Genomic DNA, 62,795 nt, shown 5'->3' on the forward strand with positions numbered 1-62,795 from the left:
GATATGTGTGTGTGTGTGTGTGTGTGTGTGTGTGTGTGTGTGTGTGTGTGTTTGGTCTCTAGAGGACAGGCCTTCGCACCCCCACTTGATCTGTTTTGCACTCTTGTGGTTGGTTGTTCTGAAAACAAGAGCAAAAACAAGAACAAAACAATCTGTTGTTTCTAGCAATGTTTCTAAGGATGTTTACCCCTAAGCCATTGAGTTACTGTGATAAGCTTCCTGATTTTGCTGGCTCGACCTCCCCTGCTGAGGGCTATATATACTGTGTGAGAAAGTGGAAAAAAGGCTTGTCTGCAGAACCTGAAGTTGTGTTGTGTGTTAATCCCGACATCCCTCGTTCAGAAGAACTACAGTTGCCGTGCTGGCATGGCATATATATACAAGAACACACAAAAAACACAGCATAGACACATAATAGGAGCTCAGTGATACTCTTCAGATGGGAAGCCTAAGACAATGATGTCCCTACAGCAGATCATTTATGGGAGTGTCCCCGTAGAATTCCACAGTTACCAAAAGTAGTCACAGTGGCTATAGCCAAGACCCACTTAACTTGATACAGAGCTAAAGTAGAGGAAAATATTATCTTCATCATCTTGGAAGCCTCAGTTTCAGGAGAATTGCATGACTGGTATTGAAAGGTAAACAGGTTCCCCTCCAACCCTAATTCAGCCCTTATAAAGAGAAGATGGGGACCCCAGGCAAGCACCAGAAGCAAGCGGAAGCACTGAAAACATTTGCACAAAAAGCCTTCACACAACAGATCAAAACCTCCCTGTCACTGCAGTTCCCACCTCCCACTACCACCCACCCATGCTAAAGGATGCCCCCCCATGCCTGGAATACAAGAAGAGTTAGAAACCCAAGTTCAGCCCCTTCCCCACTGTCCTGGCTTCACCTCTGCCGCAGTGGCAAACACTGTGACGCAAAGCAGCACGAGGGAGGGAGTGGCTTTTCGGCTTCCAATTCCAGGCTGCACTCCATCATTTAGGAAGCCAAGGCAAGAAAGAACTCAGGCGGCCAGTCACACCGCACCCACAGTCAAGAGCAGAGAGAGGAGCCTGCACTTTCCCTTTCTCCTTTCTTGCTGCTCATCCAAGTTTCTGCAGTCTTATGTAGTCCCAGGCCGAGGCCACAAAATGGTGACTCCCACAATAGCCTGGGTCCTCCCACAACAATTAACAATCAAGAAAGACCCCCCACAGATATGTCTATAGGCCATCCTGATCTAGTCAATTTCTCAATGAAGGCTTTCTTCCCAAGTGAGTCCAGGTCTGGGGCAAGTTGACAATTAAAAACTTTCCGTCACACAAACACACAAACATCCTCCTATCTTCAACACACAAGAGTTTAGTAGGCATGGAAACACAACAAACAGAAGAAACCAGACAGAAAGGCAACACGTAGCATGACCTGATCCTCACTGAAGGTCAGCCAAGGCAAATTTCCAAACACAGGCGCAGAGGACTGGTTGCCAAGAGCTGGGGTTTGGAAGAAAGAGAGCAATGGTTGTTAAGGGTATAGAGTGTCTTTCTAGGGTGTTGATAAAGATTAGATAATGGCTGGAATTGGGCAATGGTGAGAAGGTGGAGGGAAAATGGAGTTGGAGGAAGGTCTGGATCTTGGAATGAACGCCTATGAGAAATGTTTAGAAAAATGTCTAAGAGTATAGATTCTATAGCCAAATGGTCTGTGTTCAAAACCTAGTCCTGTCTCCTGCCAGATGTGCCCAGGTGGTGAGGCAGAGCACTATCAGATGGATGAGCCAGGAATGCAAAGGCCCGTGGATGGAACCATCTCCCTTTGCTGAGGAGACAGTTCAGTTAACAACATGCTTGCCTCACAAACACAGTGACATGAGTTTGATCCCCAGAACCCATATGAAAACAAAAACATAAAAATTAGGTGTAGTGGTAGGCACTTGAAATCACAGCCCTGGGGAGGTGGAGGTAGGTATATCTCTGGAGCTTACTGGACAGTCAACCTAACATAGCTGGCAAGTTCCAGACCAGTGAGAGACCCTGTCTCAAAAATCAGAGTGGACCTCTCAAAAGGGATGACACTTGGGCTTGGTCTCTAACCTCCATGTGTGTAAATGTGCATACAACTGAACATACACATACACACTCCACACTCATGCACACACACGGGCACCTACACATAAAAGAATAGTTCTATTAGCTAGAGACCAAAAGATCAAAGCAAGAGCCTTTACAACCATCTGCAACTACAACTTCAGGGAATCACACACACACACAAGATTCAAAATAAAATTAGGGGCTGGAGAGATAATTCTGTGATTAAGAACTCTTGTTGGTTTTCCAGAGGACCTGATTTGTTCCCCAGCATCCATATGTTGGCTCACAACTATCTATAACTTCATCCCGAGGGATCTGATGCCTTCTTCTGGTCTCCATGGGCATCAGGAATGTACACAGTACACAGACAAACATGAAGGCAATATATTCATACAAATCAAATAAAATTAAAACATTTTGTGAAAATAATTCAAAAATGGGTAATCAATTTATTCAATGTAATATTACTCCTCTGTTAAGAAAAATGAAATTACTAAATTTTCAGGTAAGTGGACAGACTAGAATCATCCTGAGTGAGGTAATCTAGACAAAAAAAGACAAATATTGTTTGTTTTCTCTTAAATGTTAGATTTTAAGGTTTCAATATGTGTGCTACAATATGAACAGCCACAGAGGTTTCCTAGGAAGGGCATTTGTGATGGGTAAATCTCTCAAGGAAGGGGAAATAGAGTCTACTGTTATAGAGAGATGGAGAGGAAACTAGAACAGGAGAAATATGGAAGAGGGTGGAGGAGAAGGATAAAGGAGGGGCATGGGGGAGGGGACAACTAATGCTAAAGGCCATTTGAAAGCACATGGAAACCTACTACTGTGAAAGGAATCTAAATGGAGTCACCAAATAATAGGGGAGACAATGCCCTAGACATCTTGTGCCACCAAGTAAAACCGCCAATGCTAGGCATGCTGTAGTGGTTTAAGTGAGAATGACCTACATAGACTCATATCTTTGAATGGTTGGTTAGCGAGTGGCACTAATTAAGAGGAATTAGGAGGTGTGGCCTTGTTGGTGTAGATGTGGCCTTGCTGGAGGAAGTATGTCACTAACTTTGGGGTTTCAAAAGCCCAAGCCAGCCCCAGCGTCTCTCTTCCTGATGCCTACAGATCTGGATATAGAATTCTCATCTACTTCTCCAACACTATGTCTGCCTACATGCCACCATGCTTCCTACCATGATGACAATGGACAAATCTCTGAAACTGTAAGTAAGCCCCAATTAAATGTTCTCCTTTGTAAGAGTTACCCCAGTGTCTCTTCACAGCAATAGAACAGCAACTAAGACACATGGATTACATTTTATCAAGCTGTTGGCCAACTAAGACAGATGGGTTACATTTTACCAAGTTGTTGCCAACTAAGACAGATGGGTTACATTTTATCAAGTTGTTGGTTAAAGGAGCCTCATGGAAACTCCCAAACATCACAGGCAATTGCCATTGCTTTTGCTTTTTTCTCCAAAGCCTGATGGTAAGGCTTTACTACTGAAGACAACACCTACATACCTCATAAAACACAGAGAACTAAAGTCGGTGCCTAACTAGAGGCTTCGCCCCTACGGAAAAGTGTTCACGGTACTGGAAGGTGCTCTGCCTGCTGCTGGAGGAAAAAGGTGATCATCAAACCCTGAAACCTATAACAGTGCCCGCCTGTAAGATACATTCATGCAATAGTGCCACAAATGTTATAAAAGTAACCAACCTCTTTCTGAAAGAATTTAAGGCCCACTTCATGAGCTAGAGGCCATACCTCTGACACTACTAACGTGGCCAAGAACCTAAGACTTGATAGGTCATGGGCCCTACTGCTGTTATGATACTAAAGGAGAATGATAATAAAATGATTCCTAAAGAGATACTGCTATACCCGTAGATCAGCACCTTGCTCAACCTTCAGAAAAGTTGCTTCTTGTTGATAGAAACCAACTCAGGGACCTACAACTGGATAATGTGCAGAGAGTGAGGGGCTTTGGGGTACTCTGTCCTAAAGGGAGTGTCTTCATCTAAGCCCTACACCCTATGCTCAAGGTACCTAGGCAGAAGAGGCTATAGAATGACTGTAAGATCTAGAGGTAATGGCCGCCTACAATGAAACAGTGTCTTCCAGATAAAGCTCTAGCAGCATGCACGGAGTCTCCACAGGTTCACACCCAACATAGTTCCAGCACTGAGAGGGGAAAATGGACACGGGCGTCCACCCTAAGCAAGAAGCTGTCTATGACTGATATTCACTGAAAAAGAAAATAACCCACTTTTCTGCAATGTAGTCTCACTGAGTATACCAGCCACACTCCAGTACATGCCTATACCCAAAAAGAGTTGGTTGGCCAAGGCAAAACAAACAATGGCATTTTTGTGGATTTTTTTCTCATTTATCTTTGTTTGGAAATTTTTTATCTTGTTGGTTTTTTCCTCATTTATTTTTTATTTTCCCATTTGTGGTGTGTGTGTGTGTGTGTGTGTGTGTGTGTGTGTGTGCTGTGTTTCTTGGTGTGGTTTGGGTTGCATTGCTGTTTTTCTTAGGAGAGAAAGAAAAAAGCATAAAATTGAGTGGGTAAGGAGGTGGAGAGGATTTGGGAGATATTGGGGGATGGAAAAGCATGATCAAAATATATTGCATGAAAAAATTTCCAATAAAAATAAATAAATAATTCAAAAGAAAATGAAAAACCAATATGAGCTTAAAGGACCATTCCAAATTTAAATCATAAGATCGCCTAAGATGCCATGAATCTGGGAGCTACTTCTACAAATTATTTCCCTCACCATCATCTAGAAGGGAACCTAATTTTATGACAGTTTCTAGTATGAATATGCTCATTCTAAATGCACATGTGTGATGCACACACGCGCATGCACGCACACACACACACACACACACACACACACACTTTTGAGGAATTCTTAAGTTCCGATAAAGAGAAACACATGCACTTTGTCCCTCCACTGTGGAGGCCATGTCTGGCTTGTGCAAGGGCTCTGTTCTAATTAATAAGCATCGTCTCCCTGCCCCCACCTCTGCCTTGCTCCTCCAAACACACTACCTCCTCCCAGAGTATCCAATCACAACCCTTTCCACCCTTGGCACCATGGGGGAGCATCTCTAGTATCTACGTGCTGCTTTCATCAGGAGCAACTCCACGGGCTCCTGACAGATCAGAGGGAAGAACTCGCAGGCTTTTCATTCTGTTAACATAATGAGGGGATAACCTGGTATTTAAATTGCAGCCACAGTGGTAAATCTGCATTGTCAGCCTTCAACGTGATTTACAAAATAATTTAAAAATGCATGAACCTTCTTCTTTATAAAACATAGGGGTGTAAAGTTAAATCCTAAATATTTTATCACCCAAGGTGAGCTCCTTGCCCCGTGGCCATCACTCACAGAGCACACTTCCTGAGTATGATTCCGAGACCCATCTTTATCAAATGTGCAAGGGCTCTCAGGAAGCTGATTTTACCTTTGGTCATTTGAGGGCTCTGGTTCGCCATCTTTGTGAGCAATGGCTTCTGCAGGTAGCCCAGAAGGTTATAATTCATTAGGACTGAACAAGAACCCATTGACTTTGGAAATTTCTCTCACAGGATGAGGATGGAACTCTTGGAAGAGCGCTTTAAGGGTCCTTTGCAGAACATAGAAGAAAAGTCCCAGCACTATCACTACCTGAAAAAGATTGCATCTGGGCAAGGAGTGGCTAAGGACCTCCAACCAATCAGGGAAGGGGAGAAGCACTTGTCGCTTCCCCCAGAGGATCTGAGTTCATTTCGCTTCTGCAGCAGTTCACAAGTACCACAACTCCAGGGAATCTGGTGCTCTCTTCCAGACTCCTGGGGCGTGCACACACATGACATATGCACACACACATAAGCGTTTTTTAAATCTGGGAAGAAAGAAAATGCTGGGCTTAGAAGGTTATTCTTTCCTTCAGGTTTCCTACGCAGCAGTCAGGAATATTGACCATTGTCTGAACTGGAGCCTTTAGAATCAGGAGCCTACAGCTGCTTTGGAGAAAGCTCCCCCTCCCTTCACCCCTTTAAGTGCTGTTAATGCATCCTGATTCAACAGTGAAATTCTTCTTGTTGTTTTATTTTCTTTTTATTTATTTCTTTGTGTCTTTCACATCATGTATCTAGATCCCATTTATCTCCCCGCCCCTTCATATCCACTCTCTGCCACTACAACCTTTCCCCAAAAATAAAATAAAATAAAATGTAAGAGAAAAAAAGAAAGAAAAATCTCATCATAGAAGTTGTAATGTAGCACAATGAGTCAAACAGAGAGTTTGTTCACTGCCGAGAGTTTGAGGCCTCTGGTTTCCGCTACTCTAATCGATACTAGGCCCTCGCTAGACTCATCGTGGATGTCCTGCTGTTGTCCTGTGTTGTGGAGATCCTGCAGTTTGGGGTCTACAGGACCAGACCCTTCCCATGTTCTAGCAGGTCATACACGGGGTGGATGTCGGGGTGGTCCAACTCATAACCCTAGTTCTGGGCTTGGGTAGTTGCAGGGTCGGTCAGTCCACCAGCTCTCCCCGGTCCTCGGGTCCAGGGTTAGCCTTCTGGCATTGCCACTGCTAGCTCACCACTTGCAGCACTGAGGAAGAGGCAGGTAACCTCCTCCAACAAGGCCACACCTCCTCCAACGAAGTAACACCTCCTCCAACGAGGCCACGCCTATTTCAACAAGGCCACACCTCCTATTCCTTTCCTGACAGCTCCTCAACTGGGACTAAGCATGAGCTTTTGGGGATCAGTCTCTTTCAAGCTACCCCAACTTCTCTGGGTGATTCTCAAGTGCACCTGTGCCTGACCATAACTAAGGACCAGGAATGTTGGGTCTTTAGATGTCTGTGAACTTGGATCTGCACTCAATTTGCTCTTCTCTGTATGATGGGATGCTCACTATTACAGAAAATAGTTCACATTAGCTAAAATGCTTTATACCTCCAATACACTGAAATTTCCTTCCACTGTCATCAGAGCTGTCTTCAGAGCAATCAAATAATCAGAGTTGAAAGAATTTGCAAGGTTTGACCCCCACTACATCCTTCACTTTCTTATCTCTTTCCCACTCTCTCAGCCTACTCAGGAGCCTTAACCACTCTCACCCAATAAAAACCTGCTAAAGGAAAGTGTCTGAGATTAGTCAGCCACATGGTGGTATGAAAGAGTCAGCTGGAGAGGTGAGTATTGAATGCCAGAGACCTGGCTCTACTTGGCTGTGCCCTAGTAGAACCTTGGACAAGCCCCCTTTACTCTCTGGGTCTCATTGTTTGTATCCCAAATTAGTGGGGCTTCACTAGATCTCTCAGTCTAACCTAAGAACTTCTTGGGAAATGTAAATGCACTAATACAATCATCTAATAGAAGGAGGGAATGAAGGCAGGGAGGGAAGGAGAGGGTGGGGAAAGGAAGGAAGAAAAGGGGAGGCAGAAGGGAAGAAAGAAAGAATAAAGGTGGAAGGAGTGAGGAGAGAAAAGAGAGCAGGAAGAAGGGAGAGAAAGGAGTGGGAGAGGAGATAGGAAAAGAGGGAAGCAGGGGGAGGAAGAAGGGAGGAAGGAGAAAGAAAGAAAGAAAGAAAGAAAGAAAGAAAGAAAGAAAGAAGAAAGGATGAAAGGAATAAAAAGAAAGAAGGGAGGAAGGAATAAGAAAGGAAGGAAGAAAAAAGAAAGGAATAAAAGAAAGAAGGAAGGAAAGGAAGAAAGAAAGAAAGAAAGAAAGAAAGAAAGAAAGAAAAGAAGGAAGGGAGGGAAGACAGAGGGATGGTTAGAAGAAGGGAAAGCAGAAGAGATGGAGGAAGAGATCTTAAAAGCTTTTAAAAACTTTCTAATGCACCAAGCAAAATATTTTGAGAATTTAGACAACACCGCCACTCTTTATGCAGTTACTTATTCCACAGCGCTGGTGTGCTGTTTGAATCACAAATTGCATGCTAATGGCCTAATTCATAAACCATTGACATTCTTTATGAGTCCTTAGCATTCAGAAATGAAGAATTTGTGTTCAAAATATAATTTGCATTGCAAAATTCAATAATTTAGTTTCTCATATTCATTAATGCCTAAAACCACAACACATAACTTATCCCATTCCAACTCCCTTCTTAGGACACTGGAAAAAGAAGTGTTGCAGCTGGGAAATCAAGTGCCGCTTTTTATGGCTGTGTTTGGAACTGCACTGAGAGGCATCACCAGGAGAGTCACGCTGCTTCTGCAGGAATCACTACTGAGGGATACTGCTGCGGAGCTCGCAAACCAATACAGAAGCCTGTTTAACCTTCCTGATCTCAGGAACCCCATCGGAGACAAAATACCCTATGAAAAGAGATGTACATCTTTCAGACGCATAGTGGGAAACTCAGTTAAATAGCCAACGTCATGTTTGATGTAACAACTGTATAGTCTGTGAGACTCACAGCCGAAAAGTCTATAGCGCCCTCGGGGAAAGGATAAATGAAACAGTCAGAAGTCCATGGGGTACTTGACTGAACACACTGAGGGACACCCATGTCTTAGTTTTAATTGTCAACTTGGCACAGTTATCGAGGATACAACCTTGATTTAAAAAATTGCCTCAATCGCACTGGCCTATGGGTATATCTGTGAAGAATTATCTTGATTAATAATTGATGGTGGAGGCCCAGTCCACTGAGGGTTGCACCATCTCTATACATCCTGGCTGTGTAAGAGAACTAGCTGAGCGTGAGTCAGTGAGTGTGAGTCAGAGTGAGCCCACATGAGTGAGCCTTCCTCCATGATTTCTGCTTCAAACGCCTCAACCCCTGATGGATTGTGACTTGGAAGTGTAAGCTAAGCAATCCCCTTTCTCCTCCAGGCTGCTTTTGGTCAGAGTATTTGTCGGAGCAACAGAAAGCAAACTGGAATAACCTAGAAATCAGATGCTTACTGCAAAAGGGTGTAGGATACTCTATGAACTGGAGAAAAGAAAAACATTCTTGACCGATACACCTGTTGTGAAATAGAAAAACTGCCTCACATATATGAAAGACCAGGTTGAACATCTCTAGTTACTTCTCCTTGGGGGGAAGGTGGGGGGGGCTTTTTGGCTTAAATTATTTGGTGAATTTATTGTGACAAAGAAGGACAGGAACAGGAAGCAGCTGTGGTGGCAGGAATATAAGGCCACTTACTCACATGTGGACAAATCAGAAAACAGAAAAGGAGGAGGAGGAGGAAGAGGAGGAGAAGGAGAAGCAGCAGCAAGGGTGAGCTATAAGCCTCAAGTCTGCCTCCAGTGAACCATTCTCTCCAATGAGCTGACTCCCAAACAGTGCCACCAGCTGGGAACCAGCTCATGTTCAAATATATGAGCCTATGGAAGACATTGCACATTCAAACCACAGTATTCATCCCTGGCCCATAGGCTTATGGTCATCTTATCATGCAAAATATATGCAATCCAACTTGCAACATCTCCATAGCTTCACCTTTCCATCACTGGTCAAAAGTTCAGTCTCCTCTGAGACTCAAGGCAATCTATTAACTGTGGACCTCTGCATAATTCAAACAAGTTATGTGCTGCCAACATATGATGGCACAATTGCACAGAATAAACATCCCCATTCCAAAATGGAGGAACAGGAAAATAGCAAGGAAAGATCAAATCAAAGCAAGACCAAACCCCAGGTGGGTAAACACTGAAGCTGTGCATCCAGTGTCTGGGACACAGTAGCGATCCTCTGAGCTCTAGTGAGCTGGGGTAGCCTTGCCACTGCAGCCCTGTTGACTGAAGCACTAATCGCCTCTCCATTGGACTAAATTCAGCCCTTACCTGCTGCTTTTCTCAATTAATAATCCACATTTCTGGCATCAACACCTGGTGTCTCCACTGAAACTTAGGTTTGTAAGCATTGCAGCTCAGGTGGAAAGATATCCTGGCAGTCAGGAGCTAAGGAATATCATAGTTACCAGCTCTATTCTAGGGAACCGTTTCCCCAATGCAAGTGTAACAACTCTGCTCCAGCAGGGGCAGGTTTCCCAGTGAAGTTGTTACAGCTCTGCACCCAGTAAGTGAAAGTTTCCCCAGCAAAGTGTTACAGTTCTGCTTTCATCCTGCAGAGCGTTAACAACTCTGCTCCACCAGGGGAGCTCCCCCTGGCAAAGGTGTTACAGTTCTGCTTCCCCTTGCTCAGTACTGCTCTGACCAAATTGTTACAAAAGTGTCACACTGCACAAAATTCTCACTCAAGAGATTTATTTGGAAAGAAGAATCCAGGAGGGTGACTGCCTCAGGTGAGAAGCAAAGGTAAACTGAATAGGGTATAGAGCTTATATAGGGTTTCGTAGAGGGTGAGAAAAGAACTTTCCAGGACGGCTTGGGGCTGTGTTGATAGCAGTTTCTGTCCCACCAGTTCTATAGCTGTTCATTCCCAAAGAAAAGCACAGAGGTCTACATTAATTATAAACTGGTTGGCCTATTAGCTCAGGCTTCTTATTAACTCATAACTTACATTAACCCATAATTCTTGTCTGTGTTAGTCATGTGATTTTGTACCTTTTATCAGTGAGGCTTTCTCATCTTGCTTCCTAAGACTGAGCCTTTCCTCTTTTCAGAATTCTCCTATTCTGGTTGCCCCGCCTATACTTCCTGCATGGCTACTGGCCAATCGCCATTATATTAAAGCAATACTACTGACAAGTCTTTACAAGGTACAAGACCATTGTCCCACAGTAGAATTGATGGGGTTTTATAGTCTGACTCTGGGGCAAGCTCAGGGATTGGTGTGATTCTGTGCTCAGGGGTTGGTGAAATTCTGCAGCCTGACTCTGGGGCAAGCTCAGGAACTGGTCCTGGGGTCAAGTCAAGGTCAGGTGTTTTTTCTTTGGTACTTTTCACTCTACCAAGCTCACTTTCACAGTTTCACACATAACCTGATCAGGAACTCCACGCAGGGAGCCTCAGCATCCTCCTGGAACCTTGGGTCAAGCTTTTATAGCCCCTGCTCTCTTACATTTGCTTACCTTCAAACACTAACTTCTGCTGCCAGCTCCACAGCTGCAGAGTCCCCTTTGTATCATCATGGATGAGACTGGAAAACACTTCCCTGGGTATCCCTGATGGAGAAGGATGCTCTGAGGCTCTCTTTGTACAGTTACACTCTGGAGCCCTGAGTATGTAGGGTCTTGTCCTTTCCTATTGCTCCAATGTGAAACCTGAGATTGCTCAATAATGGGGCTAATCTTTATAATGGTCACGTCCCTACCCACAACTTTAACCACAAATCTAACCAAGTTTATACTTTCTTCACCAGACTGCACGCGTTTTACATTTCTACTCTTTCACTGTGAATGTGGAGAAATGCGGTAAGCAGTAACCGTGGCAAAGCATGCTATGCTTAAAATTTCCCAAACTCTAAAAAATATGCCTTCTTCTCAGCACCTCATGAATTTTTCTCCAAAATTGACCACATACTCAGTCACAAAGCAAGCCTCAACAGATACAAAAAAAAAAAAAAAAAAAGATAGAAATAAACCCCTAAAGCCTATCAGGTCAACGTGGATTAAAGCTGAATTTGAACAACAGAAACAACAGAAAGACTACAAACTCGCGGAAACAGAACAACTCTCTATTGAATGAAAACTGTGTTAAGACAGAAAGAAATAAAGAAATTTAAAACTTTCTAGAATTCAATGAAAATGAATGCACAACATACCCAAATTTATGAGACACAATGAAAGCAATACTAAAAGAAAGTTCACAGCTTTAAGTGCCTACATTTAAAAAAAAAAAGAGCAATATCATTCTAGCAATTTAGCAGCACACCTGAAAGCTCTAGAACAACAAGAAGTAAGCACACCCACGAGGAATAGACAGCAGGAAATAAACTGACGGCTGAAATCAATAAAAGAGAAACAAAGAGAACAATACAAAGAATCAATGAAACAAAGAGTTGTTTCTTTGAGAAAATCAACCAGATACACACTCTTATCCAAACTAATCAAAAGATGGAGAGAGAGAACACAAATTAACAAAATCAGAAACAAAAAGGGACATATAACAACAGATGTGGAGGAAATCCAGATAATCCTTAGGTCATATTCTTTAAAAAACCTATACTCCACAAAATGAAAAATATAAAAGAAATGGATACTTTTCTCAATATATAACATTTACCAAAGTTAAATAAAGATCAGACAATTTAAATATACATATAACCCCTGAGGAAATAGAAGTAGCCATTAAAAGTCTTTCAACAACAACAAAAAAAAAAGTCCAAGGCCATAGAACTCTACCACACTTTTAAAGTAGAACTAATACCAATACTCCTAAAATTATTCCACATCATAGAAACCGAAGAACCATTGGCAATTTCATTTTATGAAGCCACAATCACCCTGATACCTAAACCACACAAAGATTCAACAAAGAAAAAGATACACAGACTATTTCCCCTTATGAACATAAATGCAAAAACACTCGATGAAATCCTCAGAAGTTGAAAACACATCATCCGAGCTGAAAAAGATCAGCCGCCACAATCAGTAGTCTTTATTCCAGAGACACAGGGATGGTTCAGTGTACAAAATCAGACAACAGGTGCTGGAGAGATGGCTCAGTGGTTAAGAGCTTTGCCTGCCCTTCCAAAGGTTCTGAGTTCAATTCCCAGCAACCACATGTGCTCACAATTATCTGTAATGAGATTTGGTGCCCTCTTCTGGCCTGCAGGGATACATGCAGGCAGAACACTGAATACATAATAAATAAATAAATCTTTTTTAAAAAATCAGACAATGTAATCCACCATAAAAACAAATTTAAAGAAAAAATACTTGATCATCTCATTAGATGCAGAGAAAACCTTTTAAAAAACCCAACACCTCTTTTTTTTTTTAGTAAATTATATTAAATTATAAAAGTTTCCATTTCCGCCCCCCCTCCCAATACCCTCCCACTCCCCCCACTCCCCCCCTCCTTCCCCTCCGTCCCCCAGGGCAGTCAGGGTTTCCTGCCCTGTGGGAAGCTCCAGCTCCCTCCCCCTCCCTCCAGGTCCAGGAAGGCGAGCGTCCAAACAGACTGGATCCCCAAAATCCAGCATATGCAGAGGAAACAGGTCCCAGTGTCATAGTCAATGGCTTTTCCAAAAGACCCCGGGCCAGCCACAGTCAGAGAATCCGGCCAAATTCCGAGAATCTGGCTAGATCACGTCCTCGTTCAGTCCCAGTCCGACTGGCCCTGGTAAATTTTCATCAGATCCGTTCCCTTGTATCAGTGGGTGAAAAAAACACCTCTTAATGATAAAAGTCTTGTAGAGTAGGGGTACAAGAGACATCCATAAACATAACAAAGGCAATTTACAGCAAGCCTATAGCCAATATACAATTAAGTGGAGGAAACTCAAAGCAATTCCACTAAAATCACAGATAAGACAAGGCTGCCTACTCTCTCCATATTTATTCAATACAATAATTAAAGTTCTAGATAGAGCAGTAACACAGCTGACAGAGAACAAGGGGATACAAATTGGGAAGGAAGAAACCAAAGTATTGCTATTGCAGACAATATTATAGTATACATAAGTGACCCAAATAATTCTACCAGGGAACTCCTACAACTGATAAACACCTTCAGCAAAGAGATTGGATACAACATTAATTTTAAAAAAAAAATAGCCCTCCTATTTACAAATGGACTAAGAAAGAAATCAGGGAAACAACACCTTTCACAATAGTCACAAACAACTCTAACCAACAACAGGAAAAACTGTATGATAAGAACTTCAAGTTTTTAAAGAAAGAACTTGGAGACGATATCAGAAGAAAGATCTTCCATGTTCATGGATCAGCATGATTAACATAGTAAAAATGTCCATCTTACCAAAAGCAATCTACAAATTTAATTTAATCTCCTTCAAAATTCTAACACAATCCTTTATAGACCTTGAAAGGACAATACTCAGTTCCATATAGAAAAAGCAAAATTCCCAGGATAGCCGAAACAATCCTGAACAATATAAGGACTTCCCAAGGTATTATCATCCCTGAATCAAAGCTGTACTAGAGAGTTGTAGTCATTAAAAAATTGCATGGTGTTGATATAAAAACAGACACGTTAATCAAGTGAATCAAAATGGAAATCCAGATGTAAATTCACATACCTATGGACACCTGATTTTGATAAAGAGACCAGAAAGACACACTAGAAAAAAGAAAACATCTTCAGCAAATGATGCTGGTCTAACTGGATATCTATCTATAGACGAATGAACTAGATCTGTATTTATCACCCTGCACAAAACCCAAGTACAAGTGAGTCAAAGGCCTCAACGTAAAATAAGATACATTGAACCTGGTAGAAGAGAAAATGGGGAATAGCCTTGAATGCATAGTCACAGGAGGCAATTTCTGAACAGAAAGAACATCAATACTCCAGGCACTAAGATCAACAATTAATAAATGGGACCTCATGAAACTGAAAAGCTTCTATAAGGCAAGGACATGATTAACATAACAAAATGGCCCCCTACAGAATGGGAAAAGATTTTCACCAACTCCACACCTGATAGAGAGATAATATCCAAAATATATAAAGAACTCAAAAAACTAGACATTAACAAACTAAATAATCCCATTTTAAAATGGGATACAGAGCTAAACAGAATTCTCAATAGAGGAATCTCAAATTGCTGATAAACACTTAAGAAATGTTCAACATCCTTAGCCACCAGGAAATGCAAATTTCAAAACTACTTTGTGATTCCATTTTACACTTGTCAGAATGGCTAAGATCAATAACACAAACGACAGCTTCTGCTGACAAAGGTGTGGAGCAAGGTGAACGCTCCTCCATTGCTGCTGGGAATGCAAACTTGTACAGCCACTGTGGAAATCAATATCGTGGTTCCTCAGAAAACTGGGAACTGATCTACCTCAAGACACAGCTTTACCTCTCTTGGGCACATAGCCAAAGGTCACCCCATCCTACCACAAAGCCACTTGCTCAACTCCTTTCATAGCAGCTTTGTTCATAATAGCCAGAACCTGGAAATAACCAGATGCCCCTCAACCAAAGAATGGATAAAGAAAATGTGGTACATTTACACAATGGAATATCACTCATCTGTTTAAAAAAAATGACTTCATGAAATTTTCAGGCAAATGGGTGGAAGTAGAAAAATCACCCTGACTGAGATAGCCCAGACCCAGAAAGCCAAATATGGTGTGTGCTCACTCATAAGTGGATATTAGCTGTTAAGTAAATGATAGTCATGCTACGACCCACAGGCCCAGAGTGGCTGAGTAACAAGGAGGCTCTAAGCTGGACACATAGGTCTCTCCAGAGAAATAGAATTGATTTTGCAGGAGGATTGGGACTATGAGGGATCAGGTGGGGGATGGGGTAAGGGTATAGGAAGAGAGGACTGGAACTAGAGGGCATTTGGAGGCAATGGGGAAAATGGTGTAGTGCAAACTCCAAGGAGTCTGTGAGCGTGACCCCAGAGAGGACTCCTGGTGATGGAGGGTATGGAGCCCAAACCATCCATGTACAATAACCAGGCAAGGCTTCCAGTGCTGAAACTGGGACACCAGTCCAGCCACAAAACCTTCAACCTACAATTCGCTCTGCCTAAAAGATGTGCTGGGGCAATGGTGGTGAGAAGTTGTGGGAGTGGCCAACCAACAACCAGTCTAATTTGAGGCTCACACCACCCCATGCCTGATACTGCCTGGATGATCAGGAACCAGAGGCTGGGTAGCTCAGAGAGCCAGGATAGAAAAAGAAATCAATGAAATGATTCCTAATAATATTCTGCTGTACTCATAGATCAGTGTCAAACCCAGTCACCATCAAAGAGGCTTCTTCTGGCAGCTGACAGGAGCAGATGCAGAGGCCCACAGCCAAACATTAGGAAAAGAGAAGCCAGATTGGAGATCTCCATTGGGTCACTCCTCTCAGAGCTTAGGGAAACTCATAGAAAATGAGGAGGGAAAGTTGTTGAAGCCAAAGGGATTGAGAACACCCGGAGAATACAGCCCACAGAATTAACTAAGCAGGACCCATAGGGGCTCACAGAGACCAAATGGGCAATCGAGAAGCCTTAATGGGTCTGATGTAGGCCCTCTGCATACAGGTTATAGTTGTCAGCTTGTTGTTTTGTGGAACTCTTAACAGTGAAGTGGGGCAGGTATCTCTGAGTCTTCCATCTACTCTTAGAACCCTTTTCCTCCTACTGGATTGCCTCATCCAGCCCTTATATGAGGATTTGTGCCTGCCTAGTCTTGCTGCATCTTGTCATCCATGTTCATTGGTATCAAAGGCAGACCTGTTCTTTTCTGAAGGAAAATGGAGAAGGAGAGCATCTGGGGAAAGGGGAGCTTAAGGGGAAGAGCTGGAAGAAGTGGAGGGAGGAGAAACTGAGGCCAGGCTGTATCGTGTAAGAAAAATAAATAAAAATAAACAAATAAATAAATAGACACTAAGGATTTGTTGAACAAAATAGCAGAGAGACAGTCTTTTATGGGACTGCTTAGTGGCTCAACTGCCCCTTGGAGCAGATCCTTCGTGGTAACACCTGGGGTTCAGCCCCAACACAAATTCCTTGGCTCCTTAGATCTCCTCGGCATGTGCTAGCATAAACCCTTTGTTGCTGTCTGTTTTCTTTTTGTTTTACTTGGAGTGTTTTAATTCTGCGACAAGATATCATTATACATCCCAAACTAGCCTCAAACTCTTGGTCCTCTTGCCCCAGATGTTAAATAGTGAGATTTCAGGTGTGTACTAGGATGTTCAGTTCAAATCTTTTGTTTTGAAACAGATGATAGGCCTCAAGATCAAGGACTCCTATTTAAAGGTCAGGACACTGAGCCTGAAAGAAGGCAAGTCCTAGAGCGGATGTCCTGTGGCTCCTTTTTCCCTCCTACCTCTGTGTGGGTTGTTCAAAGGTTCCACATCGCTTTGGGACTTTGAGGAATGGAGTTTGATGTTGTGATCTCTTGAAATTCTCAAGGTGGGTTTGGGGGTGCACACTGTCAATGCCAGCACTCAAGAGGTTAAGACAGAGGGGTGGAGTCCAGGGTTGGAGGTGGAGGAGGTATGCTTTTCAGGTTCCACTCCCATGAGAAGTTACTGGCTGCTTTAGGAGGGAGAATCACTCTTTTCTGAAGATGGGGCCACGAGTAGGTTTCTTATATTATAGTAGGTGGTCCATGTGCATTTGACAGCACTAACTGGGCTTATTGGGTTATCAAGAAGAAGAAAAGAGGAGGAGAAGGAAGAGGGAGAGGAGGAGGAAGGAGTGAGAAGGGTGACATTGTTAGAAAGGAAACAGGAGATGTTGAAAGGTGGAAATGGAGGGTGTGCATGTGACCACATTTCATGTTTTATGTGTATGAAATTCTCAAGAATAAAGAAAATTACTTTTAAAAAAGAGTTTAAGGCCAGTCTGAACTATATAACAAGTTCTGGGTTCACCTGCACAATATAATGAAACCCCGTCTCAAATTTTTAAAAATAAAAGTGAAGTAAATTTAAGAAGTAAAAACTCTGTGTACTGAAGAGCTAACCTCAACATTGTGGCCAGAATTGAAAGCTGAAAACTGCCTGAGTCTGGATATTAGGCCAGTGTCCGTGTTTCTGGGAAGCCAAGAAGCACACATGTTGCTAGACGGTGGAGTCTGGTTCTGAACTCACAGCTCCCAGCAAATCTCCTCTTCTTAGGAAACCATCACTCATTCATTCAACAGGGGTTTCCTGAGCACTGAGAATCCCAGGCAGCAGGGTATAGCAATGACCAATAGAAGTAAAATCCCTATTTTAGTGGAGCTGCATTAGATGAAGAAGAACAATAACAAGCAGAGAATCACACATAGATAAATAAAACAGAGTTAAAATGGTGATTAGAGTTACCACAACAGGCCAGCAGGGTAGAGACTAGTTAAGAAGAAGGACACTTGATGTGCTGATTAAGATATCATCTCTCAGGACTGGAGAGACAATGGATCAGTGGTTAAGAGCACTGACTGCTCTTCCAAAGAACCAGAGTTCAAATCCCAGCACCAACACATTGGCTCATAATTGTAACTTTAATCAAAAGGCCATCTGCTGGCCTCTATTGGCCTCCACCAGCACTGCACACACATGGTGCACAAACCTATGTGAGCAAACCACCCATACACATATAATAAACAAATCTTTTAAAAATGTCTAAAGGATATCTCCCCTGACATTTAAAGGAAGCTATGAATGGAGACGTAAAAGACCAAAAGAAGTCAGCAATCAGAAGATCCCAAGGTGGCGCATGATGGGAGGAGGGAGGAGCAAATGCAGAAGTTCTGAATTAGATGGTGCATTCATAGATGATAACCGACAGCCCATGTGGGTGGGCGTAAACGAGTGAGGATTAGTGAGTAGGTGAGGCAGTCAGAGGAGACAGGGAACTGATCTGTCTTACTTAGGGTTTCCATTGCTGGGAAGAGACACCATGACCACAGCATCTCTTATAGAGGAGAACATTTAATTGGGGTGGCTTACAGTTTCAGAGGTTCACTCCATTATCATCATGGTGGAACATGGTAGCATGTAGGCAGACACAGTGCTGAAAAGGTAGCTGAGAATGCCACATCTTACAGGCAATAGGAAGTGAACTGTCTCACTGGGAGTGGCTTGACCTCAAAGCCCACCTCCAACAGTGACACACTTCCTTCAGCAAGGCCACACCTACTCCAACAAGGCCACACCCCCTAATAGTGCCACTCCCTCTGGTGGCCATTTTCTTTCAAACCACCACAGGATCACATGGAACCTCATGTACACAATGACAGGAAATAATAGAGCATTTTAAGCAGGTGTCTCAGTTCCTTTCTCCTTGTTGTAATGAAATACCCTGATTAAAGCAGCTAAGGGAAAATGGGTGTATGTTTTAGCTCACACTTCAAGGTGCCATCCATGCTGGGGAAAACCAAGCCAGCAGGAGCTTAAAGTCACTGGTCATGTGGCATCTTCAGTCAGGAAACAGGAATAAGTGTGTAAAGTGATCAGCTCTTTGACTCCATTTTATATGGTTCCAAAGTGGAGTGGTCTCACCCACAACCAAGATGGGTAGTCCCAAACAAGTTAATGTAATCAAGATAATCCCCCAGATGCGTGCTCCGTCTGTCTCCCAGGTGACTCTAGATTCTAGCAAGCTGATAATTCATACACACCATCACAATGGATAAGAGGCATGACCTAGTCTGTGGCTTTAAGATTCTCACTGGCACCTGGCAATGGTGGCTCACGCCTTTAATCCCAGCACTCCGAGAAGAGGCAGGTAGGTCTCAGTGGGTTGGAGGTTAGCCTGGTCTACATAGTAAGTTCCAGGACACCCTGTCTCTCAAAAAACCAAAAACTAAAAAAAGAAATCTCACTTCATGGAATCAAATTCTTAAATGAACTATAAAGCACCTATTAAGTGTTCCTTGGAAAGAAATGGAAACCCTATCCACAAGAAAGGCTTAACAAAAGTCTCTATCAAGACCCCTACCACAGGGTTTCAAGAAAAAGCCTCCACACAGGCCTCACACCCAGCACCTCCCTGGGAAGCCTGAAGGTGACTCTCACTTTGAAATTTGTTCGACTTCTTCCTCCCCCTGTCCCTGCAAACTCGGCAGCCTTGCCGTGAGAGCAAGTCATTCATCAGCAAATCTAAAATATTTATTGTGCATATTTTAAAGGCCAAAGTGCTACATCATGGAGCTCTGCCCAGACGGGGACAAGTTTCCCAGCGCCGATGACTGAGATGAGGATGTGCCAGGCAAAATCGCAGGCAATTAATCTGTGCAAATGGGATTCTTCCAAGGGGACGAGAGGACTCGCTTCAGACCACAGACAAACCGGCCCATAATGGCCACCATTAAAATTTAACACAATTTGCTTATTTTAAAGAAACAGGATTCCTCATGTTCTTCGCAGCCATCGTTCATCCTGCTCCTGCAGGGAACACGGGAGAGGTCACATGTGAAGGATTTGCTTAGAAGGTGAAGCCTGAGCCAGAGTTCCAAAGGGAGGACTCCCACAGCTCCTGCATCTGCCTGGCTTCCATTCACTATGCCTCCTTTGGGGTTAACAATGGGATGGCATGCATCGGTGCTTTGGGGGGATGCTGGAGGACTAGGTGACAATGGGCAAGATGGCTGCTGTTTCTAACTTGAAGCCCTTTGCTCGGTCTTCAAAATCCTCATCTTGAAATCTATGAATCTTTCAGCACATGGTCAACCTTGGGTTTATGTCACAAGCATCATCACCACTGTCATTGCTGCTGTAGTTATGGCTGCACAGCTAGCTATTGGTCTTTGGGATTTGGAGAAATCTCTAAGGTTTCCATAAAATGGAATTCTTGTATTATTGTATGACTTCCCCCATTGGATTCTCTGGGAAATCTGACAAAGTAACACATTCTCAGTACTTAGAGCCATGGTCAAGGCCATCAGACAGGCACCTTTTTGCGGTCAGCATCTTCATCAGGCTAAGTGATGACTTTATCTGTAGATCAGGGTTTGTTTTCAAACTAAAGCTGGTGCCAAGATGCTCTGAGGACATCTGTGGTGTTGGAGGGGAGCGTAGGAGGTAGAAGCGTCCTGATCCGGGTGCTGGCAGTGCCCAGTCCCCGAGTCCCTGTCAATAAATGAGAAGGTATACAGAGGGCATTTCATTAGCATGGTGCTGAAATTGGATGTAGTCATGGAAACTAATACACTAGAAAGGGTTAAAAGTACTCTACCAATACAAAGTATAGATCATTATTGTTTATTAAGTGAGAAGGAATATATTTTAGTTTTATTATTTTGATTCATCTAGCCCTGAGATAGTGGATAAATCAGAAAACCGTCAAGCTGGAGTGAAGCACGAGCCTCCAGAAACCAGGGTATGGAGCTTTGTTTCATTCTCTCTCTCTCTCTCTCCCTCTCTTCTTTTGGCAATCTTTGCTGAAAGACATTTGAAGTGAAGTTAATAATTGAAATGTAATGAATAACTGCAGTTTAGGGTCCATAGCACAATCATAATTGCCAGTTTATTACTTTTTTAATATATTTGCCAAGTATTAATAATATTGAAATAATGCAAGAAGATCATGGGGAATAAATGAAATATATCATTTGTCAAGGAAAAAGAATTTCCAAGCAGTAGGCACTGCGCTTATGAGCCAAGTGATGAATGCAGCATCGCCCTGAATCCTTCAGCACAGGGAGCCACCTGGAAGTTGGGGTCTCTGCGTAATTCTCATGCAGTCAGATGGAGAGGGAGCTGGGGAGGATTTGCCAAGCACCATGTTCCAGATCTGGACGTGACAAAGAAGACGTCCAGGGCTCTTTGCTGAAGACCTTGCTGCTCTCAAGTCTCCGTCCTCACCACAGTGTGAGAAATTAGATGTATTTGTGTGACGGCACATGCCTGTAATAACAGCACTGGAGCGGCCTAGGCAGAAAGGTCACAAGTTCAAGGCCAGCCTAGGCTATGTTGTAGTCGATTCAAAGTCAAGGTGGGCTACATAGTATGACAATTCCTCAAAAATAAATGAAGTAAAATAGGTGCAAAAAATGAGAAGAATATGAGGGAATCAGAAAGGATACAAAGCCACTGTGTGTGTGTGTGTGTGTGTGTGTGTGTGTGTGTGTGTGTGTGTGGTGTGGTGTCTGGGGCGGAGACAGGCAGACAGACTTATCACAGCCCTGTCCGCTGCTCAGGGAACATTGACCTGGACGAAGTGCTCCATTTCCTTGTCTCAGCACCAGGGGCCCATGCCACACAATGGAAAAAGTGGTAGAGAATCTGTTAGTAAGATTAGTGACAGGGCGGAGATCTGGAGTGTGTCCTAGTCACAGGGGCCCTGAGGTCCCCTGGCAAAGCCTCTCTTGCTCACCTTTTTACACACTTTTCTTCTAACCTAATGCCATACCTTAAGCACTTGTGGTCCTTTGGGCACTCGGCTAAGGAAATGAGGATTAAAGAGGATGTGGACCTAGAGCTGGGCATGAGTCTCCTCACTGCTCATGGGCTGGATCACCACCTCCAGCTGTTAGTTAGGAGCAGCGCAGACGTGGTGAGCACTGGGGATTTTCTTCACTCTGGTTTTAAGAATTATGCGTTTTCATTTTTCCTCTAAATATAAAATCAGCATCATAATAAACAGCACCTGGATGTAACTGATGCTGACATTTTCATAAATGCCTTCCCATAAAGACACAGATCCTACACAGAGAAGAGGATTCTATTTGATATCAAACTCTGACGTCATTCCCAGGTAGACTATACTCTGCTTCCCTTCATGTTGTTCAACATTGGGAAGTTCTTGCCAGGACCACAGAGCCTACAGAATGACTCTGTTGTGTTGGTTTCCTATGAGTCACTCCACAGACGTCAGAGCTCTTTCCCACAGCAGCTACATAAAAAAAGAAAAGAAAAGAAAAGAAAATCTCCATGTACTGTTACGGCACAAACCCAAAGACAGGCCACGGATAAAAAAAGAAGGGTTAAACTGCCGTGTCTTCAATTTATTTCTGATGGGAGGTGGAGGTAAGAGGGAGGCGGAGGTAAGAGAAGGAGAGAGAGAAAGAAAAGAAGGAAGGGATGGGGGAAGGAAAGCCAAGCAAAGTGCCAGCAAAAGGCGGGCGTGTCAAACAGTTGTTCTGAAGACATTCTGGTCTGCCTTTTGTTGCTGTGACAAACACTATGGCCAAAAGCAACTTAAGAAAGGTTCTGTTTCTAATTACAGGTAGAGTCCACCTCCAGGATAGCCAGGGCAGGAACTCAAGCAGGAAGTGAGGCAGAACCCACAGAGGAACTCTGCTTACTGGCTCACTCTCTCTCATGCTCAGCCAGCTTTCTTATACAGCCCAGACCACCTGCCTAAGGATGGCACCCCCCGCAGTGGACTGGGCCTTCCTACATCAATCAGCAGTCTCGAAATCAGCCCACAGATACACCCACAGGCCAATCTTACCAAGGCACTTCTTCCACTGAGGTTCCTCCACACCTCTTAGCGTGTGTGTGTGTGTGTGAACATGCACAGCACTCATGAGTGTATCAGGCTAGGTGGCTAGAGTGTTTATTTAGTATTCACAGAGCTCTTGGTTTGAGCCACACCTCCTGTACCGGGTGTGGAAGCACATGTATTAACAAGAACACTCAGGAAGTGGAACCAGATTTTAAGGTCATCTTTGGCTGAGTACTAAGTTTGAGGTCACCCTGAGCTACAGGAGACCATCTCAAAAAATATAAGTGTGTGTGCATTGTATTGTTTTACAAGTGTCATGTATGTACGTATGTATGTATGTATATACATAGTTTTATTAAAGTACAAGAATTGAAGTTATATTTGAATTATATAATTTATTAACATATGTGTTTTACCTCTTTAAAACCAGCTAATCATGAGCCTCCTGTTCCCAGTTTAATATCTAATTTGTAAAGAAGAGCATTGTAAGCATTTATTAAGGAACTTGATGATTGGATTAATAAGAAGATTATTTTACTACATTATATTCATGAGTTGCATTTTTCATGGTCTCTTCCATTTTTTCAATTTGAGTTTTCTGTTACAATCTGAATATCGCAGGAACACATCAGATGCATGAACAAAGTCCCCATTGTACATGGTGGCAAATAAATGCTTGTGATCCCTTAGCACAATTAGGGAATACATTACTTGGGGTTCCCTGAAGGAAGAGAACACACAGAATAAATTTATATTCCAAAGGAAATCTACGGGTAGCCTACATAACAGGTGCTGAGTAGTCTGACAATAGCCGTCTGCACACTGGAGAGACTGAGAACCTGGTAACCGCTCAGTCCATGAGGCTGGATGCCTCAGTAGCCTCAGCTGGATGCTGAATGCCTGAGTGTTTCCGGGGAGCTGCTTGTCTTCAGTCCGCATTGGAAAGCTCAAGAAGCTAGAGTTCATCAGCAAGGATGGCAACAGCAGCAGCAGCAACAACAGAACAGATGCACTCACCAACTAAAAGGGAAGGCAGGCAGGCAAAGGCCACTGGGAGCTCTTTCTACTTGGGCCAAAAGAAGGTTCATCATACCCTAAGGAAGGGTCTTCTCTTCTCGGTCTTCTCTGGAATGTCCCCATAGACCTGTCCCAGAGGTCTGCCTATAAGCTAATTTCAGATTCAATCTACTTTTCAACCAGAACCAACCATCACAGGAAGATGCCTTCAAGCGCCTTCACCAATCTGAACAGGGCAGATCTGCAGGACACAGGTCTTCCCCTCTGGAAGGAACTGTGGAGTGGCAGGATTGGAGGAGAGGCTGGGAGGAATCTGAACAGATGCTCCGCCAAGTGGGACCAGGTAGAGACAGCAGACGCCCTGAAGACGTCGTAAGCAGACCTTGTGTGGGGGACTTTGTGCATAGTCACCATCTCATCAACGGCAGCAGTACCTCTCTGGGGCTGGGGACTGGGACAGCTACACTGAAGGCAGATTTCGCAAATGGAGCTAAGATTACAGCCTTCAGACAGAACCCCATCCAGGTGGTACTGAGTGAAGAGGAGACGGGAGTGACTAATTAAATTCCAGCTGGATGTGATCATGCATACCCAGAATCCCAATAGCCAGGAGGTACAGGAGGGTCGAAGCATTCAAGACCAGCCTCAGCTCTAGCAGGTTCAAACCCAGTCTGTGCTACCTGAGACCGTATTTCAAATAATAAAAAGGAGGAGAAAAGGAGGAGGAGAAGGCAGAAAAGAAAAGTTGCGAGGGAGAGAAAGGAGAATCAGAAGGAGGGGATGAGACTCAGTTTAGCGGATGATATGTTTCGGGGAAAGAAGAGGTCTCTATATGGCCAGGAAATGGCTTTGTTTTTACATTTTTTTAATTGACTTTTATTGAGCTCTGCATTTTTCTCTGCTCCCCTCTTTGCCTCTGCCCCTCTCCTTCAGCCCTCCCTCAAGGTTCCCATGCTCCCAATTCACTCAGGAGATCTTGTCTTTTTCTACTTCCCAAAATGACTATTTAATACAGTTCCCTCCTGGTATGAGATGAAGCTACCATCTAGCATCACCACATCTTAAATGCATCTGACGTTACAGAAAATAATTAACAGTGTTGGTTTTATTAATGTTTTAAAATATAAATTTAAAATGTGACAAACGAGTGGGAAAAGGCAGTCTGTTTTAATGAAATTTTCCCTCTCGCCATCAATAAATCGGAGATTAGGAAGAGCCGCACATGGGTCACAGTACTCTTCCTGTCTGTGTGCTTTTGAAAAGTCCTCTAACATAGGGGATGGGAAGATTCTGGAAGTCTGCAGGACTCAAGAAGGCAGACTAGGGCTGCAGCAGGATGGGCCACCATGGAGTTGGCTTGTTCACTTTCTTTTGACCGTTTGCAAGAGATGGCTCATCCATCCCCTGGGTAGAAACAAACCAGTTCTCACCTGTTCCAGCTTCGTACAGAGCTCAAGAAGATGGATGATTTTGGTGAATTCCTGTAGTCCCAGTCCTTGGGAGACTGAGGCAGGAAGATCACAAACCTGAACTGTATAGCAAGCCCTGTCTCGAAAGAACAATCCAAATGCTAGGGATGTAACTTTGTTGGTAGAAAGCTTGCCTGATGCATGCAAAGCCCTGGATTCAGTCTTCCATACTACATAAGCAGGCCCTGGGAGACCAAATCTGTAACCCTAGCACTGGGAAACTGGGTGCAGGAAGATCAGAAGTTCAAGGTCATCTTCATCCACATAGAGAGTCAAGACTAGCCTGGCTACACAAGACCCTGTATTAAAAAGCAAAAGGAACAATCTGAGAATGCTATGGTATACCTTGGTGACCCACAGGGAGGTGAAAGGATAGTACTGTGGTTCTCTCCTGGAGCCTCATGAAAGCCAGACAAGAGATTTGTCCCCAGCTGCCTTTCCCAGTCCTCCTTTTTGCTATTTGCTTTTAGACAGTGTCTCGCTAAGTTTCTCGGGCTTGTCATGAATCCACTCTGTAACCCAGACAGTCCTTGAACTTGTGTCTTACTGCCTAAGTCTTTCAAGAAGTCGGGTTACCTTGTCTCAAACACACAAGAAGAAAATGGGAGAGGGGAAAGAGGAGGGAGGAGGCAACAGAAAAGGAAGAGGAAGAAAAGGAAGAGATGGTAAGAGGCTTAAACTACCTGGCAAAGTTTTTGCCTTTACTTGTACAGACTTTACAATAACTATGCACATTTATGGGTTATGGCGTGAGTGTGATGGTTTGATGCACACAAGGTGAATATAATCAAACTGGAGTCACTCACATTGGACCTCTCTTTATTTGCTGTAAGTTCCAAACTCCTGTCTTCCAGTTGTCTATGTAATCTCTGTAATGACTTCCCAGCTACAGCCCCTTTCTGCTCTGTCGAACACTATCATCTGAGGGTGTTGTAAAGACCACCACTGCTCCTCTAACACCATCTTGGAAAAAATTCATCTTCCGTCTGGGGTTCACAAAGGGTCTGGTTCCCTCCTGGTGAGCTGGATCAAATGAGCGTAATTGTTCATTATGTAAGAACTCCTTGGGGGTCCAGCGTTGAAACTGGAAATTTCTTCTCCCGCATCGTCTTCGTCTGTCTCTGAAGGGGATGGGGGAGAGTGGTGGTGAATACTGACTATCAGTGTAACAGGATCTAGAATCCCCTTGGAAACAAACCTCTGGGTGCATCTATGAAGGATTGTCTAATTAGTTGGATTAGTGTGAGAAGACACACCCCAAACGTTAGCAGCATCGTTTCCCAATGGGGCCCTTAGAAGGTCTACAAAGGAGGACGCGAGCTGAGCGTCAGGGTTCGCTGCTCTCTGCTTCCTGACGGTGGCGCAGTGTGCCCCGTTGCCACTCCTGTCCTGACGGGCAGCACGCCCTCTAACTGTGAGTCACAGAAATGCCTCCTCTTAATGGCTTCTTGCCGGGTATCTGGTCACAGCAGTGCGACAGTGAGGGACGGACAAGGTTTGAAGTGTGCTCCGTGGGTGTTGGATGGTCTCTTGTGGGGCGTGTGGGAATCAGGCCTGCAGGTGCTTGGGAGCAACGGGGAAAGCTCAGTCTAGAATCACCTCTGTTTCAACGCCTCGGTCCTTGTAGCTCTTCCCTGAGTCCTCCCTCTGCACCCGAGAATCACAGCTTCGTCTTCCGAGGGCGAGGGCAGATTGGAATGCCAGAATGTATGGAGATTAATCACAGAATAATACAAACTGCCGCTTATCATCGCTCATATAGCTGACATAATTACCCTACAGGCAACATGAAAACGTTGGGCTGCAGTAACTCCCGGCCCGGAGAAAAGGCAGCCTTGCTGATAACACAAAAGAGAAAAGAATACTGAACACGGCCCTTTGAAAACTTTTAATTAATTTTCACCCTTGCAGCATAATTGGTGTCAGTTCAAACCTCACTGTTTCCAGAGCCCTTGGCCTTGTTGCAAAGAAATTTAGGACCAGCATGGGCACCTACAGAGACAGCTAGGCCCTGGTCAGGGATGAATAAAGAGGCAATAAAGTATTTCTGCATCTTTAAAGACATAACTTAGGCTGTGTCACCCGTCCATCTAAAACCCTTCCCTACTTCCCTAATGCCTGTGTTAGTCCTCAGTGAGGAGCCGCCTCACCTGGTGCAAGGCCCCTCTCCGCCATCAGCTATGCGACAAGCAAACCCCTTAAAAAGGCCAGTTCTCTCACTTGTCTCTCTTGCTTCTTTTGTTCCCCTCTTGCCTGTTCCATCTGTCCATCCGTCTGTCTGTCTGCCTCTCTCATTCCCTACTCCAGGACAGCCTTTCAATCTTTCACTCTCACCAGCCTGAACAAGCCCCTGTATGAACTCTGGTGTGCACAACGCATTCTCTTAGGGACAGACCTCGGCAGGACCCACTGCAGGTACCCACCTTCCGTGTTTTTAATCCTTTCAGCATGCCCTGTGGAACTCAAAGACAAAAAACTTGCGGTGTGACTGCAGACCCTTGCAAGGGCCGGCTCACCTTGTGTGTTAGCCACTTCCTGGCTAGTGTGACCGAATAGCTGACGTAAGGAAGGGAGATCTATTTGAAGATACAGTCCATCGTGGCAGGAAGGCATGAGAGGGCAGATCGCACTATCTTCAGTCTATGAAACTATAAAGCCTCCAAGCCTGCCCTGAGTGACCCTCTTCTTCCCGTGAGGTTCCCCAAGCCTTCCAAACTGCACCACCAGCAGGAGACAAGGTGTCCCTGAGCCTACGGGTCAGTTCCCATCCAGCCGCACCTGATCAGCTCCACCTGCTGTCCCTCTGCCACCCTGCTCTATACTTCATGTATTCCCTGCTGTTTCTTAGATGCACTATTCTCCCAAAACTTGTATTTGTGTGGCTGTCAATCACCTCTCCAGACCCCCCCACCTTCAAACTCCCCCAGAATGATGATATCATTGTTCAAACAAAACTATTCAGGTGCCAGTGTGTCTCCACAGCCTTCCAAGGACAAATTTTCTGCCCTGGGCTCTCAAGGCTTTGAAGTTTCTCCTCTGTCTCAAACTGCACTGGACTATCACATGTGGGCATGGATCTCCTTTCCCTCTGCTGTAAAGGACCTTATTGGTGAGCATTATCCCAGCAGCTACAGTCTGTTTACAATAGAGTGTTTGTCCCTCGAATGCTCTACATAGATACAAATCTGACACTTTGTTGACACCATTTGCTTAGGATCCTATGTTGTAAATCTCTTGCTGAAATCACTTATCTTTCTTAGTGAATTACTCTAATTCTTTAGTCAAACTGACACATATGAGCCAATAGTTTCTCTTTTTGCCTAGAGTTTTTTACGCAGGAAGCTCAAAGCTAAATCTCACGGTGTCAAAACATTGCAAAAGCATTAGCCCACGGACGGTCATCATTTTTGTCATCATCATCAATGCTGTTGTTGTTGATGATGATGATGGTGATAATGATGGTGATTTCTTTTTTTTCCTCCCTCTGATTTTATTTGTTGTTGTTCTCCAGCTCCAATTTTCTGACCCTCTCCTCTTACTTTACCTCTTTGTTCTGGCTACTTTATATACAGGACATGTTTTTGCCTCTCATTCCACAGAGAACACAGCGCTCAGATAAATAGCGAGAACGCACAGCAAACGAGGACTGATCAGATATCTGCTGAGTGTGAACTATGAACCTGGCATCATAGTGAGGCCCTGCGTATGCAGAGCAGAAAAGGCATGACATGTCCACTCAGGGTCCCCTCACTGCCCATCAGGGATGACTGCAGCACAGAACAGACACCCGCCATAGGGGATCAAGTGCCTCCAGGGTATCGGAACAGGAAAAGTAGAACATTCGACTTCTAGGGAAATGATGTGGGAGGCTTGCATAGGCTTCTATCTGAATACTTCATCTCCAGCTGGTTTTGGTATATGTATAGGTTGTAGCCCTTCAGGAGGCGGGGCCTTGCTGGGGGAAGTGGGTTGCAGTGAAGCCCTGTCCCACCCTGTCTTCTGTGCTTCCTGGTCAGCCGAGATGGGAGCTGCCCAAGCGCCTGTCGGCTCTCCAGTCAACACACCTTTAGCCCATGAAGCCATAAACTCCCTTGAGGATGAAATAAGCAATGAAGATGGGATCATGTCTGAGTGGGGGCTTCAGGGATTGCGGGAGGTCACACTTTAAAAGGAAAAGCAACATCTGCTGGACTTCAAGGATGCGGGGTGGTTTGATACTGCAAGAGGACAGGTGTGATTCGTGTGCCTGTGGATGACTGACCGATTACCCATCCAAAGACAGGTCTGGGAAAATTTTCCACTCCAGGCCACTCTCCATATCCTCTTATGTAAGAGGACCTCTTTCCAACACTCAGAAGTTCTATGGCAGCTGTTTTAGGGCCAACTGACTGAGAAAGCATATCACAGCAAAAGTTATGGGAAGCTCAGCGATGCGTTTAAATTAATTTGTACTTTTTTTCAACCCAATCAAGTCTACAGACATTTGAAAAATAGCTTCCCTCGGAAACATCTACTGTTCTCCTCCGAGATGTGAATAAAATATGAGTGTGTCTCTCCTGCACAGTTACCCTGATCCCAAACATCTTGGGGTTTTGTTTTTCTCTCTCCAGCTCCTTCTCCTGTGATGTTCAGCGTGGAAATGTAGCTCGGCAACACATATTCCCTCTGGTGCTCTGAGAGCTTCCCATTCTATTCAGTCCACGCTGCTTCATCCTTCTTAGGTTCCTCACTGCGCCTCCTTTTGCTGCGTCCTCCACTGATAATCCACTGTGGTCCAGTTTCATCTGGGCATGTCCATCTAGTTTGATGGTCCTCAATCTTGCTGTGTACTGGAATCACTCAGAGTGTCAGCTGAAGCCCAGGTTGGCTCAAGCATCTCTTGGGTGTCTTTCTAACAGGAGGACTGAGGACTTGCGTTGATGATGACTTTCCCTGTCACCCCAAAGCTTCTTAGGCAAGGACCACATTTTGATCATGGCCAATCTGTACTACCCTACTCATCCTGTCTTAGGTCACTTGTTCTGGTATAGTGTCACCCTCCTTAGAATTTCCTTTGTTTTGCTTTGGGGTTTCGTTTTATTAATAAAGTCCAGGCTGACATCAACCTACTGCGTAGCCAAGGGTGACCTTGAACTCTTGATCCTCCTGCCTCTACTTCTCAAGTGCTGGGATTGCAGACATCTGCCACCATGCATTCCTTTATAAAGAAACAACACCCTGGGTCCAAATAGTTGGCACTTGGGGACGACTCAGCAAACAACCGAAGCTGTTTTAGTTCATTTCACTGTTACTGTGACAAAATACCATCCAAAACGCAGCTGGAGGGAGGAAGGGATGGTTACAGGCGACGGTTTGAGAAGACACAGTCCGTCATGACGGGGAAGGTATGGTGGCAGGGGCAGAAGGCAGCTGGCCATGCTGGATCTGCAGCCGGGAAGCAGAAAGAGAGATTCCGCTCCTCAGCTGGGTCCCTCCTTTCCCTTTTTATTCTATCTGCAATCCCAAGTCACAAAATCGTAGTACTCACACCGAGGGTGCGTTTCCCTTTCTCAGTCAAACCTCCTGAAAACACCTCCATAGACATCCAGAGGTGTACTCCCTTGGTGATTCTAAATCTAATCAAGGTGACAATGAAGACCAGTCACCTCAGAAGCGCCATCTGGAACTCCCATGTGCACCATAATCCTGACTCTGCTGTGTGAACGAGGCACACAGTCAAGCCCTTCCAATGACCATTTTATAACAACCCTGAGAAGCAGGCACTCTCTTCACCCTTTCCCAGAATGACGCCCTCTGCATACAGAGCAACTGAGGTATACGCTCAGCCAGCCAGACACAATTGCTAGCCTCACTGACTGACAGGACTTAGCTCCAAACTCAAAGCTGTGACTCACCAGGCTTTCCTTTCTGTCTTGTTTACAGCCAGTCTCTGAGGGTACAGAGTGCACTTCTTCAGGAAATTGATACATACTAAACAAACGTTCTGAACAGATGTCTTGACCCAGGGTTTTCCATCACCAAGACTAGTTCATTTCCACAGCCCTAACAAACCCAGATGCTGGAGGTTCAAAGAGCAAGCCACAGTTCACAGCTCAAAGGCATGATGGGTATGGTGGTGTGAAAGAAAATAACCCCCCAAAGAAGGGGCACTATTAGTGTGTGTGACCTTGTTGAAGTAGGTGTGTCCTTGTTGGAGGAAGTGTGCACTGTGTGGAGGGGGCATTTGAAGTCTTCTATGTTCAATCTATGCTCAGTGAGACAATTTACTTCCTGTTGCCTGCTGATCAAGATGTAGCACTCTCAGCTCCTCCAGCACCACATCTGCCTGCACACCACCATGTTCCACCGTGATTATAATGGACTAAACCTCTGAAACTGTATGCTAGCTCTAACTAAATGCTTTCCATTTTAAGAGTTGCCATGGTCATGGTGTCTCTTCACAGCAGTAGAAACCCAAGCTAAGAGGATGGGCATTCTAGCCCCACAGCCAAGAGCAGATCCTCAACTGTGACCCTGCCTCAGGCCACGTGATGAAAGCCCATCATGCTAATGAGACATCTGTGCCTGGCTGTCTACTGCACAGTGACTTCAGAGTTCACAGGGAGGCCAGGGCAGGCTCTCTGGGAGAATAGAGATTTATTCGGGGGGGGGGGGCAAGGAAAAGCCTTTCTGGAGACAGGAGCTGGGTTGGTGCCTTTTTCTGCACTCTAAAAGTAGCCGGGGCTTAACAATCTTCTCGTTCTTTAACCTGCTTCCTCCATACAGCTGGATGTGGAGGAGCTCACAGCAACCTTCCAAACCTAGCTTTCCTAGTTTTTGCTCTCCCATGCATAAAAGTGTTTAAGTGTGTGTGTGTGTGTGTGTGTGTGTGTGTGTGTGTGTGTGTGTGTGTGGTAACTTTTCTCAATCACTCCACCTTTATTGTTTGAGACAGGGTCTCTCATTAAACACGAAGTATATTGATTTGCTCCTGGTTGTGCCCACTCCTCCCAAAACTGGGACCACGGAAAGATTTCTGAGATCTGAACTCAGGCCCCATGGTTGTGTGATAGCCATTTCACAAGACTTATGAAAGTCTAATAGGAGTATGTTCATGTATTGAGATCCTTTGTTGTGGGAGGCAGGCTACAACCCCCTATTCAGGGTGGGTCTCTCCATCTCAATCAACCCAATCTGGAAATTCCCTCATAGACCTTCCCAGAAATCTATTCTGCCTCACGTTAAGGTGATGATCTGCATTACTTCACAATGGGTCCCCAGCCTATCCTAGTAGCTGGAGTTTAGGGTGTGCGATTCCTATTATTGAAGAGCAGTTGCCCAGAAGACCATCTGCAGCGACTCCCAAGCAGCACCCACAGAGCATCCTTCCCCGCTTGCTCCCCTGAATCTGGAAGTGCATGCACACACCACACAGCCTGTCCTGCAGAGGGCTCTGCAGCCCAGGCTGAAGCACACCCTGATCTGTGCACCAGGTGCTCCCCAGGACACATTCCTCAGCGGGTCCCTGTCCGGAGTAGAGCTTGACTGTGCCTCCCCGGGTCTTTGTGTCTCTCTGGCTTTGCTGTGTGTGCCTGCGTCTCTCATCCTCCCTCTCTCCTTGCCTCACAAACCCTCTGGATGTTCCCAGGGGACCTTCACTTGCAAATATTTGGAAAGGCTCGGGCTGTTGTTAGAACAAGACAGGGATGATGACTCCGTTCTGATTGCCAAAGAGGCTTAATATCCCAGGCAAACTGTGGGAGTGTAGTGTCTAGGAAACAGCAAATAAAAATCACTGAGAGGACCAGCAATCACCATAGAACACACACACACACACACACACACACACACACACCACATACCACACATACCACACATACCACACACACACACCACACGCACACACACCACACACACACCATACACACACACCACATACACACACACACACACACACACACACACACACACACAGAGACCACTACACATTAAACCCAGTCTTTAGGACCCAGGAGTGGGGAGCAGTGTAGATGGTGCTGAGCCCCGACCCTGTCAGCACTGAAGAGCTTCCCAAAGCAGAGCCAAGGGTTGGTCCCCCCTGTGTTAGAAGGGCCCTCCTTTGTGCCAGGAACCTGGCCAGCCCTGAGTTTGCATACAGAGAAGTCAAAGGCAACAGCAAATGCTGGCAGGACATTTATCTGCCTCTGACTGCTGTCCCCAGGGAGGCTCCCCTTCCCTATGGCAGGGCCCAATGAGCCCTGAGCCCTCTACTCAGGATGAGCTGTAGAGCACAGGTCTCCTAGCAAATCAGCTCCCATCTTTGCAGGTCAGTTGTAGCGTCTATCTGGGTCCGGTCTGCTGACTGTTGACATTCTCTTACAGAAGGGTCAGTGGGTTTTTACCTGAGATTCTAACCACTCCTCCAAGCCAACTGTGTGCATTCTCCCCTAATTGTCAATGGCAAACTGTCATCCATGCTGGGTGAAGACTTTCCAGGATAGCTGTTTTGGGGTCTCCCGTGATACTTTCAGTGACTCTGCCCCTATCCATGCTCTATCAGAAGCTCCATAATAAACCAGTGAACAGACATTCAGTGCATGAACTGATGATGAGCAAGTGAATGAGTGCATCTCCACAGCCACAGTGAGCATCTCACTTGGGCCAGGTGACTGGGCTGTCCTGTGGCGCATGCAGCCAGGACTTCGGCCAGATGTGGACCCAGGTTTCCAAAACAGAGATGGCCTCGCCTTGGCTCCTCCTTCTTTTCCTTTTCCCTTGGGGCATAGAAACCTGTCCAGTGACTGCAGGGCACACCACAGCACACTTCCCTGGTCTCTTCATGCAGCCCCCTGCAGCCTCTCTTCCCTGCTATCCCTGTCTACAGGAGACCAAGGGACCCTGAGAACTACCATTCTCGCCTGCGAAAGAACGAAAGGGGATTGCCACATCTGGACCTGGTCTTAGAACTTCCATTCCAAGGAGCTGGAGAGATGGCTCCGCGGTTAAGAGCAATCACTGGCTGCTCTTCCAGATGATGGGGGTTTACCTCCCAGTGCCCATGTGGTGGCTCCCAGCCATCTGTGACTCCAGTCCCCAGATCCAGTTCCCTCTTCTGGCCTCCGTGAGCACCAGGTGTACGCGTGGTGCACAGACCTATATGCAGGCAAGACACTCAAGCACATAGAATAAAATAATGATGGTGCTTAATTTAAAATTTGTTTTAAAGCTTTTATCCCATTGGGCACCACTGAGTATTATGAGTTTGGGGTCTTTCTGTGAAGATGCTAGATGGCAGAGGTGGGAAGGATCTGAAAGCCAGGATCTGGCGGCCAGAACCATCCAGAGACTCTCATGTGCAAATGAAATCAGAATAGGAGGAAATGGAAGAGCTGCGCAATCCTCACGCCACTGACATCGTCTTCACCGCTGGCCGTGATTACAGCCATGGCCTCCTGCCCACTTCTCCCTCACCCCCTGCATCACTCCCTCAGCCTTCAAGCATGTCACCTTGTCCCCACAGCAGGACCGTCTCCTGCCATCACCTGCCTGGCCTGCTGCTTCCTTACACAGTCTCTTGCGTGGGTCTATCATGTCGCCTGCTGGAGGAGGCGCGTCACCTCATCACTCTGCTTTGTTGACTTGACATTACCCACGGTCTGACTGCTGTGTGCTCCTGGCTCTTCTTCGTGATCTGTCTCCCTGTAAGGAGGTTAGGGCGGGGACCCCTCCCGCCATCCCACTCTTCCCGTTGCGTTTCCATTGCTGTGACAAAATACACAGACAAAGCAAGTCCAAGTGACCGGCCATCCTTGCAGGGAAAGCAAAACAGGAAGTTGAAGCGGCTGATCCCATCACAACCAGTCAAGAGCCGAGAGCAGGGAAGGCATGCACGCTTGTGCTCAGCTCGCGCACACCGCTTTGGGGCTGCCCGCATTAACAACGGCATTCAAGATCAGGCAATCCCTCACTGAGATGCTCAGGTGATTCTGAGTTGTCAAGGTGACGATCGAACCCACCACACCTACTAATGTGCCCGCAGGCTTGGTGCCCTTCTTGTCACAGTAGATATCTATAGATATTCAAGGAACGAATTAAAGGATCTCTTTCATGGGCTGGAGAGATGGCTCAGTGGTTAAGAGCATTGCCTGCTCTTCCAAAGGTCCTGAGTTCAATTCCTGGCAACCACATGGTGGCTCACAACCATCTGTAATGAGGTCTGGTGCCCTCTTCTGGCCTGCAGACATACACACAGACAGAATATTGTATACATAATAAATAAATAAATATTTTTTAAAAAAGGATCTCTTTCGCTCCCTGTTGCTCCTTGGCTGCACACTGCTTCGCCACCATTCCTTTCTGTTCACTCCGGAGGTTCCTTGGCCTTGGCTCCATTGACGTGTAGACCAGGAAGACGGTCCACATGTCGATAGTACCACTGGCTCCAGTTGTGAGAACCAAAACTGTCTCTAGACATAATCAAGAGTCCTGGCGTGGAGAGCACAGCCCAAGCTGAGAACGCTTGCTTGGCACTGTCTCCCTTCCCGGTAAAACACAAAGTATCCTCGGCCGCAGTTGCAGATCCTCCGGCACAGTTCTACCATTTGACCAGCAGAGGGCAGCAAAGACCGTCCTTCTGGTAATGCGGTCTCTGCAAACATTTCCCGGTCCTGGACAGCAGGCAGCCTCTGGCTGTATTAGTCCGCTGATGGGAGCTGCCTCGCTGCTGTGTTTACACTTCTGAATAAACAAAAGATGTCCGATATCCAAGGTCCAGGGACAGAGAAGGTGCAACTGCTGACATTTTGGAATTTCCAGTTCTGTGTTTCATTCCCATTGAAACACTTTGCCTCCTTGTGCCTCCGGGGTGGTTGGCAATGCCTGCCTATGCCTCAGTTTCCCCATCTATATCCTGCTTGATCGATCTCCGTAGTATTACATGTTTCCCATGCCTCTCTCCTCAATATGTCAGTTCAGCAGTCAAGGCTGGTCCTATAGTCATTGCCCCTCAGTCTGTCAAGTGTTTGTTGACTGACTGTAGACCATGTAGTAAGTCCTCACCGGGAATCAGCTGTGAAGATGATGATGTCATATGAGGGAGTGGCATGGGAAAGATGATGTGTTGAACATGATGCAAAAATAAGGATGTCATGTAGAGGATGATGCTGTCACAGCTCTGATAGGTTGATGATGTCATGGTGAGAGACAGTGACATCGTGCAGTTGGTGGCGTCATTTTGGTGGTTTGGATGAGAATCTCTCCCATAAGCTCTAATGTTCGGATAACTGGTCCTCAGGTGGTGGGGCTGCTTTGGGAAGATTAGGAGGTGTGGCCTTGTGGGAGGAGCTGCGGTACTGGATGTGGGCTTTGAGTTTTCAAAAGCCCGTCCCGTCCCGTTTCCAGTGACTCTCTGTGCCTCCTACTTTGGGATAAAGGCATAAGCACTCAGCTATGCGTGCCGCCATGTTCCTGCCGTGATGGCCATGGACGCTAACCTGCAACTGTGAGCCCCGAGTCTAACACTTTCTTTAGAAGTCGCCATGGACAGGGTGTTTTGTCACAGTGATAGGAAAGTAGCCAAGACGGTCATTAAGATATTGGTGTCACACAGGACAGTGATGTCGTCAGTGAGTGCGATGATGTCATTTGGGTGGCAATGTCTCATGACAATGTTGGTGACATCTCAGAGATGTAATGTCATAATGCTGAGAATGGTGTCACTAATAACCCCCACCAATGGCCACGAAACCCACTGACTCTGGCACCTCCTGAGTTCCTTCAACCCACAGCTCCCTGCCTCCCACCTCAGGGAGGGTCCTAGTGAGTCCTCCCTGAGCACTGCCAAGCTCCACACACACAAGAGCATCTCCCCTGAGGCCTGGGGAAGGCTGATGCCTGGCCTTCATTGGCCACAGACACAGAGGTTACCATCCACGGGGTAGACTGTGGCTTGGAGAGCCGTTCTTCCTGACTGCAGCTGCCACTTGCCCCTTCCTGTGGGGGTCCCTTGACAACCCTGGAGAAGTGTGGGGACCAACACTGCCCTGCTGAGTAGTCTGGAAGGTCTCTGGGATGAGTCTGCTGGCATTTCCAAAGTGAGCTCCCAGCCCAGAGACTCAAAGGCTTTACTGCTTTACTGCCTTTTCTGCAGAGGATTAGTCAGGACTCTTCCCAACCCCTCTACTTCTTCCCTCCCTCCCTCTCCTCCCTCCATTTGCCTCCTCCACTCCCATCTTACACCCCCCACCCCACTCCCCTCCTGCACCCCTTCCCCTCCCTCCTCCACCCCTCCACTTCCTCCTCACTCCCTCCCTTCTCCACTCCCACTTCACTTCCTCCTCCACTCCACTCCTCCCCCAGCCCCCTCCACGATCACACACTAACCGGAATGACCCACTCCCAGAACCTTTCCTCCTTGGTACTGGAACGCCAGAGTGTGACTTCTCCCTGGTGCTACCCACTGTGCCCTCCCTTGGTCTGTGTCCAGGTTGTATGACCCCCAAGGCAGCATCTGAGGCAGGGGAGCCCCACAGGGCCCTGAGCTTGCTTAGAGAAGTTGTGTAGGAAGCAGGATTGCTCTTAAGAGCAAAGTATGCCAGCGTCTCTGTGCACCTTTGCAGAAGTTAACTAACCTCTCTGGTCCACCTATTTTCTCATGAAGAAGAGAAGCTGATACAAAGGTCAGGGCTGAGGAGAAAACAGAGCCAGAAAAGGCACAGAGTGGGCCGAGCCGCGGAGCTCCCAGGTGGTTAGGATTGGAGTTTATTTCAGGTGATATGGGTTCCACACACCCTCTCCTCTTGCAGGCCACCAGACACACACACACATGCACACAACACAGCAGAGTGAGCATTCCAGATAGCACAAGGGCAACAGTCAGGCGGGGCTCACCCACAGTGGGCACCGTGGACCCTCTGGCCGCTGTGAAGGGCGTTTGAGGAAGAAAAGACTGCCATTCACGGAGATGAGCCCAAAAGACTCTGGGCCTCCTGGGCTGAGCAAACTCAGATAGCCTGGTCCTGCCTCTGTCTCAGGCTGAGCACTCGCGCAGCTGCCAGGAAGGCCACTCCTGTGAGCAGCTCAGAAACAAAGCTAATCCAGCCGAGGGCCAGGGACCAGCCAAAGCGGATGTCCACCTGGTCCAGCAGGGCCCTCTCCTCCAGGAGGCAAGCCGCCTCCCGGAAGGCAGCTGCTGAGTATGCTATGTAGATGCTAATTCCAGCGAGGGTCACCGTGGCTGCAGGGACAGACAGACCGGGACAGACAGTTAGAGCCTTCTGGCCCGCCCCTCCTCCCTACTTCACCTCCACCCAGGCCCCTCCTCCACCCTTTCTTCCCTCTTCTATCCCTCCACCTCCTTCCCTCCTCCTCCCTCTCAATCCCCCCTCCTCCACCCCTCAGCTTCCTCCCCCCCCTCTTCTAACTCCTCCTCCCCTGCTTCCTTCTGTCACCTTTGTGAAAGGCAGCCTTCTGGAAAGAAGTTACGTCAACAAGGGCCGGCTGATTGAACCTTCAGTGATATGGAGGGCTGGGCCAACCAAAGGGCCTCGAGTGTTGTCAGCGAGCCCAAGGCCTACATCTCACTGTAACTCACCTACCCCGTGGACCTATCACTGTGTGTGTTTGCAGTGTCTTGATTTACAGCTTCCTTTATTCTGTTGCTATAAAATGTTCCTGGAATTGCGTCCTCACTGCTACTTGGAACATGGTATTTGTGGAGACCTGAATCTATGCCCCCTATATTCAGTTCCAGAAAGAAAAACCACACACACACACACACACACACACACACACACACACACACACACCCCTTCTACCCTTTTGACAAAAGAGCGGTTGTGTTCCAACAGCCTTTTCTCCTTTCCCTCTCCCTCCTCTTCCCTCATCTTCCTTCCCCCTACCTTCATCTCCCTCCTTTCTCTCCCTCACTTCCCCCTCCCTCTCCCTTCTTCCCTCCTTCTCCCCATCCCCCTCGGTTGTTCAGGACTGTCCTCCCAGCCAGACTGCTGCCATCTTCAGGAGTTCTGGGCCGCTCCCCAAAGGTCAGCACAGCTGGGCTTGCAGGGTAGTGGGGGTCATAGGACCCTCACTTGAGTATCCAGCCACCACTGTCACATGCTCTAATTACTTGTGGTCTTGGGGGAAGAGCGAGAGGATCTAGGGAGGAGGGAAGGACTGGCGGACATCATCTACACAGCCATAGGGAGTCACTGCCCATGCTGCGGGCAGACCTCCAGTGTGCCTGCTTTAAGGCCACCCATGCTCCTGCCTGTAACCTCTCACCCACTGCTCAGAAAGTCATTGGTTCCCACGGTGAGCTTTGGTGCAATCGTACCTCATTGGGCCATGAGAAGGAGGGGTAGGTGTGGTTACACCTCTCCCAGAGAGGAACCGTAGCAGCACCCTCCTGTCTCACCCTCACACACACACACACACAATCTTTACTCCCTCATCTTTTCCCTCCCTCCCCTGCCTCTGCCCCTCTCCCCCCTGCTGCTCAACTTGCTGCAGCCTGCCCCCCCTGCTGCTCAACCTGCTGCAGCTGCCCCCCCCCTCCTGCTCAGACTGCTGCAGCTGCCCCCTCCCCCTCCTGCTCAACCTGCTGCAGATGGTTTTGGGGCAAGCCTGAGCACGCAATGCCCCAGGACTCCACCGCTCCCCAGTCCCCACAGCCCAGGCCACAGTTGTAGTTTCCCCTTTGAGTTTCTCTTCAGGCTGCAAATCCTGCAGAGTGGCTCCAAACCTGCTTTTCTTTCCCCTGGCACCTACTGTGCTGGCACACAGTAGGTCTCCATAAGATATCGATTCAGTGCTACATGGTCCAGGATGGTGACCACTGGCCACATCTGGGTTTTATTTGGTTTGGTTTGGTAGTGGTGGGGATGGAACCCAGGGCCTTACAAATGCTAGGCAAATGCTCTTACTGGGCCCATTCCAGTCCAGCCTCTGTGTGGCGTTTTACTTTGAAAGTGTCCTTAAAGGAGTAACTCAGTCCCTTCATGGTATCAACTATACAAGCTGGTGTGCCTCCAGATCAGAGTCAGCCGCCATCAGAGTCTTGCCTGAGGGTACTGATAGGAGAATTAACCACTGAGTGACACCTTCGCCAAGACCATGAATAACCAAGGGTAGAAAATGCTTCGTGTTATCTGTTCCTTCCTTGACTTTCTTCCTCCAAGGTTCCCAAGAAAATCTCTTTCCTGTGTGTGTGTGTGTGTGTGTGTGTGTGTGTGTGTGTGAGTGTGTATGTGTGTGTGTACCTACACATTCGGAAGCTGAAAGAGGATCTGTCAGTCACTCCCCACCTAATTCCCTTGAGACAAGGTCTCTCACTGAACCTGGAGCCAAACTGGGAGTTAGCCCCCTCCTGTCTCCACTCTTAAATGCTGGGGCTACATGTAATCCTACAACCATGCCTGGTTTGTTGCAAATGCTCTTATACACTGAGCACCCCCCTCCCTCCCTCCCTCCCTCCCTCCCTCCCTCCCTCCCTCCCTCCCTCCCTCCCTCCCTCTCTCTCTCTCTCTCTCTCTCTCTCTCTCTCTCTCTCTCTCTCTCTCTCTCTCTCAATGCAGGAAGCCAAAGAGCAACTATCTGGGCCTTAGGTCCCACTTTCCTAAATCTCTGGCCATCCATGTAAACAGAACTGACTTAACCAATGTCTACCTTGTTTTGATTTGATTGGTTTAGTTAGGTTTGGTTCAAGTATGGAAGTATGGTTTGGGGTTTTGCAGGGGTGTGATTTGGATCTGGGTTTGGGGGCTATGGTTTTATTTTATTGGTTTTATGTTTTTAAGAGTTACACTGTATGGTATTATCTGGATTTCATCTTGAGATCTTCTGGCCTCAGGCTCCTGAATGCTGGGGTGACAGGTGTGGACAACCATGCCCGTCACCTCCTGACAGGTAACTCTTGTATGTATCTACAATCTGCTATATATGGCTGTAACATGGGAGCATACAGTAGAGAAACTTAAGAAGCTACAGAACACATGCATTGATTCACACAGCCTCTCTTTATAGTGAAACACACATATCCACCTTCTCAGTCACATGTAAGTGCAGTGTATATGTGCGCATGACATGGGTGCACAATATATGGGTGTGTGATATATGGGTGCGTGATATATGGGTGCGTGATATATGGGTGTGTGATATATGGGTGTGTGATTTATGGGTGTGTGATATATGGGTGTGTGATTTATGGGTGTGTGATATATGGGTGTGTGATTTATGGGTGTGTGATATATGGGTGCACAACATATGGGTGTGTGATTTATGGGTGTGTGATATATGGGTGTGTGATATATGGGTGCCAACTGTAGTTGCCAAAATGAGCTTATCACTCCTGCTACACGACGCTGAGAGCCATTGAAACCGTGTGTCCCCAGTCCACACCCAAAGCTTCTGCTCATCGCTTTATTCCGTCACTGTGAGCTCTGCTTATTGAGAAGCTGCAGTGAAGTGAAATCAGGTGCAGTGTGTCCTGCAGCGTCTGCCCAGTCTGATTTCCCACATCAGAACCGCTGCTCAGCAGAAGGCGGCGAAGCAGCGGGTGTCAGGGTCTCCTGTCCAACCACAGCTCTAAGCCGGAAGCCAAGGCCGTCGATGCGAGACCAGACAGAGGTGACAGACACGCTCTTCAGCAAGATGCTGGGGGTGGCTCCCAAGACTGTGTTCTCCTCCTCTTCCTCCTTCCTTGGATCCAGAGATCTTGGGACCTCAAGATTGGAAGCCCCTGATCCTTCCCTCTGACATCCGGTGGGGAAAACCCTTGCAGGAGCTGAGACCCTGCCCCTAAAGAGTGCACAGCACTTAGCACCCATGCAACTGTAGGGCCTGGACCCCAGACAGGGGAAAACCTACCTCCAAAGAGAAATAAGGTCCCAGTGAGCAGCAGGAGGAGGTGGGCTCGGAGAAGGAAGCTCAGGAACCCGGTCATTCCCCCAAACACCATCACAATCAGGCTAAGTGGCAACAAGATCACAAATGTTCCATGCATAGCTAGAGAGAAGAGGGGGACCAGGTACAGGGGGTTATTAACATCCATGATTCAATCATTTATGTACATTTACCATGTACCCACAATAGTAGGGACACCACAAGGACTTCTATTGATAAAAGAACAGTGGAGACGCCTGTGTGCATGTTCGGTGTGGTGAGCAGCATTGCACTTACTCTCAGTGACCCCTAGAGGGCAGTGGTGCATTATTATTCTCTCCGTGCCCATCAAGGGCCTGATAGGAGCATGCAAATGAACAAATGAACCTATGAGACACACACCTCGGCTCCTGGGAAATCTAGTTTTCTTCTAGACTGAGAACAGTGGCAAGTGAGGGAGCGGGTGAGAGGGCAGAGGAGATGGAGAAAGGCCGTTTTATAATATCTTTATATCCCCAAATTCTATCTCTGTCCCGGCCCTACCCCCAAATTACAGGTCTCATAAATTCAAGGCACGTGACTCATTTTATCCTGGGTGGGGGTGTGGATCTGATCTCATCCCACATCCCAGAAGAAACTACACACCCAAAAGCCTTTGTGATCTTAATAATAAAATATTGATAACAAATCACACAGGGACCAGAGAGAGAAATGGCTCAGTGGGAAAAGCACTTGCCACATCAGCCTGAATTCTGGATCTCACATAAAGGTGGAAGGAGAGCACCAATTCCACAAAGTTGTCCTCAGGCCTCCCCGTGAAGGCTATGGTACACAAACCCACACACCATGCACACATACATACACACGCTCCATACATATGTGCACGCACACGCTTTCTCACACACACAATAACAAGATTTTAAGACCCTGTCATAGGGCAGTCTCTGATCATGATCTGGGCATTGACTGTGGCCTGACAATAGTGGACTGGCTGGAAACCCCCCTTTCAGCTTTTGCCCTTTGCCCTTTTGTGTGAGCGCTAGAGTCAAACTTGGGTCCTCGGACTTGTGCAGCAGACACCTGACTAACCCGCCAGGATGTCTTGAATTATGAGCCCAGCTCCATGGTTCAGAGAAAAAGATAAACAGTTCCCAGACAGTACCCCCTGCGGATGAACTGATAGACTGCACACAGAAATTAGCTTCCAGATCACAGTGCTTCTAGGAGGCACACAATCCCCGAAAGCCGTTAACTCACCCACCCCGACCACAGGCACACGCCAGCACTGAGACAGCTGGGATGCGCGTGTGTCCCTCATTGTCCCAGGCTCTGCTAGCACAGGCTGACACACCGGGGTCTACACCATCATCCGAAAGTCCAGGGGCCGCAGCCAACTAGAGCATGGCTTTGCAAAGATCAGTTTTGTCATCTGTTAAATGGAGAGCCATCAAATACCCCATCCTCTAAGCCTGCGTGTTGAGGACTTAGTAAATAGAAAAAATAAAAACCAACCATCAAGGGGTTGGGAAGATGGCTCCGTCTATTAGGTGCCTGTGTACAAACACACAGACCTGAGTCAGGAACCTTAGCATTTAGAAAAAGTGGGGTGCAGTGACACACATCTGTAACCCCAGTGCTGGGTGCTGGGATGCGGAAAGATGGATTCTTGCCGCTGTTTGACAGTCAGTTAACTGGACTGGGGAGCTCGAGTCGTTGAGAAACTCCGTCTCAAAAAACAAGGTAGAGAGGCCTTTAATCCCAGGGGAGCTCTGTGAGTTCAAGGCCAGCCTGGTCTACAAAGTAAGCTCCAGGACAGCCAGGGCTACACTCAAAACAAACAAACAATAAAAAATTAAGATAGAAAGCAATAAAGGAAGACACCACCAGATATCAACCTCCAGGTCACCCTACAGATTTCAACCCAGTGCTGGAGAGACTTAAGCAGCAACAGGAGTGGGGGACAGTCGTGGAACCGGGAGATGTGCACAGAGCAAATGAGCAACTCGAAACCCAAGTCAAAACCTGCAGCTTCCAGATCTAATGTCCACCGTCTGCATAGCGGAAAGCTCACGGGACAGCTCTGGGGGTGTGGCTTTCTAGGTTCTGGGGGTGTTGCTTGCCTATCATTCGGGAAGCCCTGTGTTCCATCCCCAGAACAAAATAAAACCAGGCATAGTTCTCAAAAACAAAAAAACTTTACCTCCCCTCTTCCCCCCTCCCACCCCGAGTGAAGAGATGACTCAACAGTTCAGAGGTTGACTGTTGTAGCTGGGTTCAGTCCCAAGCACCCACACGATCTAACAAACGTTTGTAGCTGCAGTTCTAAGGGGGTCCAACAACCTCTTCTCGGCTACACACAGGTGGTACATAGACAAAAACACCCACCCACATAAAATTTAAAAAATAATAATCTAAAAATAAAACTTTAAACCGGTCATTGTGGTACATGCCCATAATCCCAGCAGTTGGGAGGTAGGGGCAGAAGGATCCGAAATTCAAGGTCATCCTCCGCTACGTAGTTCATCCATGGCCAGCCTGGGCTACATGAGAACCTGCCAAAACAAAAATCACCAGGGATTCATTTACCAAGTTGTGGAGTCAAGGTGTTGGAAGTCAAGGTTCTTGCCCCACCACAGGGGACAGCCCTTCCTCACCACAGCCTCAGCCGTCTGGAGCAGCAGGTAGCAACCACCATCAGGCATCCCTTGCCTTAGCCTCGCTCCAGGCTCCACCTCCACGCCTGCCTCTTCTCTTTGATTTTCCTCTTCTAAGGACACACTCATCATGTGTGTCATCATAGGCTTCACAGTCCATCACATGAACCCAAGAGGACCTCACCTTGAGATCCTCAACTACATCTGTAGTGTTGTTTTCCCAAATAAAGTCGATCTCCAGTTCCGGAGCAGAAGACACGGGCAAACCTTTTTATTATTTTTCCTCTTTTTTTAATTGATTTTTGTTGAGTTCTACATTTTTCTCTGCTCCCCTCCCTGCCTCTCCCCTCCCCTTCAACCCTCTCCAAGGTCCCCATGCTCCCAATTTACTCAGGACATCTTGTCTTTTTCTACTTCCCATGTAGATTAGATCCATGTATTTCTCTCTTAGGTCCTCATTGTTGCCTAGGTTCTCTGGGATTGTGATTTCTTTGCTTTATGTTTAAAAACCACCTATGAGTGAGTACATGTTTGTCTTTCTGGGTCTGGGTTACCTCACTCAAAATGATGTTTTCTAGCTCCATTGGGCAAACCTTTTTAAATGTATTTCTTTAACATGGGACACACCATGGCGTGTGTGTGGAGGTCAGAGGATAACTTTGTGGAGTCTGTTCTCTCCACCTATACGTGGCAGTGTGCTTTGAATACGAACTGCCCCCTGTCGGGTCGTGGGTTTGAACTTTGACCCTGGATGGTGGCACTGTGTGGGAGGGCTGTGGAACCTTTGGAATATAAAGCCCAACCAGAAGCAGTTGGTCACAGAGATCCAGTGGGCTTGGAGGTTTTATAGCCCGACCCATTTCCCACTCAGCCTTTGCTTCCTCGGCGTGGATGTAGGGTGACCAGCCGGCCTCCTGCTCCTGTCACCATTGCCTTCCTGCCTGCTGCCATGTCTTCCTCAGCAGGATGCCCTCAGTCACCTCTGGAACGGTGGAACAAACAAGCCTTTTCTCCCCTCAGGTGTCTGTCATGGGTATCCTGTCACAGCCACAGAAACAACTAACACGTGGGCTCTAGGAATGAAACTCAGATCACAAGGTTTGTGAGGCAAGTGCCCTTCCCAGGCATGTTTTTGGTTAGCAGCCTCACTTACTGCGCCACCATCCCTTCAGGGATATACAGTAGAAGCATCCTGTATGCCAAGAGTAGGCGCTCAATAGTGTCATTACGGTATAGATGGTTGTAGGTGTTTCTGTAGAAGTAAGTGCTATACTGGTCATGGTCGGGATAAGTGTCTACAAAGCTTGCCTCCTCCCCTCCCTCTTAGCTCTATTGTGCAGTGATAGGAGCAGCAGGAACTGAGGCCTGGAGTGAGGTCTGAAGCCGGTTGGGGTGTGTCTTCCAAGGACATGGCAGGACCCTGGCCTTTGTCCCATTCATACATCCCGGCTATTTAGTGAGTAGTTTTTCTCAGTCATGTGTCCCACCAGTGTGATGCCACAGCCCCAAAGTGAGGGGCCCAACTGAAAGTACAGCATGACCCTCGAAACCATGACCATAAACTTTCGTCCTCACGAGCTGAGCACATCAGGTGTTTGACAAGGGGACGGTGACTAACCCCGCTGAGGAAGCGCAGCAGACGGCGTCACAACATCCTGAAACTGCATGTTCCTTCCTCAGTGCAGCTTTGTGTTCTAGGCGCATCGAGCGTTCTTACAGGCTGCATAATTTTCTCAGTTTTATATGTATACACATAAATATCTAGTTGTTCTGCGCCTACACGCCGAGGCTTTTCTCCTCTCTTCTTTCTTATTTTCTGCTTCAAACAAGCAAGACATATCTCTTCCTAGAAACATCACACAGACCACAGATTCTAGAAGCAGAATCAACTCTTTAAATGTTCTGAATATGGAAATGGCTTTCCCTAGGGCCCCAAAAGGCTGCCATCACACCCAAGCCTTCATTCTCCCAAGGACTGAGCCCTGCATTCATCAGCTTTCCGTTGTTGTGGTAAAACTTCTGAGAGGAAAACATTACAAAGAAGAAAGGTTGGTTTGGGCTTAGTGCTTCCAAAGTTTCAGTTCATGGTCACCTAGCTCCGTGGCTTTCAAGCTGGTGAGAGGGCAGAAATGTCATAGCAGAGAGGAGATGCTCATCTCTGGGTAACCAGGAAGCAGACAGGGAGAAGGAAGAAGCCAATACAACACACTCTTCAGCCTCTTCCTCCAACCAACTCCACATCCTAAAACTCATCCGGCTCAAACTCACTCATAGATTAGTTCATGGGTGTAGCTAGTGCCTCACCATCTGGGGACCTCTCTGCCCTCACCATCCAGTGACCTCACCATCTGGGGTTCTCTCTTCCCTCGCCATCCGGTGCCCTCTCTGCCCTCACCATCCAGTGACCTCACCATCTGGGAATCTCTCTGCCCTCGCCATCCAGGGACCTCTCTGCCCTGCCATCCGGTGACCTTGCCATCCGGTGACCTTGCCATCCGGGGACTCTCTCTGCCTTCGCCATCTGGTGTCCTCTCTGCCCTGCCATTCGGTGCCCTCTCTGCCCTGCCATTCGGTGCCCTCTCTGCCCTGCCATCCTGTGACCTCTCCACAGACCAACACTTCGGCGTGTGAGACCATGAGAGGAGACCCCCGTATCTAAGCCATGACAGAGTGCTGACTCGGGCCTCGCTCCCTCGCCGCCTGCCCCCTTGCCCGCAGCACCACTCTGAGGAAATCCTCCATTATCTCCCTCCTGTGCCCGGAGCGGCTCGACACTGAGTGTTTTATGTCCTCCGCTCTGTTTCCGCCCCCGCACTTCCATGTTCATTTTGCACCCAGCTTCATTTTAATTTTCCACACCGCTGCAGCGGCCCTGCACCCAGAATGCCAGGAAACCCAGTCGGGTGATTTTCTCCCTAACATCACCACCTCTCAGAGGCCAGGCTCTGGCCCTTAGTCGGCCTCTGCCGACTTGTTTGGTTAGAAAAAGCATTTGACCCCTTGAGTGCGCCTGGTCATGGCCACCTACTCTAAAGAGACACAATTGAAGGCCGGCATGGACAGATCAGGCACGCCTCTGAGAAGCACTTTTTAGAATTGCAGGCCCTCTGGCTGTTTCTGGAACATACTGGTTCAATCCTGTTTTCATTTGCTCTTCCTCCTCTGTCTCTTGTCTGAGGCAGAATAGCCTGAAACTCTGGTCTCACACGCATGTACGTGAGTACCAGTGGTCAACCTAAGGTACTATTTCTAAGAAATCATTCAGTTTGGTTTTTGTGAGAGTCTCTCATTGTCCTGAAACTCATGGATTCAGCTCTGCTGGCTGGACAGTGAACCAGGTGACAAGCATGCCTATTAGCACTGGGTGACAAGCATGCCTACTATACTACCAGGGTGACGACAAGCATGCCTACTAGGACCGGGGTTCCCCACCTGGTGAACAGTTTGAAGAGGGTTATGAATTTGATTTTGGTTTTGGTTGTTGTTTGATTGGGTTTTTTAGGTTCTGGGTATCGAACTCGGGTCCTCACGCTTTCATGGCAAGCACTTTACCCATTGGGCCAGCCCCAGGTCCTCACATTGCACTGAAATGTGACTCAACGCAGCATCATTCCAACAGTGTAGCAGTAAACTACCAGGGTTCGAGTTCCAGATCCGCCAGCTACTGTGCAAACTCACCTACCCTCTCTGTGCCATATACCCCCCTCACCTACAAAATTGGCTGTGATAATATGAATAATACTGGCTGCCTCGTGGGCTGCTGTGGAGATGAAATCAGTTACGAGGACAAAACTCAAATCCTCAAACTTGCACAGCAACCTCCTCACCCACTGAGGCATCTGGTCAGTCCCCAGAAATCTCCACAAATAAATAAATCTCCAATGACTAGTTCCGTTTTCCGAGTGAGAAGCTCAGGAATGTAATAAAGATTTAAGCATCAACTGAGCTCCTGCTGTATACAGATGGTATCCCTGAATCTGCCATAGGATCTCAATCCCTCCCAGAGGAGTCCACTTACGTCAGACCCAGGTGACTGCTAAGAACTCACACAGGTGGGTAAGCTGCGGTCAAGAAACCCCACTCTCTGTCCATTGTCTTTAAGAGGCTGATGCCATTTCTGCCGCTTTATTAAGAGTGTTTGTCGGGCAGTGGCCGCATAGGTCTTTAATCCCAGCACTCAGGGAGGCAGCGACAGGTGGATCTCTGTGAGCTTGAGGCCAGCCTGGTCTACAGAGTGAGTCCCAGGATAGCCAAGGTTACCCTGAGAGACTGTCTCAAAAAAGAAAAAAGAAAAGAAAAAGAAAAACAGAGCCCTATAATGACCAGCATGGTGGCGACACCTTTAATTTCTGCACTCAGGAGGCAGAGGCAGGCAGAATTTGAGGAAAGCCTAGTCAGCAGATTGAGTTCTGGAACAGCCTTGAAGAGAGAAAAGCATAGGAAACAGAAAATAAGGGAAAGGGAAGGGAAGGGACAGGAGAGGAGGAGAGGGGAGAGGGGAAGGGAAGGGAGAGGGGAGGGGAGGGGAGAAAAAAGGGAAGGGAAGAGAAAATGGGAGGAGAGAGGGGAGGAGAGGGGAGAGGGGAGGGGAGAAGGGAAGAGAGGAGAGAAGAAGAGAAGAGAAAAGAAGAGAGAAAAGAAACGAGAAAAAAGAAAAAAGAAGAAAGGAAATAGCTACATGGTTCAACCTGGTCAGTCAACACACAGCATCTTTTTAGCTTCAGCCAATTGGCTCAACACAAAGGCATATGATCCAATCTGGTCCAATGGGATAGCCCCTTCCTTCTGGGCAGGAGGATTCAGCCTAAACACATGGCCATCCAAAGCAAAGCTTGCCGAGGGAGAAAGGGAGATGGAGCCCTAGCGATCCCAGCACACTGGACCTCCTCAAAAATATGAGTCAGCCTTTCCCCCTCCTCTTTAAACCGGCATAATTGGTGTTTTTGTTATTTCCCACCAAAAGATTCCTGGCGACACCCCTAGTCCCCTGTTGTCCACTGTAGCTCTTGAAGAATGCTAAGTTGAAACTTCCTTGCCTCCAGATGCACGTTCCCAGAGCAGATCTGGAAACCAGTACTCAAGCCCAGGGAATCAAGACTCAGCTACTAAGAGACATGTCCCCTGGATGCTGAACTGGTTGGTTTTCATCCAAGAGGAAATTATCTCAACCTCATTGACCTGAGGCCATGTCTGAGGCAGGGGTGGGGGTTATCTTAATTGTTGGTTGAGGTTGGAAGACCCACCCTAAATGGAAAAGGTATTATTTCATGCACTGGGCCCCTGGCTATATAAAACAGTGGTTCTCAACCTTCTAATGCTGTGACCCTTTAACACACTTCCTCATGCTGTGGTGACCCCAACCATAAAATTATTTTTGTTGCTACTTCATAAGTGTAATTTTGCTACTGTTATGAACTGTAATGTAAATATCTGTGTTTTCCGATGGTTTTAGGTGACCTTTGTGAGTTATTAGACCCCTTAATGGGTTGCAACCCTCACGTTGAGCAAACAAGCAAGCAAAAATCCATCCATCCCTCTTTGCTCTTGACTGTGGACGCAAGGCTCTAAGTTGCTGCCTTGACCGCCTCACAATAAGGACTCTAACCTGGACGTATGAGCCAAACAAACCCTTTCTCCCCTAAGCTGCTTTTTGTCAGGGTGTCCGTCACACAACAGAAACGGAACAGGAGCAGATGGCTTTCTCTGTCGCTGGCTGGATGAGGTAAGGAGTTGGGCCATCTGCTCATCTTCACTCCTCCCCAGATGGCCGCTGGAATCATGAGGCAGTGGTGATGGGTTTGCCTGACCGCTCTGCCTGCTAGGGTCAGAATACTCTAAAGTGGTCCTTCGGCAGGCCTGAGTAATCTGCCCACCCGTGCCCACCAGGGTCAGCTTAGGGGGCCGACTCAGAGCAAGTCTGTTGTCAGCCTGACTCTCTGGCCACTATAGCAGATCTTTAGATGACTGGAACATCTTTACATCATAAAGAGCTTGAACTAAACACAAAATTCATTTATAGGAGAAAACCAATTCTGAGAAAAAGCTCTCTCTGGGGTGGTTTGCAATGAGTGCGCAGTCCAAAGGGGCAGCTTGTCCTCATTCCTGGATAATACAGGCGAAACAACAGCAGTTCCATGTCTGGCTGTCTATGGAACCAAGCACTCGCCACCCTGGGCTTATTAAAGGCAACTCTCAAATTCTGTCCTCACTGTAAGATTAGAAAGAGGCCATCAAGATGGTTCAGCAGGTAAAGTGCTTGCCAGGCAAACCTGAGTACAACCCCAGAATCCATATATGGGTGGAAGAAGAGAAGCAATTTGTGAAGCTGTCCTCTGATCTGCAGACATCACACACAATAATAATAAACAATTTTAAAAGCTCTCTGTGTGAGGAGGAGGTTAAACAACAACAACAAAAAATTAGAAAGAAGACTGGTGCCCTCAACCTGAGGGACCTGAGGCCCTGACAGTGGAGGAAATGCCCGAGGTCACATGCACTCCTGGTAGTGGAGCTGTGGGCAGGCTCACATCGAGGTCAAGCACCAGGAGCACTGCTGAGTGAGGCTTCTGTTTCTCAAAGTCAGAAAGCAAGCAGGCTGTAACTTGTTTGCCGTAACAGGGTCAAAGGAACGCTAGCCCACCGTCAACTACCTCTGGCTGCTGAATTCACCTAGAAGCAGGACAAGGCAGCTAAGTGAGAGCACGCAGCCGTGGCAAATGGTCACCAATGTGTCTAAAGATAAGGAAGATAATGAAGTATAGACGGGGCTGTAGTGAGGAAAGTGAATGATTTCTGAGAGCGTGCCATGAGTCTGTCAAGCCCTTCTTTGAGGCAACATGCTGCTCTACACAACCAACTAAAAAGCAAGGTGAGGTCCTGAGTGATGCTCATTTTGCCCATGCCATGTCTTGATTCATCAGGGTTGTTAGTATTTTCTCCTCCTAGCTGGGGTAGAGACTGTGCTCATACGGGGCAAGTCACTGAGCTATGTGTCCAGAGCTCTAAATTAAGTTAAGGCTGCCCAGGCTGAGCTGAACTCACATTGGAGCCCAGCAGTCTTTGGTCTTCGGCTCAGTCCCCGAGTGTTTCGTGTGGTTTTGTTTCCATATTTTGTGGACCCTGATGGGACCCTTAATGCTTTGGACAACTCCTTTTGGTCGCTGTGAAACAAATGAAAGTTCAAGGGATCAAGAGAGCCAGAGAAGGACTGAGTTAGGATGGACCGTTCTCTCCCATTCTTCAAACACAGAATTCTAGATGATTCTTGAAGCAGTCCTCAGCAGCCAAAGTACCTCTCAGCGCAGCTAGAGAACCGGAGAGTACAGATTACCCCACCCTCCGCCCCCACACAGGAGTGACCACAGAAAGCCGCTGGCCATGGGAATATGTGCAGAGGTGCGCTGGGCTGACTGAGGAGCCTCTCACAAGAGTCAGGTAAGATTTGGGGAATTTTGTGAACCAGGTAATGTTATGCTGACAATTTAAAGGTGGTCATGGTGAAAATACTTACACCACAGGAATGGGCTAATATAAATCAAGGGCCTTTAAATGTTTTTCCAAGAGAGCTATTTGTTAAATATTTCCCAGCATGCTACTGGACTTGGGAGAAATAGTTCTGATCCATTTATCTATTTGTACATCCATCCACTTATCCACCCATTCACTCATTCCTTCACCCATCCAGCCATTCACTAATCCATCCACCCATTCACTCACTCATCCAACCTTCCATCCATCCATTCACAGGCCCAGCTCATCCATATATACATATCATACATATAATTTTGACCCATAATGTAGCTTTCATTCCCTTTCATACTTGTTCAACAGACATTTGCTTTGTGATCTGCTGTCTGCCAGGTTCTGTGCTAAGTATTGACAGTTCAACAGTGGGCAAGAGAGAGATAATCCTCTGCCTTCATAGACTTTACAGACTAATAAGAGAGTCAGATTTTACACCCCAAAAAGCAAAATGACCTTTACAATGAGAAGGAAATTAGCCAAGCTAAGCTGGTAGGTGGGGGCAGAGAGACAGCAGGAAGAGGGAACAGCACGTGCAAAGTCCTAAATCAGGAGGAAGCCTGAGGAGCTGAGGGAAAGGCTTGTGAAGAAACACAGCAGAGAGGCAGACTAGGGTCCCTTCCTAAGCCTCACACTCTGCCCAAGGCCACACACATCGAAGGTCTATGGGTTTCCGCCCTCATTTCCTCCTCAGGTCCTCTCTACGGGACCCTTCCTGGACTCAGTTTCCAAGTGAGAGCCAAAAATGGAGGTGATACCCAGGCCTAGTGCTACCGGTCTATACTCCCAGCTTCTCAGGCTGAGGGCGGGAGAATTGCAAGTCCACGATCTGACAGGGCTGCAGAATGTGTTTAAGGTCAGGCTAGAGAACAGTGAAACTCTTCAAAATAAAAACTAAAAAGAAGGAAGAGGGATGGGGATAGAGTTGGGTGGTAGAGTGTGTGCCTAGTAAGAGCATGGCCCTGGATTAGTACCCAGTACTGGATGGGAGTGGGGGTGAAGAGAGCTGCAAGAACCAACTTCACAGAGTGGGTGTGAGAATCAACTAAAGACAGCAACGAAAAGCTCTTGGCTCTGTGTCTGGACAACTCAAAGTTTCAATACATGAAATTACTCCCTTTGTTTCCTTCCTCATTTCAGTCTTTTTCCTCATTTGCATCGAGCCTCTCTTCTCTAAGAGCATCAGGCCCTGTAGGAGGTGCTGGGAAGGCCAGGCGCCAGCAAGGTGCACGTGATGGCCCTTCAGACAACAGGCTGGTCTCCACCTCCAAAGTACCTGCCTTGAATCATCCCACACCCTTGCTACTGACAAGCTGGCCCTTGGTCTGCAAGACAAGACCTCTCATTGGGCCTTCAGCATCCAAAGATGCTCAGACACGGATGGGATGTGAACTCCCCCACCTTTTCCATGCTGATTGCCACTCAAATGCAATTGCTCCTGTAGTGAGGACCCCTTTCCGCCTCGAGTCTATGAGAGCCTAGAGGGAACTGACTGAATTTGAGTTCTCAGTCACCACGTTGCTTGGCGCACAGGACTATTGGTAGGCTGGACGAATTCTACACATATTCTAGGTAGCCCAAGAGTGGCCCCAACCGCTGGCGTGGCCCTGCTCTTGTCTCAGGCTCTGTGGCCGAAGGGCACCCAAGGCCATTCAGAACCACCGCAGTTCAGAAACCCAAGTATGAAGAAGAGCATCAAAACTAAGAGACGGAAAGGGGCTGTTCCCTCCATCCATCCACTATCCCCAGACTTACTGAGGAGCTGTCGGCTCGAGTCGCTGACCGTCACATTCTCCTGCCAGAAGGGGTTCATCAGCGGCGTGCAGGAGTTCTGGACTAATAGGAGGGAAGAGTTAACGGGCAGGACACTGGCATTCTTTCCCCCAAAGCCGCTCTAGATGTCTCCCACCCAAAAAAAGAAAATGGGGCATTGTGCTCTTTAGAGCCGAGCTGGGCACCGCCGGGAGCACTTGCGCAAGCCCGCCTCTCTGTCCACCCTTCCCGCACCCCTAAGTGCTTGGCACTGTGAGTTTGGAGGCTAAGGGAGGAGTGTGCGCCAAGCAACAGGTCCCAGGCTTGCAGGTGTAGTACCCGGGTGCGGTGCGAACACGGACACTTGGGGAAGACCCTTACCCCGGCAAGTCCGCCAGAGACCCGAGTGGGAGCTCAGCGGCTCCAGCTGGCTGCGGTTGGCGGGTCCCCGGTCCTGCGCTCCGGGGCTGCTCCTCTCCAGCCTCTCGGTGTCGATGATGTACCAGAAGTCCGTTCCGATGGCGGCCGCCAGCAGCACAAAACTGAGCGCCCCGCTCAATGCCGCCGCGCCCGCCAGAGCGCCCAGACGCACCCGCATCTCCCAGCGTAGGGCCCCTAGGCGCCGGTTCCTGCCCACGCTCCCCGACTGTTCACTGCACCCCAGATTCTCCAGCGTGGATCTGGAACCCAGCTCAAACTCTGGCTCCACCACCCTCACCTGAGCGATCACACTCGCACGTGCTCCGGCTCGGACCCAAGATCTCCCGGCTCCCTGTCCTCTCAGACCTCCTCCCTGGTGCCTTCCGACCCGCCCCGGAGCACGGGTCCCAGACCAACAGCGTGGCTGCCTTCTCACTCAGCTCCTCCCTGAGCCCTGTGCACAGCCCCAGCGCCTTCTTCCAGCTCAGCACTTTCCTCCCCAGACCCCTACCACCACCTCCACTCCCTTGCCTCACTCTCCATGAACCCCCTCCACCGTCCCCTGACTCGATTGGCCTCAGTCCTCCTTGCTCTTCCAGCCCACACTTCTGCCTTGACCCCACACCCACTGCAGCCCAGGTCTACCTTCGCTTCCCACAGCTCTGGTTCAGGACCAGAGACCTGAAACCTCTGGGAGACTGGCTCCCAGTGCAGGCAGGCAGGACTGAAGGAGGGGCCAAGGGGGCGGTGCTGGAGGGAGGGCGGACATCAGACACACTGGAATCCGAGAAGGGGTGACACTCTTGTGGTCTAAGGGTACAGGCTCTCCTGTAATTCCATCTCCTGAAGCGATTTTTATTCCAAAATCCACCTTCAAGTAATTTTTCTGGGCTGGCTACAAAGGAAAAAGTCGGATTTGGTTTTTTGTATAAAAATTCTTTGAAGAAGTAGTAAGGCTAGGTTCTGTGAGTCTATTTTCTTTGTCACCAAAGTCTTCATCATCACAGCTAGCCCCCACCTTCCTCACCCCATTCCCACTCCCACCGCCTCCATTACCACTACCAACACTACCCTTACCCCACCCCACCATCTCCATCACCATTACCACCATCACCTTCACCATCTCTACCATTGCTCTCATCCCACAACCATTATCACTACCATCACCCCTCACCCCACTATCATCATTACCAACAATCATCCCACCATCACCAACAACCATCCCCACCATCACCAATAACAACCATCCCCACCATCACCAATAACAACCACCCCCACCTCACTCCCACCATCACCAACAACCATCATTACCACTGTTACCAGCAGAAACACCATTCTCCTTACTGTCGTCAGTATTCTTATCAACCCTACCATCTTCTTAATCACCACAAAACCATTCCTTCATGAAATCCTTGCAAAGCCAGCGTGTCTGACACAGGGTCCATGTTGAGAAGGAAGGCATGAGCAACCCAAACACAACCTAGGCTTCCCGGTCCTTCTCAAGCAAGTCACCCAGAGAAAATACTCACGTCTGTTCAGCACATGGGAATGAAGGACGCAGAGTCTAAGAGCCAGACATAGCCTGCCTTGGGGGTGTAACTATCGACAGCCTTCATGGCTGAGGGGTCAAACCCTTGGCACTGCTGTGATATAATCTTAAAGAACTGTCATGCTAACGTCCAAAAGTGAACAGGCTTCATGGTCAAGCCCAGGATCATTAAAATGTGCTTAGAACATCCCGAGAGATGGTAGTGGGGTGAGAAACCATAGGGGAGGTCTCAGTCAGTCTCTGAGGACGTGATATTGATCCTGAGACATGGGAGACACGCCAGCCTACCATGCCTATAGAAGTGTGAACGTTTTGGCACATCCCAGAGAAGCTGAAGGAAATGGTGAAAGAAGGGGGCACAGAAAAGTGAGATGGGTATGGTGGATGGCAGTGGTGTACAGGTCTGCAGACTCATGAGGGGCACTTGGGATTTCAGAGCCCCCAGGACTGAAAGTTTAAATCATTGGACAGTTTAAAGCAGGGAACTGAAATGTTCCACCTTATGGAGATGGGGAGGAAGACACCCTCAATCTCTGTGCTGTCACCGTATACCACCAAATGGCAAGAAGCAAGAAGAGCTAAGAAGGTGAGGGGCTGGGAGGATGGTTTAAAAGTAAGAACCTTTGCTACACAAGCATGAGGATCTGAGTTCAAATCCTGAAAATGCACATAAAAAGCCAGACATAGTCACATGCACTTGTAACCCCAGCTTTGGGTGGGAAGGACAGAGGTAAGAGGATTGCCAGGGCTTGTTGATTGCCAGCCTAACTCCAAATTCAGAGAGAAACCCAGCCTGAAAGCAGCAAAGCAGAGCATACCTGATACCCTACCCCAGTCCCCATGGCATGTATGAGAATGTACACACGCATTCATATGCACATACAACAACACAAAAAGAACTTTTTAAGAGGAGTTGAGAAGACCTAACAGGAGAAGCAAGGGGTCCTGTAAGTTGGGCTAGGCTAGAAGCATGGTAGACAGGGGAGGAAGTGTGCGCAGTGTTTTTAATTGGAAGGATAGAATTGATAAGGACAGCAACAAACTAACGTAGAGAATTACGCTTTTCTCGTTGTTTTTCTCATTCCCAAATATGTCTTAATCTTCATCCTTCTCACCCTCATCTTCATCCTCAGCAGCAGCAGCGGACTTAAAATGTAATTAAACCTTCAACTTCACCTGCTCTTGGCTGACTTTCTAAGAGTCACTAATTGTGGAAGTCACACAACTGCAATTCATTTTTAGTCTCCCACTGGCTTTTCTGTAAATGACACCTCAGACCTAATAAGTTGAACACTATTCCTCAACAAATGTTATCTCTCTCATCGTCTGAGGCAAGGGGCTTTTCTCTGCATTCCCTGATCCTCCTGGGAAAGTAACCTCTTTCTATCTTTTTCTGTCCTCTGAATCAAAGACCTTTTGTACCCCAAGCTATCACAGCAGAATAAGCTGTCCTTGGGAGGACGTCAGTCACGGAACCTTTTAATCAGTAATTTTCTTCAGATTTACAGAACCCAGAACTCGGCTTGTAGATAATAGCAGCCCACGAATCAGAAAAAATAGGCACCTTCCTTGAAATTTGTGACCACCTTGTCATTTGTAATGAGACCATTGCCTGCCTCTCTGACACGTCTCCCTGTCACTCCCTTCATGCCCGCAGCCCCTAGGGAAGTGGTCTTAGTTGCACAGATCCTTATTCCTGGGACAGCAGTTTGTCCTTGTGAACTTAGATAGATAGTTGCAAGCTAACAGTGTTTGTTATCAACTGCAAAGTGGCATCTCCCTATTCTGCACACCATTCTGCCCCCTCATCTTTATCCACCATCCTCCATAAGATCCTTCTTTCTCCTCTCTGTCGTTACTGATGGTGTGTGTGTGTGTGTGTGTGTGTGTGTGTGTGTGTGTACAGCTATGCTCACCCATGAATATACATGCGGAAACCAGAGGTCAGCTTTGGGTGTCTCCCTCTAACCCTTTCCACCGCATTTGCTGAGACGAGGTCCCTCAGTGAATCCGAACATTGCCATTCAAAGCTGGACTGCCTGGCCGGTGAGTCCCAGAGATCCATCTGTCTCTGCTGGGGTCACAGGTGTGCTCCGCCATGCTTAGCCTTTACATGGGTGTGAAACGTTCAAAATGGATCCTGAGCTTGTACAATAGCACTTTATACACTGAGCCATAGTCCCACTCCAGCTTTGTTTGCTTTCATGAGAAACATCACCAAAAAGATTCACATCATCAACTTTACGGATGTAAAAGTAAAACCTGACTGCATCCCAGAAGGCCTAATGATATCTAACAGATCTCTCTCTCTCTCTCTCTCTCTCTCTCTCTCTCTCTCTCTCCCTCCCTCCCTCCCTCCCTCCCTCCCTCCCTCCCTCCCTCCTTTCCTCCCTCCCTCCTCTCCTCCCTCTCCCTCTCTCCCTTTCGCTTGACTTCAGACTCCAATCTTCAGTTTGACTCTTACTTGTGGCCTGGGAGACTATCTTTAACACAGCACAGCAAACCAACAAAAAGAATCTCTTTTTAAATGGTACCAACCAGATTTTCAAGAATAGGAAGCTCATTACCCATTTTTGGTAGAATGCTCATCTTATCTTCTCTGTTTACACAAACCATCCCCATGACTCTGGAAGATATGAAGCTTGCTGACCACACTTGGGACACCTGCAGAGTCCCACTGTAATCATCTGATCAAGGTGAGGGGTCACATTGCAGGAATAGGAAGATGAGATGCCCAATTAAATTAGAACTTCAGATTCATGGTGAACATTTTTTCACAGAAGGATCTCCAAAGCCAGACATGACAGTACATGCTAATAATCCCAGCACTTAGAAGACTGAGGCAGGAGGATCAGGAATTCAAGGTCAGCTTCCAACATAAAGGGGGTTCAAAGCTGGCCTTGGTTGTATGAAACCCTATCTCAACTCCCCATTATTCACAAAGGGATATATTTGAAATATACTTTTAAAAACATGTTGTATTGTTTATTTGAAGCTTAAATTTAATTAGTTATTATGCATTTTACATGATGAACCCAGCTCCAGTAGGAAAACCAAGATCCATAGACCAGAACCAGCAGCACGGACAGTCATGGGTCAAGCCACTAGATCTGGCCCTCAGATCTAGCAGGGGCATATCCCCTGGTGGACGTCCGCATTCCTCACCTGCAGAAGACAGCCTTAGAGGTTTCTCTGCAAAGATAATTTTGAAGGCTTTTTTGGAAAAAAAAAAAGTCCTTTCCCCCTGAAGAATTTAACATAGTCTAGACACACTGTGCCCAGTCACCCTGAAAGGAACAGTCAGGGCTGTTCTTAGTAAAGCTGAGGTGTGTGTTGGGGTGTGGGGAGGAGGGTCATGTCAAACCCTGTATAGCACCATGACTCAGCCAGTCAGCCACAGAGCCCTGATAAAACACACTGACTCCTAACACAGGAGCCAAACACCAGTGCACTGGAGGCGAAAGTGTTACCAGGCACCCTGCTAGCCAGGGACAGAGCCAGAGTGGTGGAGAGCAGCACCCAGCATGGATTCCAGAGGCTGGTCTCTGTCTTAAAGCAGCATCCAACAGGTTGTGTGAGTGCTGAGAACTTGCTTCCCTGAGCCCTGGTTTCCTTACCAACCCCAGAAGGACTGCACAGAGATGAAGTGGACTGCGGTGGGCGAAAGCCCTTCTGACCAGTGCCATCACAGCACGTGGGGTGCCGCTCCCAGTGGAACGGGGAAATGTTTTAAAAGGAAGGAGCAAAGGGAGGATGTCAGGACAGACACTGGTGGTGGCTAATTGTGATTATCAACTTGATTACATCTGGATTTGACTAAGAAACACACTTCTGAGCGGGTCTGTGAGGGCACTTAGGGGAGGCTTAGCTGGAGGTGGGGGAGCAGATAGCCCCGCCCAGCTGTGAGAGCCGAGGAAAAGAGATCTGAGCAAACACCAGTGCCCTTGCCTGCCTGGCTCGCTTTCCTCCGCCTCCTCCCTTTGCGGCTGCTGCTGCTATTACCATTCTTCACTGACGTCAGAAGCCAGCTTCAAAGAATCTCCCAGCCCCTCAGTGCTAGACTGAGCTGTGAAGACATGCAGCTTCAGGGACCCAGCTGCTACTAGGTTCTCAGTCTCTCTAGTGGAAGATGGGATTGTAGATCTACTGAGCCTGTATCGAGTAAGACGGTTTAATAAGTCTTCTCATGCATTCGTTCTGTTGGTTCTTCCCTCTAGAGAACCCTAACATCCAGCGAAGTTTGTCTTGTAACCATGAAACCTGGAACATCAGAGAAACATCATACATGTATCATACATGTTTGAGTCAAGGGGACTCGGGCTTGGCTCTTCTCCTTCTTGCTTACCAGCCTGTGAACTTGGGTAGGTCACTTTTCCTTGTGGCCTCGATTTGCCTATCTGTAATACTCTGGTTGGCAGCATCACTCCGGTCACAGGGCCCTCTCCCTAGTGTCCAGCCTTTACATGCGGATGCTAATCACTGGCCATCTTGATCTTTGTGACCTCACCTGAACTCATTGGAGAAGAAAATGTTGTTTTCAGGGTCATATTCTGGGGTTCTGGGGCCTGTCAATCTGGGGAGAATACTCCTCAGCCAAACACACATGCCAGACCTGATCTGCAGAGATGTAAGCCAGCTATGGCCATCACCACCCCTTTTCTTCCTCTCTGGATTCAAGGAGCTATGAGACAGAAATGGTCACTGTCTGTGCCTTTGTCCCACCCTGTGAGTCTCCAGCTTGCTGAGCCCTCATCCAGAGTAAGAAGGCTCCTTTGTGTTTCCGTCATCTGGAAAGCCTGCCTGTTTGTAAGGAGACGCACACAGGCATGCATCTCTAATCACAACCAAACTCTTGGACCTGATGGACAAGGTCTCCCTGCCCAGTGCTGTCTCCTAGTCCAACCTGGATGGCCTTTCACCTGGGGGTGGGGCACGGTACCAGTACAGCTGGAAAACTCCAAATCCTGGCTGGTTCCTCCAGCATCACATACATGGTATTTAAGTTTCCTGGACGTATGAAATTCTTTCTCATGGGCCTTTAAATTACCAGCTCCTTAGACTGCAGTGTTCTTGAAATGTCTGGCTCCATTAACATCTGGTGGAGCCAAACATTCTGGAGGTGGTATAATGTGGGGAGTGGGAGGAGCTGTAAACAAGCCAGGAAGTGAGACACTTCAGATCCTTGTTCATCTTCAGCCAAGCATGATAGTGCATGCCTGTAATCCCAAGATTAAAGAGGAAGAAGCAAGAGGATCAGGAGTTCAAGGCTATCCTCAGCTATATAGCAAGGAGGAGACCACAAAAGGCTCTGCCTTAAATAAAAACTTTTTAAAAAGATGGAGATACAGTATGGATGGGCAAGTGTTTGCCTTGCAAGCATGAAAGCCTAAACTCAATGCCCAGAACTAACAAGGAATAAACAAAACAAACAAACAAAAATGGAGGTGTATGCTTGTAATCCCAGTACTGAAGAGACAGAGACAAGTAGATCCTGGGGATCCATGGCCTATTCTGCCAGCTCCAGGCCAATGAGAGACCCTGTCCAAAAAGAAGATAGTGGCTGAGAAAACACTCAACATTGTCCTCTAGTCACCAAACATAAGTACACATATATACACATGCACCTACACACACACACACACACACACTTGCATGCACATAGAACAAAAAAAGGCCACTTGCCTTGGGTTTGCAAGTGTAAGGCCCTTATAGGCATTTGGGGGACAGGGTAGGCCAGATAGGGACATGCCAGGGAAATTATTCATCCTGGATTGTCTGCTCCTCTGACATAACTCCTATAAATATAAATAAAAGTAACTAACACCAATCTGGTGATGCAGGCCTGTCTTCCCAGCTGTGCTGAGGCTGAGCCAAGATAGCAAGTTCAAGGCAAGCCTGGGCAATTTAGCAAGAGCCTCTCTTTCTCTCTCTCTCTCTCTCTCTCTCTCTCTCTCTCTCTCTCTCTCTAAGTAGAAGAAGTTGTAGTGGCATTTCATTTTGTATTTTAAAAACAAAGCTTGCCCGAAGATCAGAGAGTAAAACAGCCCCACTGGTCCGCCTTATAGACCAGGCAGTGGTAACACCTTTAATCCCAGTAGACACACTAGTTGCTATAGAAACCGGGTGGTACATGCCTTTAAACCCAGTGGTGCACTCCTTTAATTCCAGCCCTAGAGAGGATTATAAGGCAGGAGGAGACAGCTCATTCTGAGATTCCTGGAGGCAGGATCACCAATTCTGTCAGAGTCTGAGGTAGGAACCAGTGGCTGGCTGTTTTGCTTTTCAGATCTTCAGGTTGAACCCTAATTTCTGTCTCTAAGTTTTCATTAATTGTGTTTCAGGAAGTTGTGGAGTAAACATTTACCTGGCTTGTGGAGAACCCCATATCAACTAACACTGTAAAATACAGTTAACAGTGTAAAAATAAAAAATAAGAAGGAAGGAAAGAAGATGAAAGTTATTAATTAGAAAACCGTGACTCCTGTATTTTTAGAGCTTTTTTCCAGGAACAGCTGATTCTGACCTTAACTGAGG

The 62,795-nt window shown here is 47.2% G+C and overlaps 1 protein-coding gene across 2 annotated transcripts; it reads right to left on the reverse strand.

The window, feature by feature from the left end:
- Positions 1 to 38,217: 38,217 nt before the first annotated feature.
- Tmem114 (transmembrane protein 114) lies at positions 38,218 to 55,556 on the reverse strand. Of its 2 annotated transcripts, none has more exons than XM_048433427.3 (4): positions 54,674 to 55,437; positions 54,296 to 54,376; positions 42,351 to 42,488; positions 38,218 to 38,721 (listed from the first exon to the last, which is right to left on the reverse strand). In XM_048433427.3, the coding sequence occupies exons 1-4, from the start codon at positions 54,888 to 54,890 to the stop codon at positions 38,489 to 38,491; spliced, it is 669 nt and encodes a 222-aa protein (XP_048289384.2). In that variant the 5' UTR covers positions 54,891 to 55,437; the 3' UTR covers positions 38,218 to 38,488. The 2 variants fall into 2 exon arrangements, with proteins under 2 accessions (XP_048289384.2, XP_087766943.1); XM_087910817.1 differs by lacking the exon at positions 38,218 to 38,721 and adding an exon at positions 41,482 to 42,281 and having other exon boundaries at positions 54,674 to 55,556.
- Positions 55,557 to 62,795: the final 7,239 nt, after the last annotated feature.

This window comes from Myodes glareolus, chromosome 9 (genome assembly GCF_982192425.1).
Source record: "Myodes glareolus chromosome 9, mMyoGla1.1, whole genome shotgun sequence".
NCBI classification, from domain to species: domain Eukaryota; kingdom Metazoa; phylum Chordata; class Mammalia; order Rodentia; family Cricetidae; genus Myodes; species Myodes glareolus.

Excerpts from the sequence above, each read along its gene's own strand:
- Tmem114 (XM_048433427.3), bottom strand. The coding sequence starts at position 54,890 with ATGCGGGTGCGTCTGGGCGCTCTGGCGGGCGCGGCGGCATTGAGCGGG. Across the intron at positions 42,489-54,295 it reads CTCGAGCCGACAGCTCCTCA|CTATGCATGGAACATTTGTG; the intron begins GTAAGTCTGGGG and ends TCTTCTCTCTAG. Across the intron at positions 38,722-42,350 it reads GACCTTATTTCTCTTTGGAG|CCACGGTGACCCTCGCTGGA; the intron begins GTAGGTTTTCCC and ends CTGTCCCTGCAG.